General features: G+C 34.2%; 1 protein-coding gene across 5 annotated transcripts; it reads right to left on the bottom strand.

Moving 5' to 3' along the window:
• Positions 1 to 23,619: 23,619 nt before the first annotated feature.
• LOC149530529 (uncharacterized) lies at positions 23,620 to 46,787 on the bottom strand. Of its 5 annotated transcripts, none has more exons than XM_089811824.1 (7): positions 46,584 to 46,787; positions 46,023 to 46,237; positions 45,816 to 45,892; positions 45,069 to 45,204; positions 44,119 to 44,940; positions 28,310 to 28,511; positions 23,620 to 24,042 (listed from the first exon to the last, which is right to left on the bottom strand). In XM_089811824.1, the coding sequence occupies exons 2-7, from the start codon at positions 46,044 to 46,046 to the stop codon at positions 24,017 to 24,019; spliced, it is 1,287 nt and encodes a 428-aa protein (XP_089667950.1). In that variant the 5' UTR covers positions 46,047 to 46,237; positions 46,584 to 46,787; the 3' UTR covers positions 23,620 to 24,016. The 5 variants fall into 5 exon arrangements, with proteins under 5 accessions (XP_089667950.1, XP_089667952.1, XP_089667951.1 ...); XM_089811826.1 differs by having other exon boundaries at positions 46,109 to 46,237; XM_089811825.1 differs by having other exon boundaries at positions 46,023 to 46,220.
• Positions 46,788 to 72,089: the final 25,302 nt, after the last annotated feature.

Below are 72,089 nucleotides of genomic sequence, written 5' to 3'. Positions count from 1 at the left end.
TATATGTATAGGGGAGCAACATAATAGTAAACATATACACATAGAGATAATTAGAAAACATCTTTTACAAAAGAATTTTTAAAAAATTTAAAAAATAGAGTATGTTAACAAGTTGAAGACATAGGATGGAGATAAAAGAATGTTTTGGACTTGAAATATTGAGAATTAAATTTTGGATTGATAAGTTTTTTTGTCACTAATGCCAAAGGGGGAGATTTTTGACATTATAGTCAAGTTTTCTTATTAGTGACTCACACTTGGTCAATTGTTTAGCAACTATCAATCTTATCTTGTAGCTTATAGTATTAGCTAAATAATCTAGGTTCTACCAAGTTCTACAATTGCTACAAGTTCTAGAATTAGTATTCAGCTCATGTCAAGCAGTATCTACTGACTTGATAAGTGACAGTGCCAACCAAGCTTCATAGTATTAACTGAGTTGCACAGTGTCAACCGTGGTCTCCAATGTCTACCAAGGTCACAGTGTCAGTAATGTGAATTTAGTGTTTATTGAGCCAAGGAGGTTCAACCAAGTGATTTGGTTTATACCGAGCTTAGATTGTTAGTGTTGAGTGAGCCATGCAGTGTCAACCAAGTGATTTAGTTTATATGTTGAGTTTCATAGTGTTCATCGAGTCACTAGTGATGACCAAGTTTAGAATACTTGGAAGTGATTAGTATGAGCTACACTTCTACATCTACCAATTGCTTGACTATGCCAAGCGTTGACAATGGTTGTCGAGTATCAAAACCTCACCAATTTTGTCTTCAGAACTTGAGTGCTAGTAGTTGAGCTGACTTTGTGATCTTATTAGAAATCTATGTTGTAGCTGACTTTGATGAATTTTGTTTTGGATTGGTATATATGTAATTTATTGTATCACATCCAAAAATAATAATAAGAAGAAATGTATGAAGAGCACAAGTGTGGATTAAGAAGGCTACAATAAGTATAAGGAGAAACAAAGATTTATCTATCACAACAAGGTGATCATTACATTTCAAAGGAATCTCAACCACCAAATCAGAGTTGCAAATCAAAGATGAGTTGTTGGTTCATCCTAACAAGTGTATCAATTAAATCCTTTAACAAGGTACACTTAACAGTCTTTTCCAAATCTCTTTACTGAGTGCATACTTCATTACATGTTTTGTAAATCCTTTGACAAGGTGAACCTATCAATCCTTATCGCTCCTAACATGGAAGATCATTAGAAGTGATCAATTGTAAGCCTTAACAAGTTAACTTTATATTATAACTTTATATTATAGTACTAAAGCTTGTGGGTATCATCCCCAGCCCAATTTTACTTTCTATTTGGAAGGTTTTTGGGTCACCATATCTCGTGTCGAATTGTTATGAATGTTTTAATGATTTAGTCTTTCATGCATGCAATTAGATTAGAGTATGTATGAAGGATTAATTGGTGAAATAAGATTAAGTTTTATTGGTTCCTGATTCACCCCTCCCCTCTCAATAACCTAGCCTATCCTATATTTCCAACAATATGGAGGTGATGACAATGTACTAAGAGCCAAAGAAGAATTGCTGAGAGGTAAATTTGATGATATGAGAAGATGGAAGGTGAGATTATAATAAAATATTGCACAAGATTTAAAGAAGTTTTTAATGCTATGCAAGGAGAAAATAGAAAAATTGAAGATGAAACGGTAATAAGAAAGTTATTAAGGACTCTACTGCCTATTTATTCCATTAGAGTCTCTTCAATTCAAGAACTAAGATGCATACTAGGTAATAGTTTGACCTTAGAAGGTGTAGTTCATAGACTTTCTTCATTCGAGATGTTTAATTTTGATAACTATACACCTGGTACCATTAAATCTTCTTTCAAGTCATAGATGATTCTTATCAAAAAGAAAAGAAAACATGTGAAGAGTAAAAGTGATAGTTTTGATGATGAGATTAATGAACTTAAAGCCCTCATTGCAAAAAGGTTTGGAAGAGGAAGGGGTAAATACAAAGGTAAACTACCTATCATTTGTTTTTCATGTAAGAAAGTTATCCATATTGATGTTAAATATCCTAATAGGGAAGATAAGGATGAAAAGAAAGAAAGAAAGTACAAAGGAAGAAGAGATGACAAAGACTACAAAAGAAGCAAGGATGACAAAGGTAAGAAATCTTGTTATATTGATGAAGAAAAGATTGATAATGAATATGAGAGTAATGATGATGAAGTTTTCTATGTCACTATGAAATAAGAGTCTGATGAAGATGAGAAAACTTTATTAATTTCATATGTGAACAAAAGTGATAAATGGATAATTGATAGTGGATGTTCCAACCATATTACTAGTGATAAAGAAAAATTTGAAGATATTGGTCCATAGAATGGTGGATGTGTTAAATTTTTTAATGATATCCCACGTGTTATAAAAGGTAAAACAACTATTCAAATGACTGACAAGATAACATGTGAAAATGATTATTGGGATGAAAATCTTAACTAAAATTTGTTGAGTATTTCACGGTTGAACAAATCAGGTTATAGAGTTGAATTTCATAATTGAAAGGCCAAGATACATGATGGTCATGGAAATCTCATTGGAATAGGTGAGAATACAAGAGGTAACTTATTCTATCTAGACCTATCAGAAGAGACGTGTATGTTTGTACAACAAGAAGATATTTGGTTATGGCACAAAAGACTATGTCATGTGAATTTTTACAATTTGGTGAACATAAGAAAGATGAAGAAAGTAAGAGGGTTGCCTAAACTCAAGAAGCTTGACAATGCTATGTGTAAATAATGTCAATTGGGAAAGATGACCAAGTCTAGTTTTAAGAGTAAGAGATATTTTGCTTATGATATTTAGGAATTAGTTCATATTGACCTATGTGGACCCATTGGTGTTAAAATCCACTGTGGAGATCATTATATTTGTAGATGACTATGCTAGAGTGATGACTTTAATGTTTTTTAAAGTTAAATCTTATGCTTTTTAGCTATTCAAGTGGTATTTAGCCAGAGTTGAAAAAGAAACAGGGAAGAGTTTGAAGTGTTTGATATCTAACAAAGGTGGTGAATTCATTTCACATGAGTTCAACACATTCTGCAATGATATAGGAATCAAAAGAAATGTGTCAGCACCAAGGACCCCTCCTTAGAATGGGATAGCTAAAAGGACTTGTAGGGAGCACAAATCAACAAACAAACATTAGTTAAAAACCCCAAATATGCATCAAAGACTCATCAAATGAAAGAACATTAACTAACTAATGCTTTCTTGAGTTTTGCAACTCTAAGTAGCCAACAAACCAAATCTTCCAGCCACCTCGACAGCTCAACAAGGACACCCATTAGAGGCCTTGTTGGTGTGTTAAGATGTGGGGTATGTTTGGTGTGCTCTTCTAAACACAAAAAAGTATTGAATCTCTTGAGTGGATGTGTAAATCTGAGTAATGATGAAATATGAACCTAGACTACATGATATGAAGAACACCCCAAGAAATGGCTATGGAGAAATCCATACTTGAAGGCATTCAAGGATGAAAATGAAATGCAACCAAGAAAGCTAACTAACTATGCAAGCTATACTAACATGTAAATGCAATGGAGATGTGAATGCACAAGTAAACTATATGAACAATGCAAATGAAAAGCTAAACTAGCTACCAAATGGCTAGTATGCATCTAGAAATCACCATGAAAACTACCATGAAAGCTACCATGAAAACTCAAACTAGCACGCAAGCTCAACTATAATGAAAACTCAAATCTCAAACCAACATGATAACAATGCAATAATAATGAGAGATCTAAAAAATGCTTGAGACAAGGGCTCTATTTATAGGCTTGAGGGAGGGCTTGGTGAGGTGGCATCCATGTGGGTGCCACATAAGGTGACATGAAAGCCATGCAAATAGTCAAAAATTCAAAGTTTACTCACACATGTGTGAGCAAACTTGAGAAGAAGAGCGGGAGACAAGAGTGCAAAGGGGAGTGTGTAGGCATGCCTTCTTACACATGTGTGAGCACACACTTAGGCTAATGAGGGGAATTAGGAAAGAGATATAGGATGATTAAGTGGGATTAGAGAAGAAGTAGGCTTAAGAGGATGAAAATGATGGGTGTAGGCTAGGTTTTAGGTTAGGCTTAAGATTAAATTAAATAGGATTTAATTTAATCATAGGTTTAGAAGAACTAATGAGATGTAAGGAATTTAAATAAATAGAATTTATTTAAAAGGGGAATTAATGGAGGATCATGTATTCAATAAATTTAACACATTAGGGAGGGCCAGGGGGGGAGGGGGGTATTTAAATTAAATTTAAATACACTACGCAAGTGAACTTATTTAATTAAATAGGTAGAAGAATATGACAAATATAATTAATTAATTAATAATTAATTATAATGTTAAGGGCAATATTAAATTAATTAATATAGTCTTTAGGACAATTTTAAGTGTCTACAGGAGAAACAAATAAATAATGGATTGTGCAAGAACACTAATAATGGAGAAAGGTGTATCATAAAAATATTGGAGAGAAGCAATCAGTACTAATATCTATACCCTAAATAGAGTTCAAGTCAAGAAAAGGCACAAACGGTACACCTTTTGAAATATGGTATGCCTATGCTCCTAATGTTAAATATTTCAAAATATTTAGAAGTAGATGCTATATACTGAAAGATAATAGGAATGGAAAACTTGATGCAAAAAGTGATGAAAGCATATTCCTAGGTTATTCCACAAAAAGACAAGCATATAAGTGTTTAAATTATAACACTAACAAAGTTATGGAAAGTGCAAATGTGAGAGTTTATGAGTTTGCAAATAAATGTGATGCTTCATGTAATGAAGAACCTAAAGACTATAGTACATTCATCTATGTAGATGATGATGGTCTAAACACTCAAAATGAACAAGCAAGTCAAATTGCGCATTCTCATCAAACAAGAAATGGAGTGCAAATTTAAGTTGTTGAGTAGTAGACATTGGGTATCAAGCAATAGACTAAAGATATCAAGTCATAGACAGGAAATTCTGACCATTAGAAAATGCATGTCAAGCATTTAGAACCTAAACTAGAACAAGGAAGAGGAAATGAGTCTAATATTTTTTTTTCGAGATGAACTTGAAGATCAAGAGACAAGAAGAAAGCTACATGTACTACCAAAATATTTGATAAGACATCATAAACCTAAGCAAATGATTGGAGATGTTGAATCAAGTGTTATGACAAGTAAAAAATTCAAAGGTGACACATGCTTATTATGTGAGTTTGAACCTAAAATAATAAAAGATTCTTTAGACAATGAAGATTGGATACAAGCTATGAGTGAAGGAATTGACTAGATTAAGAAGAACAATATTCGGACCTTGGTGCCAAGACCTAAAGACAAAAATGTCATTGGGACAAAATGGGTTTTTAGGAACAAGCTCAATGAAAATGGTGAAGTAATAAGAAACAAATAAAGATTGGTATGAAAGGGTTATGCACAAGAAGGAGTTGAATATGGAGAAACTTTTGCACTTGTGTCAAAACTTGAAAGAATCAAGATTCTGCTTGCATACTCAGCCTACATGAATTTAAAGGTATATCAAATGGATGGTAGATCTACAAATTTAAATGGTCACCTAGAGAAAGAAATATAGATTGGATAGCTTGAAGGATTTATAGATCCGGACAAGAGGAACATGGTATGTAAATTGCACAAAGCCTTTTATGGATAGAAGTAAGCACCAAGAGCATGGTATGAAAGGTTACATAACTATTTAGTGAAAGTTGGTTTTGAAAAAAAAAATGATTACAACAATATATATTTGAAGAATGGTAAAAATAATGAAGTATTGTTATCTGAGATATTTGTTGATGATACTATATTTGGAGGAAGAGAAGCATCATGTAGATCATTTGCTGATGAAATGAAAAGGAATTTGAAATGTCTTTGTTTGGTGAAATCAATTTTTTTGTTGGATTACAACTATGTTAAATGGAGTTTGGAATTTTCATTTCACAAACCAAATAGATTAAGGAAATATTGAAGACTTTTTGATGCGTGAGCATCCTGGATTGCATTGCTATCCTACAAAGTTTTCATGTTTATGCTTGTTGGTTCCAAGTCTTTGTTGATACCAAGTTTTTGTTGGTGCCAATTTGTTGTTGGCATCGAATTGTTGGCGAATTATTTTTGGTGTCAAGCATTGTTGAGTGACAATTTTTCTTGGTCCTTCTTTGACTGAGTTGTCTATGTTTTGGTTCTTAGTTGGAGCCAACTTTTGTATGTAATTGAGATTGTGGATTTAATGATAGGATCTTGTTTAGGGATGAGTGTTGACTACTTTGAGGTCGGCCTTTCTTTCATGTAATGTTTTAGAATCTTATGTAAGCCATTTCGAAAAGTATAAATAGAATGTTTGGACTTAGGTTAACGGTAGAACTTAGAACTTAGAGTGTCAAAGAAGATGTTTTTGGAATTGTAAAGTTGAAGCTAGATTGTAGATCTTGAATTTGTATTTTGTATTTGGTTGTAACCCAAAAGGCCTTACAGCTAGACATGTATGCCGGTAACTTGATGAATCAATAAATGTTGTGTTCTCTCTCTCATTGTTGTTATTCTCTATATTTTTTCTTTTGTTGTGTTTACTTAGCAATGTGGTTAGATAGTTAGGCATGCCTTTGGCCCTAGCGATTCATCTACTTCCAACAACCAGGGTTAAAGGAAATGATTCTCTTGAATCATTGAGACATCACAACCTAAGTTGAATTCAACTTAGATTGGTAAATCCATGTAACATATTCCATTGGTCTATTCTTCCACTTTACCAAATACTCATAGTAGTATTTTTCTCTTGTTCTCTTACTAACGCTCTGATCCAATACATGTTCCACTTTCTCAATCTTCTTCTTAGGATAATCATCTAACACAACAACTTCATCATCTGACTCATGATGCTTATACAAATCAGCAATATTAAATATAGAAGATATATATATGTCATTAGGTAACTCAACTTCATAAGCATTACCACTATCAAACTTCCTAAATATCTTAGAAGGTCCAAACTTCTTCATCTTCAACTTAGTGTATGTTCCAGTTGGAAATCTACATTTCTTCAAATGAACCATTACCTCATCATCAACTTCAAAAGGATGATGTCTTCTACACTTATCAACATTCTCCTTATACTTTTGATTACTTTGTTCCAACTTCAACTTCACTTCCTCATGTAAAGACTTCATAAAACCAGTAAATCTTTCCCCTTTAGCACTTCTCTTCTCTTCACCAACAACATCCTTCAATTATGATATTCCTTAAGGCTACATTAGTTAAACCAAAAGGCATTACCAACCATTCATACAAACCATATTTTGTCTTGAAATTAGTCTTCCATTCATCACCTTCTCTGATTCTAATCTGATGATAACCACTCTTTAGATCAATCTTTTTAAAATACTTTGCTCCTCTCAAACAATCCATTATGTCATCCATCCTTGGCATAGGAAATCTAAATTTCACTGTGATCTTGTTAATACCTCTAGAATCAATATACATTCTCAATTCTCCATTTTTCTTAGGTGCTAATACAATAGGTACAACACATGGACTTAGACTTTCTATGATCAAACCCTTCTACAACAACTCATGCACTTTTTTGTTAAGTTCCTCATTCTCTATAGGTGTCAATCTATAGGTTGCTTTATTCAACAAAATAGCTCCAAGAATCAGATCCATGCAATGACTTATACTTCTTACTGGTGGTTAACCATCAGGTATATTTTCTACAACAATTTCTTTATACTCATTTAGTATGTTTTAAATTTCTACTAGTACTCGGCCTCTCCCAGTTTCTACTGTCACTCGATCATTATTAGCTTCTATTGCTCGGTCATTACTACCAAACTTGGTGCTCTAGGAATTATAGCAAAACAAACTTGGTTCCTTTTCATTTCTTTTTAAAATATTTTCTCATTCCTCATGTAAATTCTCATAGTACAATTAACCACATATGGACTTTCAATCAAAGGAAACAATACTTGTTTTCTTCCATTCACCCAAAGAGTATATTGCTTCAATCTTCCATCATGTATAGCATATCTATCATATTTTCAAGGTATACCCATCAAAATATGACAACAATCTATAGACATAATATCACATAAAACTTCATCAAAATAATATCCAATCTTAAACTTCACAATACATTGTTCACTTACCAATATCTTATGCTCATCCTTGATCCATGAAATATGATAAGGTTTAGGATGCTTTAACCTCTACAACTGCAACTTTGTAACCAGCTCTTCTAATGCCAAATTTTTTGAACTTCCAGTATCAATGGTCACTGTGCAACATTTTCTAGCCATCTTACATCTAGTTTTGAAAAGACTTCTCCTTAGGAAAAGTTCCTCACCACTTCCCTTATTACACACCATTAGATTTTTACTAGCCTCAAGTCCACGTGGTGAACCCTCAATGTCTCCTTGAATCATAGCATTATGTTTCCTTGTCCATTTTCACAAGATCTACATTCAAAGGATCTATGCCCTTCTTTTCCATATCTGAAACAATTACCATGGAAACCACCTCTAGAATAATAATTATCTCTTCCTCAGTAAGAACTAGTACCTCCTTAGTAAGAATTGCCACCTTTCCATTTAATCTTTCCTTTGTCATCACTTTTCCATTTAGATTTTCCCTTATCTTCTAGAAAACAATTAGATCCACCACCTTCTCCATAAGATCTACCTCTACCTCTCTAGAATTTGCCACCTCTACCTCTTTGTCTTTGTTCATGCTTCTTTGTCAAGATCTCCTCATCTTTCAATGCATATTAATTCTATGCTTCTTCCACACTATCCAATCTCAAAAAACTTATCTCATCTTGGATTCTAGATCTTAATCCATTTAGGTACCTTGTAATTGTCTCAACATCATCATTCACATGTACAGATCTAACATTCAATCTATAAAATTCCTCAATATCCTCCTTAAGAGTCATGTCCCTTTGTCTCAAATTTTGCATTTTCCTCAACAAGCTAACTTGGTAATCAGAAGGAAGGAATTTCTTCTTCACCTTGTTCGTTATTTTCAACCAAGTTCTAATCTTCTCCTTTCCTCTCCTTTGTCTATCAGTTTGCAAATGCTCCCACCATGGTAAGGCATGACCTTTCAACCAAGTGACTACAAGTTTCAACTTCCTATCATCAAGAGTATTTTCAAACTCATAGAACTTCTCCATATTAGAGATCCAATCCAACATAGCATTGGTATCCAATTTTCCATCATAAGGAACAACTTCTACAGTAGGCATTAAATGTTCCCTAGACAATACTCTTAATAATATTTCCTCATCTTGATCTTCTTCAGGTTCTAGATTAGGGTTTGGTGTTACTACTTCATCATCAATATGTGCTCCTCTCCTCTCTATTGTCTCCATAATATCTAATATGGTTGCAATTTGTCTCAACATATCCATAATAGAAGTGTATGTATTTCCTCTACCTCAAACCATCTTTGCAAATAGGTTCCTACAAGATCATAACCCTCTACAAGTTATAGATCAAATTCGCATATCTGCCACTCTACAACCAAGTACAACTTAGGGTTATACATTATCCAATTTTCTCAAGAATGAAGCTCAAGCTTTCATACCACCTTGTGCAAGGAGGTAGATGAACCTTTGGGGCCAAAGGCATACCTAACTATCCAACTACCTTGTTGAGTAAACACAACAGAAGAAAACACATAGAGAACAACACTAAGGAGAGAGAGAGATCACAACACTTTATTGATTCATCAACTTATCAGCATACATGCCTAGCTATAAGGCCTTCTAGGTTATGGCTAGATATAAGATACAACTTCAAGATCTACAACTCTACAATTCCAAAAAACATCTATAATGTCTCTCTAAGTTCTAAGTTCTACCTCTAACCTAAGCCTAAACACTCTATTTATACTTTCCAAAGTGACTTATAGAAGATTCTAAAACATTACATGAAAGAAATGCCAACCTTGAAACAGTCAACACTCATCCCTAGACAAGAGCCTATCATTAAATTTAAGATCCCAATTAAATACAAAAGTTTGTTCCAATTAAGAACTAAAACATAGATAGATCAGTCAAAGAAGGACTAATACAAACTATCACTCAGTAATGCTCAATACATACTGGAACTTGGCATGAACAACAACTCAACATAAAAAACAACTTGGCACCAATAGCAACTCAACACCAATAACAATTCAAAACCAATAGTAAGTCGATACCAATAGGTAGAAACATGAAAACTTTGTAGGATAGCAATGCAACCCAAGATGCTCCTGCATTACTTTGGTATTAAAGATTCAAGGCCAATGAGAAAACCTATGCCTATAGGAAATAAGATATCTAAGAATGATGATTCTAGTGATGTGAAGCAGACCCTATACAAATCTATGATAGGGAAATTGCAATATGTTGTTTACAATAGGCTAGATATTACCTTGGTAGTTGGAATAGTTGCTAGATTTTCAAAAAATCCTAAAGAGAATCATATGGTGGCTATAAAAAGGATAATGTGATATTTGAAAGGTATAAAATATTATGGATTATACTATAACAGAAGTGATAAATTTGAGCTGAAGGTTTTTACTGACTCAGATTACGAAGGAAATATTGATGATATGAAAAGAACTAGTGGAGGTGCATTCTTTCTAGGAAAGAGATTGGTGTCATGGACAAGCAAGAAAAAGAATTGTATTTCCCAATCAATAGTTGAAGTTGAGTATGTGACAGTTGTACTGAATTTTTCAAACATAATGTGGAGTGAGAAATTGTTTAAAGGCATGCAAGAAGAGATTATAGATCTAGTAGTTATCTATAGTGATTACACAAGTGTTATTAACATTTCAAAGAATCCAGTGATGCATGCTAAGACAAAGCACATTGCTATCAAGTATCACTACTTGAGAGAATTAGTTCAATACAAAGAAGTGAAGCTAGAATATATGAATACAAAGGAATAAATTGCTAACATATTCACAAAGTCATTACCCAAAGATGCTCATGAATATCTTGGATGTAAACTAGGGGTGATTCCCTTAACTAAATCTACTTAAGGAGACATGGTGCATTGCATAACATGTTCTAAAAAGAACATTCTACACTGTGATGTAATACAACTCTACTTTAGGACATGCCTAAGGTAGAATGCTTCAGTACAACATAAAAGATCAGTCATAAACAGATGAAAAGTATCAATGAGACATGCAAAATATACATAATTCACGTGTATGAAGAATTTGAAGCTGAGACATCTACACGTCTTTGGCGTTATTGTCAGAGAGAGAGAGAGAGAGACTAAAATAAGAAACTCGAGTGAAAGAGAGAGATATAAACCTCGGAGAGAGAAAATCACAAAAGGGAATCAAACTGATAGAGTGAGTTTGAAAGTTTGAATCGATAAGAATCAGAATAAAACTAAGGATATTGGTCACTCATGGAAGTGAAATCTTTTGGATTGTATGGTAACTAAGTTATTGTTAGTATTTTAGATATTTGAGATGTTTCAATCAAAGCCAAAGAAGGAGATTGTTTGAAACTTACAATTGAAACAATTGTTGTTATGTCATTGATATCAAATCTATGGATGGAACATATTTCTACCTAGTCCAAATGTCATATATGTTTATTCATGAAGAGGATTTGAGGTTTTCTCATAACTATAGAACCTACAGGAAAGGTTGAAGTTATGAAAAGGGAGTTACAATGAGCATTTTATTAGATAGACTTTGATAAAGCAAAGCAATTTTCTATGTCAAGAAAGCTAAGCCAAGCCGAGAAAAAGAGTAATATACTAAGGAGTGATGTATGATGACTTTGATGTTTATTAAAGAAAAATATAATGCTTTTCAATTATTTGAGTGGTATTTGGCTAGAGTTGAAAAAGAGATAGGAAAGAGTCTGAAGTTCTTGAGATCTGACATATGTGGTGAATTTGATTAAAATGAATTTAACATATTCTACAATAATAGAGGAATCAAAAGATAGATGTCGATAGATGTCAGCACTCAGGACTCCTCCTCAAAATGGAATAATTGAAAGAAGAAATAGATCAATCATGGATTGTGCTAGAACATTAATGATAGAGAAAAATGTGTCACAAAAATACTAGAGAGAAGTTTTAAGTACATCTATTTATACCCTGAATAGAGTGCAAGTCAAGAAAGGTACCAATGTTACACCTTTTGAATTATGGTATGGTTATGCACCTAATGTAAAGTAATTCAAATTTTTTTGAAGAAAATGTTACAAACTTTAAGATGATAGAAATAGAAAACTTGATGCAAAATGTGATGAAAGCATATTCCTAGGTCATTCCACTAAGAGAAAAGCTTATAATTGTTTGAACTCTTAACACTAATAAAGTTGTGGAAAGTGCAAACATAAAAGTTGATGAGTATACATAAAGGAATGAACTTGAATGCAAGATAGAACCTGAAGACTATAGTTCATTCATATATATGAATGGTAGTGCTCCTAGAACTGCACCTGAACTATTGAACAAAGTTGCAAATCCACAACATATTGGGAATGCCAAGTTGCAACAGCTAGTTGTCGAATGGTAGACTATGGGTGTCAAGCGATAGAAAAATGATGTCAAGTCACAGACAAAGGAAGTCAAACATTAGGAAGACAATGTTGAGCATGCAGAACATGAACCAGAGAGAGATAATGAGCTTGAAATCATTTTTCAAGATGAATATGTTGAAGAAAAAACAAGAAAAGATCATGCATTATAAAAATATGTGTGAAGACATCATGCACCTCAGAAAATTATTGGAGACAAACAATCTGGTGTTATGACAAGAAAATGACTCAGAAGTGATACATGTGTACTTTGTGAGTTTGAGCCCAAATCTATGATGTATTGGAGAATGAGGATTGGATACAAGCAATGAATGAAGAAATTGAGCAGATAGAAAAGAACAAAATATGGACACTAGTAACTAGACCCAAAGACAAAAAAATTATTGGAATAAAGTGGGTATTTGAGAACAAGCTAAATGAAAATTGTGGGGTCATAAGGAACAAGACTAGATTGGTATGCAAAGGATATGCACAAGAAGAAGGTGTTGATTATGGGGAAAAAAATTTCACTATAGCAAGACTAGAAGGAGTTAGGACATTGCTTCCATATTCTTCTTATAAAGGATTTGAGGTATATCAAATAGATGTCAAATCTACATTTATGAATGGGATGAAGAAGTATACATTGAGTAGCCTAAAGGATTTGTAGATCCTAGTGAGAAAAATATGGTGTGATTTTTATATCCTAGTAAGAAAAATATGGTGTGCAAGTTGCATAAGGCTTTATATGGTTTGAAACAAGCCCCTACAGTATGGTATGAAAGATTGCATAACTATTTGGTGAAGATTGGATTTGCAAGAACTAATGATAACAACAATTTGTACTTGAATACTAACAAGTACAATGAGGTGTTGCTATCTGATATTTTTGTTGATGGTATCATATTTGGAGGCAAGGAAGCATTATGCAGATCATTTGTTGATGAAATGAAGAAGGAATTTGAAATGTCAATGTTTGGTGTGATCAAATTCTTTTTTGGCTTACAAATATATCAAATGAAGCAAGGTAGCTTCATTACTCAATCCAAATATATCAAGGAGATACTGAAAACTTTTGGAATAGAAGATTCTAGACTAGTTAATACACTTATGGTCACTGGACATAAATTGTCTAAGAATGATGATTCTACTAGTGTGAACCAGACATTATATAAATCAATGATTGAAAAACTGTAATATGTTGTTCATAGTGGACCTGATATTGCATTAACAGTTGGAATAGTTGCAAGGTTTTCTGCAAATCTTAAGGAAAATCACATGATGGCAATGAAAAGGATACAAAGATATTTGAAAGGAACAAAAGACTATGGATTATATTACAATAAGAATGACAAGTTTGAACTGAAGGTATTTACTTATTTAATTGAGCAGGAAATGTTGATGACAGAAAGAGCACAAGTGGAGGTGCATTCTTTCTAGGAAAGAGACTAATTTCATGGACAAGTAAGAAGCAAAACTACATATCTCAATCAATAGTTGAAGTTGAGTATGTGGCAGCAGCATTAAATTGTTCAAATATCGTATGGATCAAGCAATTGTTGAAAGGTATGAAGGAAGAGATCAGAGATCGAGTGGTTGTCTATGGTGATAACACTAGTGTTATTAACATATCAAAGAATCATGTAATGCACACAAAGACAAAGCATATTGCTATCAAGTATCATAAATTGAGAGAACTAGTTCAAGACAAAGAAGTGAAATTGGAGTATGTGAACACTAAAGAACAAATAGTTGATATATTCACTAAAGCTTTACCTAAAGATGCTCATGAATATCTTAGAGATAAAGTAGCAGTGATTCCCCTAGACAAAGCTACTTAAGCAAAGATGGTGCTCTGCATCAAATGTACTATTGATCAGACTATCTTATAGATTGATGCAGATAGTTCTACATTAGAAGTTGCCTAAGGTAGTAGTGAAGAAGAAGAATAGAATGATGGATCAGCCATACAAAGATGGTAGAAGATGAATTCAGAACTGACATGGAAAAGATGCATGAGTTGAAATGTCTTTGGCATTGTTGTCAAAGAGGGAGATAGTGAAAGTTGTTACCATAAGAAAGAAGGAGAGATATCCAGAGGGAGATAATAAAAGTAAGATATCCATGCAAGAGGGATACATTACTAAGACTGAGTTCATAAGAGGTATTGCCATATTTGATGTGATAGAAAGAACTCATGTGTTGCATATCAAAGTTGCATGGATGAGAACCAGAATCAAACTAAAAGAAAGATATTGTTGGACACAGAGTTACAGAGATGAGAATCAAAATCAAACTAAGGATGTCAATGAATTTTTTATGTTGTACGTTGAGGATGTTGTTCGAGATAGTACATGTTTTAGATTTCATGGTAACTAAAGGTGTTTCCATCAATGCCAAAGAGGGAGATTGTTGGAAACTACAATTGGAACAATTGTTATGTTGTCATTGATGTCAAACCTGTTGATGAGACAGTTTGCTATTTAATTTAAGTGTCATATCTATTTGATTAATGAAGAGGATTTGAGAAGTTGTTCATAATTAAAGTATCTAAAGGAAAGGTTGATTTTATGAAGAGGAAACTATAAATGGACTCTTGATCAGATGGACTTTCACAAGATAAAATAATTGTTTAAATCATATTGCAAGTGGATAAGGTAGTTATGCTAGTGTCGACTGAGCACCAAAACAAGTTGAGTAGAATTAGTGTTGACCAAGCATCGGTATTGACTGAGTGATAGTTTATGTGCCAAGCAAGAAATTTAATAGCGATCGAGTAACCCAATGATGACTGAGTGTTAGAACATAGTGTTGGCCGAGGAAAAGCACTTTAACAGGTTATGGAAAATTGTAGCTTCCAACCAACTAAGTTGATTTCTTGGGATATGGAAAGCGTGTTTAAGATAAGGATAGATGAGTTGGATCATTTAATGCTAGGAGAGGATTAGGTAAACAACCTAAAGTATGGATTCTAAGAGAAGTTTCTAGAAAAGAAGAAGATAAAGACGATGGCGATCTGATTCATTGTATGTGATGGATCTAATCATAAACCCTGAGATCTATAGTGATTTTTTAAGTGGAAAAAGATCATAACTACCTATTTAAGGAGGTACAATGGCCCAACTTTATGTGTGTGTGTGTGTGTGTGTGTGTGTGAAGTCAAGGAAAAAGGCTGGAGTGGTTGATGTTATTGAGGGGCAAACTTGAGAAGTAGGCTGAGAACAGTTGAGAAGAGAAGGAGAGTGATTGCTTGAAGGATTTCCAAGTGAATCAAAGACTGAGATGACAATAAGGGCTAGTCAGTGAACCAGTGCATGTGAGTTGAACTAAGATCTGTAAATGCAAAATGAGTTGTATTAGATAGATCAAAACCTATTGTTACTTTCTAACCATTGTAAAAGGTATTTGAAATCCTTTAATCAAGGTTGACTTAACAATCATATGTGAATCTTTTAACAGGGTAACATTGTAATAGAATTTTCTAAAGTCCTCTAACAAGGCCACTCCTAACAGGGTGATTGAATCCTTTAACAAGGTCACATTTAACTCTGTGTTTTGTAACCTTTAACAAGGTTGGCTCTTAACATAGCTCACTTCAAAAGAGTGATAAATTGGAGACATGTTATTGGTGGTCTTTCCCAAATTGGGTTTCCACATGAAATCTTAGTGTCAAACTTGTGCGGATGTTATTGATGGTGTTTTACTAATTAATGTTTGCATTCTACAAGTTTGTTATATTTAGGACAGAGAATAGGTAGTTGATGTTATTGAAAGTTACATTCTACAAGTTTGTTATATTTAGGATAGAGAACAACTAGTTGATGTTACTGAAAGTTTATTGTAGAGATTGAGTTATGGGATGATAAGATTTGAAGTTGTTTAAGTGATTTTTTGTTCAATTAGTACATCTGGACCTTGGATAATTGATTCACCCCCCTCCACCCCACTACACCCCCCCCCCCCCCCACAGTTATTCTAAATATTCTAACAATAATTTTGGGGGAAACGGTGCGAAATAAACCTCTGATTCTAATTAGGCTCCACATCACAATAGTAGGTTTGAAATTCTCAAATGACTCTCTCCACGTCTGTAGATTTGTAGATATGAGTGTGTTGCATAGATATCTCTGCAATGCACACATGTTTATGGTCATCAAGACTTTTTCATGTAGAGTGTTGGCTAAATTATGAGTTGTCAATTGACATGGATGAATAAAGATGATAGAGTTATGTGCTAGTCTGAGGAGTTAAAATTGTGGAAGCCTTTACATGGGGGTGTAAATTTTATGCCATTACAATTATTTCTATAGACGAGTTCAAATTATCTTTTTTTTTGTGATTGATACAAAAATGAGTTGTTATATAGTATGGCATATTTTCTTATAAATATTGCCAATGAATATTTGAAACAAGAAATACGACAATGATTTTTCCTTTAGAGAAATCAATTTATCACACAACAAAAGGTTATCAACTCAAATAATAAAATATTTTACAACTAAAAGTTATGAACACGATGATAAAATAGAAACTTGTAATTACACAGTTATTTGATCCTTGAGCTTAATCATAATCTACTATTTGTAAATTCCTTGCTTCAGTATATCATTATACGAATGATATTATCATCAATTTTACCATACAAGATTATAAAATATATTAAATCTCTTTAAAAAACTAAAATACTAATTTAACTTAAGAAAAAAATTGAATATAAAATGTGATGTTCTTAATGTTGGGATAGTGTAGTGCTTCTCGTGGCTACATTGTGCCTTATCTTATTTTGATATGAAGTGTACTCTTAATGTGATTCTATGACTATTCATTTATTCTTATTTTGTAGTGGCAATTTGAGATGCAACTAATTTTAGTTGCATTCTTTTTCTTACACCTATATCATGTCCATGTAGATGATGGATTAGCCTTATGTTTCGGTGATGATCATATGTGTATGATGTTCCTACTCTAATGTGACATGAGGCTATATGAAGATGTTTGGTTTATTGCATAACTAAGAATATTCTAGTTATTTTGATCTTGCCATGATTTCATGTGATTTAATAATAGTGTGTCTATGGTTATTGAGATTTTGTGGTTGACTCACTTAGGTGTGTGTTAGTAGTTAGCTGGATTTGTCCCTTATCATATTTGGTTTCTACTTTAGTATTACTTGATATATGCTCTATTTCTAAAAAAATACAATTTAATTTGTTTGATTAAAATTAAATGATTATTAATGATGTTTATTGAGGATTAAATATGAAAGGAATGGTTTCACAACATTCAAATACATAAAAATGATACATTGCTAAAACATAAATTTTGTTGCTGCATTTTTTATAGTTATGTGTGTGTGTTTTGCCTAGTTGTACTATGAGCAATTACACTTGATGTGTAAATGTTTTAGTCAACATGTACGAAACATCAACTCCACTTGGTTCCACAAGTCTAAGTGTGTCTTATCCCTAATAGTGTCATAAGAGATAGTTGCATTGGTCAATCATGATTTTAAACAATATCATCCTTGTATGAATGTATCTATAATTGACACATTATACCTATAATTATCATATGGGTACAAAGTACGGATCCGTATTACATATTTGTGTTGGAGTAGTTATGTTTATAATTAGTCATGTGTCTAGAGTGTCACATTAAAGTGATTTTTTTTTTTACTAAAAGAGGGGTAAAAAATTTATTGAATATCAAAGAGAGCTGAACAACACAAGAAACAAAGAGAACTGCATAGCTTTATCCTGGTCCACAAGTTGATCCAGCATCTGAGATAAATCAAGGGGAAGCATCCTAGGATCGAGAATGTTCCAAGCCAGCCCCTGCTCAAAGGCCCATTTAGCCAGACAATCAGCCACACCATTCCACTCACGAGGGATATGCATAAAGGACACAGAATCCAGAGAATTGCATAAATGAATGATTTGTTGAATAACCAGAGCCAAATGCCAATCCACATGCACAAGGTTCCTATTATACAATAAGTTCACAACCACCTGTGAGTCAGTCTCACAGATGATTCTTTTCTAGCCACGTAGACAACATTGTTCCACTGCAACCAAGATAGCCAGGGCTTCCATGAGGTTATTAGTATGGTAACCCTTGTATATAGAAAAAAGAAATTGGATATTACCAGAACTATCACGCCCAACTCCCCCAATACCAGCCGGACCAGGATTTCCCCGAGAAGAACCATCAGTGTTGATTTTAGGAGTGCCCACCTCAGGAGGAGACCAACGTCCCTGACGATTAACTCGTTGAGGGTGTTGCTTAACTCTATTCCTAGAGCAGGTCTGGGGGATTGAGGGAGAGCAACCCTGAAGAGGAAAGGAGAGGTGAGAGTAAATACCAGCATCAATAGGACCCAAACCCCCACCGATGTCACATTTAGCAAGGAGTGTTTCCTAAAGAGAATTAACAATTCTCCCCCGTAGGTGCCTGATCTCAAACTACAAATCATGAAAGATCCTTCTATTCCTCTCAAGCCAAACATGCCATAAAATAAGGGAAGGGTTGATAGTCCAAGCAACTTGAAGAAAAGAAGTCTTGGAAGGGGAGTGGCCCAAACAGTCCCAGAATTCAGACAAAGAGGACACATGCCAGCACGTGCATCCCCACACACTCCACCAGAGGTGCCAAATCTGTTTGGCAAAGGGGCACTGGAAAAAAAGGTGAGATACAGTCTCTTCACTATTGCGGCAGAGAACACAAAGGGAAGGCCCCTGGAAGCCGCGCTTGCAGAGATTATCCCAAGTGAGACAACGATTGTAAACCAAAATCCAAAGGAAAAAGTTACACTTAGGCCATGAAAAACTATTCCAAACTTTCTTCCACCAAGAGACCTCCACCTCACCAAAAAGTTGTTTTGTCAGTGCAAGGTACCCAGAAGAAATACAATACTTGCCAGAAGAAGCACCTCCCCAAGCCAAAACATCAGGTTCCTGCAATGAGCTGCACTCCCTAGAAGCCAATATCTGAGATAGTTCCAGCCAATCTCCCAGTGAGCCACCCAAAGGCCAATCAGAAGAATTCTTCCATCTATAACCCACAACAAGGCCCAGGTTAAAAGCCTCCTTATAATGAGCCACCTTGTTCCATCCAGCAAAAAGGAAAGAATCACAAAGAGCCTGCAAGTGAGGATGAGAGGAAAGGAGAGGAGGATGCCCATTCCAAGAATCACTCCAAAATAGAGCCTCAGTGCCTCTGTTGCAGATCCAAAATAAACTTCTCTTCACCAGGTGAGCACCAATCTTGAGGATATGCCACACCATAGAGCCTCTTCCCTCAAGAGAAAACTTGGAAACTTTTGAAGGTTCAACACCAAGTAAATACTTGTGTGATAGGATACGGGCCCAAAGCTGAGGCTGACTAGTACACCAACGCCAATAGAGCTTGGCAGCAAGAGCTTGACTGCACAAGATAGTAGACCGAAGGCCAAGGCCTCCTTCCTTTTTTGGCCTACAAACAGTATCCCAATTGATGAGGCTCCATTTGGTATGTTGCAAATTGCCACTCCAAAGAAATTGGAGAAAGAGGGCATCAAATTCTTTAAGAAAATACATCGGGGCAGCCTGAACCATGCTTCTGTATATGGGAAGAGCTTGAATTACAGATTGAAGGAGTGTCACCCTACTAGCAGTAGAGAGCCACTTGTGAGTCCAATTATTGACCCGTTGTCGAAGTTTGTCGAGCAAGCTTTGCCAGAAAAGCCTAGGCTGTCTACCCACCACAATAGGGACCCCCAAGTAAGTCAGAGGGAGAGACGCAATCTGAAATCTCAAGATATTAGCAATCCTCCACTGGATCAGCTCAGGAGTGTTGAAGAAAAAAATAGAGGACTTGTGGTCATTAATTTTCTACCCAGAGACAACCAAATAAGAATCCAAGGTAAGTCGAAAGGCTTTAGCTTCCTGAATCCGAGCTCTCCCAGCAAGGGCAGTATCATCAACAAACTGAAGGTGAGAAAGAGCAGGGAAACCATTTCCCCATTGCCATCCTTGAATCAAATTTTGGGAAACATGAAACTTGATAAGTCGACCAAGTCCCTTGGCCATAATGATAAACAAATAAGGCAAGATGGGATCTCCTTGACGAAGACCTCTAGAAGCCCCAAAAAGCTCTGTTGCTTCACCATTAAGAAGGACCGAGAAGGAAGGAGTAGTAACACAACTAAGAACCCATCTAACCCAATTTGGACTAAAGCCAAAAGCAAGAAGAACTTTCCGCAAGAAATCCCAATTGACTCTGTCATAAGCCTTAGCCATATCAAACATAATAAACATAGCACGTTCCCTGGAAGTATACATAGAGTGAATAGCTTTAGAAGCAATAACCACCCCATCCAAAATTTGTTTTCCAGCCACAAAACCCCCTTGTTCCTCAGAGATAACCATAGGAAGGAAAACTTTAAGCCTCTCTGCTAGGAGCTTAGTGATGATTTTATAGACCACATTACAAAGAGCAATGGGCCTAAAAAAGTCCAATTGATTAGCCTCTTCCTTTTTTGGAATAAGGACTAAGAAAGTAGCATTCAAGGCCCGAAGCATTTTTTTAATTATTATGTGGTTAGATTTATTATTGACAAACTCATTGTAGTTATATTATAATTAATTAAAATGTCTTAAATTAATCTAGTGGGATTTTTTTGGGATATTTGTTGTATTTATTTTTTTATTATTTTATATGCTTAATTTTAGCTTGTTTTCTTTCGGAGAAAAAATTGACTTTATATTGTGGAAAAAGAGTTCATTTGAATTTTGAATTTTTCTCTAAATTCAAATTGGTAAATTAATCTTTTGTTTGTTGAGTTTGATTCTCTTTCCATATTGTTTTGGGCATTAGCTCATTCAATTCGTGTTAGAATCACTCCACTTTTTCAAAGATCTCGTTCAATTCCGTGAGGTTTTGAATTCTTTTCCATTATTTTTAGTTTTTATGGTTGTGTGAGATAGGTTTTCTCAAATCTCTTTCATTTTTCAATTTAATTTCTAAATGGTGGATGTTTTTATTTTCTAAGATAATCGTTGTGCATTTCCCCAAATATTTGAGTTAGTTACATGAATATTTGGGTCATTTGGTATTTTATGGAATTTGAGTAATTAAAATATTAAGTTTGATACGTTTATGCTGGTTTTTTTCTCTGTGTACCCAAATCAAGAATTTAATCGGATAGAAGTGTTGTTGGCCACCAGAGAACCAATGGGTTTTGTCCATTTTGTCTAAGTTTAGGTTTGAGTTTTTAGTGTTTTTTAAAAGCACATCAATGATGATAACCTTCAAGACTTGATGTTAGTCCATACATTAATTTTGTGACTTTCACAATTTGAGATTGTGGTTTATGATGAGTCTCGTCTATGTTATTTTATCTTAAACTCTTTCACTAAGACTTTTCTAACCTTTTTAATCCATGAACTTTGTGGTTGATTAAATGTTTTAAGTGATATTGTTGAGTAATCCCACTATCACTTGTGCCTTTTTTAACAAATATCATAGTTGAGCAATGAATGCAATGTAAGTATATTTTCATGGATAAATAAAGATTTAAGTTGTATCTTAGATAAGGATGAATATGTTAAGATATTTAAACATTAACCTTAGTTAGATGCAGTTTTTTGAATTAGTTCAAAGGATGCTCATTGAGATGGAGGATACTTTGAAGGGTTCAAGAACAACAAAGAAAGGATCCAAAAGTGTTTTGGATGATCAACCAACATTTGTAATTATATTGGGCTACTTGTATTATCCTTTTATTTATTTTATTTGTCTAATGATAAAAGAAATATAGGAAGGTTGTAATGTGAAATAATGTCTAAAGCACAGTCCTCTATTTCACTCTTGTTCTTCATTTCATGATTCTGAAAATGGCCCTCCTCCTAGTTATAAGTCGAAGTATTTAGTTAGTTTTGATTTTTCTATCTATAAATTCTCCTAGCTTTTCTTAGAAAGTGGTTGGTCAAGATGATGATATATGTATGTTTGTATCTTATTGTGTGAGAAATCTTAAATAAAGATCAAGTTCAGTTATCTTTTGTTACCAACACAAATTGATAATATTTCTATGAACGTTTACAAAGATTATAGTTACTTGTTAAGAAGACTCATTCAAGGGGGCCCACTTGATGAGGACCCCCTTAAATGTCATTTATCAGTTTTAATCATGGTGTTGTGTACTCTTTTACTTTTCAATTTATTCGTTTGTGCGTGAATATGGTTAAGTGTTGAAATATTTAGTTGGGCTAAAAGTGTTGGAATACTAATTCACCACCAATCTCAGCTGGTGCCAAGAGGCCAAATACAAGGTGTCACTCCATACTCTTGGGCTTGATGGAAAGGAAAGAGCTCAAGGTGCCTAATATGTTTTTCCAAAGGAATCATAATGAGGATTGGTTGTTACTGGAAGTATTAATAGTGATCCAACATACACATTATGTAAATTACAATGATGATTAGAATTATATTTAAAACATTGCTGGTTATATATTTTAAATAGCATTAACTAACCTGGTTGCAGGCTTTAAATTGAGATTTAAAGTTAGCATCCCTAAACTGGTTGCAGGCTTTAAATTAAGATTTAAAGTTGCCATCCCTAAATATGCTCCATACCTTATTTGGGAATTCTAGGGGAAAATAAATTCTCGATAGGGCACATTATACACCCTTTGTGTAAGTACACAATCAAACCATTACCCATGCACAAGTACCACAAATTGTATGGATTGTTGAAGAGTCATTTTCTTGGGTAAAATGCTAATTTAAATTTATGTAAAACAAGGGCAGATTTCACAAAAGACAAGACCTTTGAATAGGTTTGAGAGAGAAGCAATAAGCCTAAAGAGATAAAGGCTAGTTACACCCAAAATAAAAGTGAGAAGACAACAAGTCATACTATTAAATATATAAACTAAATATAAAAAATTCATTGTCAATGAGACTGCTCGTTTCAATAGATAAACTACAGCAAAAAATATTATTGCAGAATTTTATAAAATATAAGGCTTAAGCAATCATGATCTAAGGCAAATATTACGAAACTTGGGAAGAGAAGCCCCATTAAGAATGGTCCTTTAGGAATTTGAATATAATCATCTTGATTACATAAAAGAAAAATTACAATTCATAATGCAAGATCCATATGATATGATGCGAGAACCTGCTATCAGAAGTGATATGCTGCACCTTAAAATAAGCTACTTTGGCTCAACAGACAAAAATAATCAATTGTACAAAAGAAAGTAATTATTTACTTTTCCATTAACTCCACAGAGCCTGCATTCCACAGAATGGTTAAAAATTTGATGTTGCAATTGCTTTCAATGGCACGGTAAATTCTCCATCATCACAGAATATCGAGCTAAGACATCGTTGTCTGTATGAACACTCTTGCAAATTGAAAAAGAATCTGGTCATGCTTATGAAGCTTTCAAAGTCCATGGAATGTGAAAAGACCTGCAACCATACAATAATTTAGGGCCACGTATTCATTATATAAAGTAATTTCTCAAACCAAGCTAAGTGCTTATGTATGACATTCAGAATAATTAAGTTGTCCCTGTGAACATTCTTGAAAAGAAATGAAAGAAAACCTGCAACCACACACACACATAGAGGGAGGGAGGGAGAGATCCACTTTCAACAACATCCGAAGCATTACACTTATTCCCAAGAATCAATATTCTTGAAAGTTACTAGTTTGCAATCTTAGAAAACCAAATCCCCTATGCTAATGGAACATTGATTCTGTCAATATATAAACCTGCTATTATAAGATGAACAAACATGGTCATTTATCATGTTTATGGCATTCTACACAACAAAACATGCCTGTGAACATCCCAAACTTCTTAACAATGACTGTGCAAGATTTCTGTTGGAATTGCTACACTAGAAATATAAAAATGAATGTATTAAATAAGACTTGACTATCATAAACATTGAGATCATTGTTGTGCTTTGTATTGCTAATATAATTTCGGAGTTTCCATAGATTAAGCCATGATTTTCCTAATCCTAAGAAAAGGCTCAGACCTGTTATGGAACTTTTTAATCCTAAAAAGTAGTCCACTTTGGTATTAGAACTCATTATCCTGAGACAGGTCCCAGATCTAGCGTTCCACTACTTATTCTGCCACGTGACCCAGATATGGCAGTGAACTCCTTGTCCCAATGTGTGGTTCTGGAATTGAGACTTCTTGACTGAACATCAGATTCACTTCTTTAAATCCCTATGCTAAGATGGACCCGAGCTCTGTCCCCACAATAGGACCCAATGGCTGGCATTGAACTCTTGGTTTGCAGACAAGACCAGTTCTGTTATTGAATCTCCTCCTTTTAAATGAAAAAATAAATAAATCTGTTCAGAACCCTTTCAGATTTACTTATGGCACTAACTAGTCGTTAGTTGAGCTGGTCATTAAATGTATTAAGTCTTTTGGTGACACTCCTCACCTGCAATAAAACTTTTGTTTCTGGTTTTACAAGATTCTGAGATTAAGATATAATGGAGTCAGCGGAGTATGTGGAGAAGATGCAGAATGCCAGAACTATTGCAAATGCACTGCAGCCACCAGAATTGTCAAGGCACAATAATCTGCAAATGCTCCCTTTCATTTGGGCTTTACAATTCAGTTTGTCATGTTTTCCTCTCATAAATCATTGTCTCTCTGCCCTTTGAGAAGATATGCATTATATGTTAAGTCAGCATCATCTGTAAAGGTGGAACCCTCTTTTCTCCAGTAGGCATAACCACCCTGCTTGGGTTCTTCTCCACATTATTTCTCCTTCCAGATCTACCATATGAGGGCGGGCAGGGCTCACTCACCTATATATTTTAGAATCATCAATTTAACGAGATAATCCTACTGCTTTGAGGGGGAAAGGTTATCTAATCTTCCTGGTCCTTGCTCCAGTTCAACTAGGGCTCAGAAGTGATCAGGAAAACAAGCTGCGGGACATTGAAAATTGGTTCAATGGGATTGGCTTTCACAAATTAAAGAGATAGTCGGTGTTCCCCCTCACTAGGCAAGGCATGGTTCGCCTGAGTCAAGTGCCTTGAGTCCAGTTAGTTGCCTGAATCGCTTGCAAGTTACTAAATTGGTTTGTTTATTGATGAATGTCTGTCTGCCCTGCTATCAACTTGTCTTATAGCCTATAAGAATCTGCAATTTTGTAGGCAGTCTGCAAATCTACATAAATCGGCCTGTACATATTAAATCAGCTTTGCATACACATCAGCTGCACAATCCTTTCCTCAGCCACTTCACATCGATTTTGAATGAGTTGGATGTAATTCTCTTCAAGTCAGCTGCAAACATTACGTGTCAGCCTGTGAGTCAACAATACCTTATTCTAAATTTACATTCTGTTGAGTTGGCATCGAGTTTGAATTAGTAATCCCTGTCCATACACCGTTCAAACTATCTTATAGTGCTTGCAATCTAAGTGAATTAATCAACAATGGCTGAAATGACCTGCAAAATTCTACAAATGTACAGGATGTGGGTACGAAAACAAATTACATTTCAAAATAATATTTAATTAAAAAAGTGGAATGTTGCATATTTTTTGAATTGAATATGCAAAAGTTGAGACTGTATTGGATATTATTTTTTGGCTTCATTACTTACAGAAAAATAAAGATTTTTCGCTTTTAGTGAAGGAATCAAATTTTGGATGGATGAAAAGAATTGAACAACAAAAAACAAGTGGAGACATGCCAGGAACATGCAACAAGGAGAAATTAAAATTACATATGTATTTTACCCAAATTGATTTTGCCAATTTAGAGGAACAAGGGTGTACAGGGTATGGTTTGATATTATATCTAATAAAATTGAGACATTATAAAAAATCATTACAATATGTTCATCGCATCATATAAGAAAAATGACATCGGTGCTATTGCAGCATAAGCAATCATGAAATCTCTTAATTCTTGAAATTCTCATTTTTTTTTCTCTTTAACATTAAAAAAACCATGCAAAGAATAAAGATTTTGAAACATAAAGCCACAAGTACCCACCCCCCCCTTCATATTACACATTCCCAGGCACTGCCCAGGCTCAGCTAAACAAGTGGAAATCTAATGCATTTTCATGTGTTAATGTAGCAGATACTAATAATGTCAATAATTATCATCAAAGTTTAAAGACTTGGACTCAGGAGTCGGCAAAAAACTCAGCTAGAAGGCAAATAAGAAAACCATAGTTTTACTTGGGAAATAAAAAAACTTTGATCTTATATGCTCGTCTTCTTCAAACCCTACTAAACAATGCAGATCTGTTTTGGGCACCAACAAGCAGGATGAAATGGGAAAAAAAGTGTTGTTTTTTAAGTGACTGGATGTTTCCAACTAGGTGTGAAAGCCCTAGCCCAAAACTCCCAGGTCCTAGCACAAAATGCCAAAGTCATAGCTAAGTCTCTCAAGGGGGGGCTCTCATGTCTGCAGTGAGTCAACTCAAAGAGCAAACAGACTCATGAATCCTGTGAGTTCTGGAAGATCCTAGCCAAGTCTTCAAGCTATGATTATATGGTGGCATTAATGTGGAATAAAGATGGCTTGAATGTCATTTGACAAGATTTTCAGATGTTGAATCCTGACTGGGTTTTTGAAATCATAAGATATTTGTTAGTATATTTTGACTGCTAGTACAACTCATTTGTACTAGTCTAATCACTCTGAGCCATGATCAATACTTTTAGCTAGTATTTAATCAAAGTTAACTTTCACAAAATGTGAATCTGCCATCGGCAAGAGGAAAGTTACTGTATGGTGCTGATTTGACTTCTAACTTTAAATAATCGTGTCGATCATAATATAAAGGTAATTGAAGTCTGTAAAACGAATTTCTTCTGCGCAAAATGTAGAAGTATGTTTCTGAGTCATAAGCCTTTGAGTTGACACTATAAGCCATTGTGGTTGCTTCCCCCGAAGTTAATGCAGACTACTCTTCCTGTTTGTACATGCCAGGCACTGGTTGATGCCTTTTAGTTTTAGTATGAGAATACTCAAGGAAGGTTCTCTAAAGCTGATATCTGTAACTGATCCTTATGTGGTGAAAGCCTATGAGTCATCCTGTGATATTAAGGGTTCATTCCAACTGGACACAATTTTGAGTAACATGAATTATCTATTAATATTTTGTGTCTCCTAAAAAAATTTGAGCTTCAAAGCTTTAAAGTGAAACATCTTGAAGATGATGTTTCAATGATAAATGTTATTTTCTCATTAATCCAACTATTTATGACTATTGACTATTTGAATTTATATCACACGGTTTATTTTGTTGGTTTAATGGCTATAAGGATAAGCTGATTCGAATCAAACTAGTAAAGATTTATCCATAATGAATGATCAAAGAGTGCCCCACTTTCGCTACAGCTCTAAGATAATCTGCCTCTGTACAAGATCAAATGTCACACATTTATTTGAGACTAACTTTTCGCAGATTGTGCAAATGTATACTCCTATTGTGTCTAAGTGTCCAAGTAGAACCACCAAGTGTATCTTTGAAAAGCTCTAGTCACAAATCTCCCACAATTTTATTTACAAACAACCAATGAAGACTACCTGATTAACCATATTTATAGATTTCTATGACAAGGAAAATTTATCACAGCTAGCAGCACCAATCAAATTGTTGTTGTCTAGAGAAAAAGAAACTTATCAGAAGGCACTTATGATAACTTGAAAAGTACCATAAAAATCAACACGTACCAACTAGGCCTAGTGTTAGAAGAACCACTGAAGCTCGTACAAGGTGTAAACGACTACATTGGATGAAATGTTGTGACTTTTGAATCCTTCTTTTGGCATTTCCAGTCCAACCATGAAGTTGTCTGTCATCAGAAATGCTATAATAAGGTATGTGACAGCCATGAGAAACTGTTCCACTATCTCCCAACCAAGTATTTATAGCCTGTTCAAAAGGGTAGCAACATTTGATCAATTTCACAGTCAAGCAAATCATCTAGGCACTTCCTCACAAAAAATAAATCCTTCTACAAAAATGTAAACATCTGCAAAAGTATAAAAAAGTGTGATGTAACAATGAACAATGGTAGCAATGTAACCATGCTAACATTGAGAAGAGAAAAAGGTAAAGATGCAGACAGATTTAACCTGTATGTAAATAATCCCAAGAAATCAAGAGCAAACTGCAAGAAAGTCACACTCGTTATAAGCAAGTGACCATAGAAGGACCCGCCAGCATCACCCATCTAATTTATAGATGTAATTACAATTCAAAGCACATAAGAACACACTTTTTTAAATATTTAAAAGTATTAAGAGATTGCATTTAATGTGTAAAATCTCATAGCACATGGAGAAACAAGTGTTAGCACTAACACTTCAATTCCCTAATCTATGGATCTCAACGCATTCTCACACTTGTCAAGATACATTCCCTGTGCATGTCATTGCATGAAATTATCCCCAGTAATGACCTGCACAAGGATCACCTTCACTCCCTATATTTGCTAGAAAGAAAACATTTGTAAGCTATACAACTCAGGCAACATTAAAAATAACACCTCACCAAGCAACACAACTATTACTTCTGAAATGTTGAGGCTGGTCGTGAGTGGGTAAGTGGCAATGAGACCAGGGGCCCCTCATGTGCATGTTATGGCTGTAGATATTATGTCTTTAGCGTATGGATATCACAGTCCATAAATTTTAGACTTTGAACTTGACATCTTAAATTCTATTATTAAATGAATCTTCTTTTTCATGTACAATGAAATTGATTTAAATAAACGGTCTGGCTTGATTGGCAAGAGCTTCTGACAATAGGCATGAGATCCTGAGGCTCGATCTCCTCCAGCCCACGAGGTACCAAAAAGCGTGTCAAAACCTGAAGATTTACACATGTTAACAACATATAAGAGGTAAGTGGAAAAGTGAACCTCTTGTAGGCTTTTGGAAGGAGGGGGTCTCATATGCCAGATGGGTACGGGTTCATCCACTTTTTTTGTTATGATGGCTCATATTTTACATGATTAAAAGCTCTAAACTTAATTGTAGGACTCGAAAATGGTTGCGAGACAAAATTGGTGTCAAGTGACACACAGTAAAACATGTGCGTGTCTTGTTGAAAACATGCACCATGGTGCCAAGCCAAAAAAAACCAAGAAAAATCATCAAACTTGTGTGTCAAGGGTTTGACTTGCCCAAATAAAATTAATAAAATGTGACATGACTTCAATCACTTCAAACACTAAGACTGCTAAGGGTTCGACCATTTCAAACACTATAACTACAAGTTGCTTCTACGAATATATATAGGGCACAATTTGAATTTTCAACTGCTGCGAATGGATTTCAGGCAAGATTCAAGGATTTTTCCATTTTTTTATTTTCCAATTGCATAAACTTTGCCACAGCACTTCATGTTCCCACTTTCACCTTCACTTGTAAGTTATGAACTGTTAAAGTTTCAGTAGCTGCAGGAGATATCATACATACCTGTGATGGGCATCTTATTTTCTTTGTTCTTAAGCTCGACTGGATGTGTCATTCTTGTTGGTAACAGTCTGAATGTCGGCACCTTTAATTATCATCGGGTATTATTACAACATATTAAAAAAAAGCTAAGGTACTGATTCCTCTAGAAATTGGTTGATGCTGAAGCGGATTCATTCTGATTCTTAGTGCTCCTTGAACGCACCCAATAAGCATTGCCCCGGCCTGTGGAGGCGCTTTTGAGCACCTCAACAAGCATCCACAGGCCACGGCAGCACTTCCTAAGCACATCCAGGGCATCCAGACGCATCTGCGGACCCAGATGGATTTTCAAAAACCAAAATCACTTAAAATATGATTTTTGCATGTGCTAAACTGCTATTTTTTATTCTTTTTTGCTCCTTTATGCTCCTAACCCCTAAAACGGCCCTAAAAGAGGCCATTCATTGTTCATTCTTCTCATTTTGTTTGCAGCTGGGCTCTCTTCTCATTTGGTCTCCATTTTGGCATTTTCAAAGCAAGGTCATTTTTAAGAGGATCACTCGTAGGGTGTCAAATAGCTTCTACAAAAGACTTCTAAGCATCTAAGGTAAACATTTGATCCCATTCTTGAGTTCTTTTACTGATTTTATTTTTTTGAGATGCTGAGGAATTTTTCAAGTTTTGGAAGAACTTTTACATATTTTAGAATCATATTTTAGCAATTGTATGCTTGATGTTCATAGTTTACTTCTAATTTAATTTTTTTTATTTTCTTATTAGATTCATAGATTGTATTGCACAAGAATAGCTACTACCGATAGTCAATGTTCAGTGGCAAGGCGAGGTGAACAAAATGATAAATTCAAAATTGATGATGGATCTCCATTATGGAGACATACCACAAGATTATCACACGTCTCAGGAGGTGGGTCCTACATTTGGCAATGTAATGTATTTCATAGTAAACCATTCAATAGCTCATGTTCTCCAGTCAAAGCTCATTTTATGGGCCCTGCTGGTAAAGGAATAGGATTGTGCAAAGGAAGCAACGATGAAAAAACGATGACTAATGCACAGTTAGCAAGATTTATAAGAGAAAAAGAAGTTGTGGACCATTTGGGTAACAAATCAAAAAGAAGTTTTCATCAACCTCCTTCCAAAAAGAGCAAAATAAAATTGCCCACTAATCAAGTTATATCCTCCAAACATCCTTTCTTGCAAGTACCTAAACCAAGAGAGGAAGAGGAAGAAGTAGAAGTTATTGCCCACAAAAGAGGTCCATTAGATTCCACATTTAAAATGGAGGCAAGAGAGCTTGTTGATTAAGAAATCACACGTTGCCTCTATGTCAATGGTTTTCCTTTCAAATTGGTTAGATCACCATATTGGAAGGAAATGGTGGCTAGCTGATTACACTAGTCCAAGGTATAAAACGGTGCATACTAATCTTTTGCAAAAAGAGAAGACTTCTATAGAGAATGTTCTTCAACCAACTAAAACTTCTTGGAAAACTTCTGGTATATCTATTATGTCTAATAGATGCAAAGATACAAGAAACTGGCCATTAATCAATGTGATTGCAGTGTCCCCCAAAGAAGCAATGTTTTTTAGGGTGGTTGATTGTGAAGGAGAAGTTAAGGATTCACAATTTGTTTCTAGCATTCTCGTTGAGGCTATAGAGGTTGGTAGTGAGAATGTGGTCCAGGTGGTTATAGATGATGTCAAAAATTAAAAGGGTACAGTTGCTTTGGTTGGGAGTCGGTACAAACATATTTTTTGGACACCATGCACCGTACACTACCCCAACTTGGTCATGCAACAAATTGGCACCCAAATAAATTGGGTGAAGCAAATATACCAGGAGGAAGAAGAGATACAAATGTTTGTGATGAACCATCAAATGTTACAAATCCATATTCAAATCATTCTCCAAGTTGGAGTTGCCAAAGGTAAATTGTAATTAGTTAATTTCATTTATTATTTCAATTTCAATAAATTTTATGTTCATATTCAATTACGAAATTGTACATAACTATGTTTAATATTTATTGACATAATGTTAACTTGCTTAGGTTGTTGAGACCCAATTTGCATCTCATACTATTGTTATGAGACGACTTGTCAAGGTGCAAGAGTCGTTGAGCGAAATGGTTATTTCTAGCCAATGGAGTATATGGAAGGCTTCGAGTTCAAGACAGCCCAAAAGGTCAAGGGTTTGTTGTTGGATGACAATTGATGGGCTCGTGTGCAATTTGTATTGGATTTTACCGAGCCTATAATGACTATGCTCCACTTTGCTGATACAGATTCACCTTGCTTGGGGAATGTATACGATGGCATCAACACCATGGTAGAGAAGGTGAATCTTTCCATACAAACACATGAGAAATGACCCCACAAAAGGTGAAGTTGTATGCAATAAGGTGGAAGCAAACATTCATCATCATTGGGAGAATATGTCTGCCCCCATATGCCTTATCTCCAACGTACTATAGCCAAGAAATACTTGCTATGTAAGATAGAGTTCCATCATATGCAGATGAAGAAGTTGCTAATGACTGTTACAAAGCATTTTCAAGACTCTTCCAAGATGATGAAATGTACAAAAAGGTGAGGGTAGAATTTGGCTTATTTACTTCAAGATCAAAACTTCCCCATATGCAATAAAGGACCAAAATGATATGAGAGCTATCACAAGTGGTACATGTATGGTCAACCATACAAGCCTCTACAACCTCTTGCAATCAAGATCCTCTCACAAGTAAATTTTTTGGTTTTTTATTTACCATTTGTATTCTACAATTTAATGTTTGACAACCTTTTATTTGTTTTTCATTTGTGTGTTTAATTTTATGAACACTATCCAAGTTACAAGTGCTTTTGTTGCTGAACGGAATTGGAGTACATACTCTTATATCCATTCAGTGAAGCGCAGGTAGTCGAGCTCAAAAAAAGTCTAGAACCAGGTTTACATTCATACCAACTTGCGTCTTTTGTCACATAAGGAGGATGAATACAAGGAAGGGTCAACTACACCTAGGGATGTAACCCCTAAATGAGCAAACTTGGATGCAACGTTTCAAGATCTTACAACAATCACAAATGATGATGTCGATAGCATCATGGCACATGGTGCATCTAGCATAAATGATCTTGAACTCACAGCAATTGGAGATGATGAGACTGTGGATTTTTTTGAGAATCCTTATGATTTTAAAAGACTGAATCTAATTAGTGAATCTTGAGTCTTGACTCTTAATTGATCAACATTGAATCATGAACTAAGTTTTGATTTTGTAATTCAAATTGCATTGGTCTCTTCAGCTTGAGTAATTTACAAATTAGTTATTTCAATGTGTATTTGTGTTTGTGAAGTTTGAAGTTGAACTATCAATGATTATCATACTATGGAATGATTTATTTTTGTATATTCCTTGCATTTCTTTGCATACACACACACACACACACATCCAAAATCCACAAAAGAAAATTGCGCATCTGATTCTTGCATCCGCAACAATATCAACATCGGCAACTTAGAAAAAAAGATCATTAAAAGGCAGGGTGTGCTACGATTGTCATGGATCATTCCTTTCATAACTGTCGTTGGGTGTTTAATGTTCCTCGAGTGATGACCTCTTATCTTCCAGCAGTTTCATGGTCACATGGTGTAGAATATGTTTCGTGGCTGACCTAGATGAAAATATATGAACAACCTAAATGTGTAGGTGAGATGATGATGGTTATTGGGCTCTTTGTGAAGTTTTACAACTATTTTTCTTGGTATCACCACCTCTACTTCTAAATCTATGGCCTTTGTTTATCAATGCATTAGATTCAGATTGTGATTGAGGTTACATATTATGATTTTTTAAGAGCAAGTGCAGTGAGAATAGCAGCAATTTGTGTGTCTGTGAGAAATAATCATATCTGCAACTACATTTACAGTATTTGATGTGCTAATCATTGTGTCTTTACTATCTAGGAGATTCTAAGATTCTGAAGCTACAACGGGAGTATTAGTGTCTTATCGTATATGTTATGTTGTAGATGCTTGGTGGGATTTAATTATATTATAATGCTAAGAACATTTGTTATTATTTTTAGCTTGAGGAATTTGTAAAGATTTAGACTTCATTATTTCAATAAAGTGATAATTTTCTGGCGTGGCTAGGTTTTCCCCTCGAGCAGTAGAGTTTTCCCAAGATAATCATTTGTGTCATCTGTTCTTATGTTTTACTGAATTTCTGTTTATTGTTGTTTTCTAAATGGACACATCCCCTACAATTTTGGGGCCATACCCACCCCTGGGACGAACCAGGGATGTGGAGCTGGATTTTTTCTGTCCCCAAAGCCATCCCTTTTTTGCTTAATTCGGAAATGTCCCTGAAACAATCAATTTTTTTTGCAGAAAACTTGGGGATGGCCAGCAGTACCAATGGCAGCTTTGTCGTCCCTCATCCATCCCTGCTAATGCTGGCTGTTCCCTTTTTTCAAGCCGGATGGGTAACATCAAAACACCCCAAAATATCATTTTTTTAATTTTTGTTATCCGCACAAGCCCCACGTGGTCTTAAAAACATAATAAAAAAATACAAACCCTATTTGGTCCACTAAAACATTAACTCTTCTCCTCATTTTTAGATTTTCCATGCCTACTAAGAGGAAGGAAAAACACATAGAGCAGTAGCAGCAAAGAGAAAAGATTGCATTTAGCATTTACTATTTACTATTTTAGTTAGACTTATCTTTATGTCATTTTGATTGCATGCATGATACTTGGAGCCTTTGGGCATTTTGATCGTAGCTATATGCATGCAATATTGTTATAATGGAAGTACTTAGAATTTGTCATTTGATAATTTTCCATGTATTGATCTTCTAAAATCTCTATGGTGAACAATTTTGTTATGATGTGCATAATTGAATTATGCCTCTCCATATAAGGAAATCCTCTATGTTTTCAATCGCTATCACATGAGGTCTCACCCCCCTAAATTTTTCCTTTGACCCGAACCTGTACCAAAAACACGTCCTTGTCCCCTAAAATGCCCATGTCCTGGAAACTCCATGGAGCTTAGGTTTATTGCATTTATATTATTCTGGTTCATAAACAACCATCTAAGTTTAATGCCACCCAAAGTTTTAGAAATATTAAGGACCTAGTGTTGCAAAACAAAAGCGATAAAATTGTGAAAACGGCATATGCCATGAAGGTTTGTGTGTTTTTGAAGACCTTAAGTTTTTCTGACCTAAGGTCACACAAGCGGCATTGTCCTTTAACCTCAATAGGGGCTTAACACCCAAACCACCACCTAGAGCCATCCAAACCTAAGCTGTCCGTCCCCCAATCTTCAAGACTTGTCAACTAGTTTCACCAATGCTCACCTTAACATAGATAAATCACAGATTCATATTCACAAGGAGAGGAAATACACAAATAATGAATTATTTTTCTTGTTATTGGACTTTTCCTAGCCTTTATTTCCATTTTCCAGATTCTTAAAAAGGTAAGGCATCTACAAGCAGCAGACCAAGCAAGTCCAAAGACTCGTTTTTAGTCAATGACAGGCATTAATCTCTAATTTTGATTTATATATGAAGCAAATTGGTGATATGCATGCTTTAATGATAACTTTTTAAAATTGTGTATGTTTAAATATTAAAAAAATTGCTGAGTTTTTTCCAAGACCCAAGTTTTGAAAAAAACTGGGTCAGCCGAGTTCTTGCTAAGTCCATGTTTTTATATGTTCAATAAATATGCTATGGATTTTATTATAAAATTATAATTGTGTCTTTGGAGCTAAATTCTTGCGGGCTGAAAAGAAAAACTCTTATATATGAAATCTGATATTGAAATATTTTGTATAAATTGGTAGATTTATGGCCAACTTTTTTACTGCAAGCCTGAGTTGGCTGCAGTGTCAGAAATGCCAAGTCCAAGCAAACTTCAAGTTTCATGAATATAATACTGAGTAGATACTCGAACATTTACATTCTTTATTTAATCATTATATATTTGTTTGAAATCCTAGCAATCCCAAAACTTTAGGTTTTCTATGGCACATCATGGTGCAGGAGCACCTAAATTACAAGAACGCCTGGAGATTAAGAGTCATTATATGAGAGGTAAATGTATTTGTGTCACTTTTTATGTATTTGAGTCGTATTGAATCTATATGTAAAGTATTTGCACTAAGTTGTCAAAATTGTCCAAATAGGTCTTTGTAAGGGCTATTGTTCAATACGGTCAAATCTTGTAAATGTACTCATGAAGAGGGTAACTAAGCTGTGAAATGTCATAAATATTCCATTGTGATGTGCTAAAGGTATCTAAACAAGGTTTCAAGGTCATTTGTGTAAAAATGTCATAAAAGTTGGAAAAAGTATAAACTTGCAAAATTACAATATTGTCAGATTGCACCAAGGTTGGAAACGGAAGTTGAAAGGTTATGGGTAGTTGAAGAACTATCAAAAAAAATGTTATAAGTATGAATGTATGGTCATTCCAAATCAGAATGAGGAGTACATTTTCTATAAGTTTGGTAATCCAAATCTCTTGATTTGTAGCTCCTAGACAGTTTTTCTTCTATTTCCAGGCCTTGTACGAGCATCTACAGCCTGGAAATGGTGTATTATTAATTTAATATGGTATATTAGTCAATAATCTTTCATTTGGTTCTAGTTTGGATCATTTGGTTCTTGTTTGGATCATTTTGGTGAAGAATGTTGAAGTATAGCATTAGTCAAAGTGATATACTCGTTACATTGAGTATTTGTATTCATGATTTATATGAACATTGTTTTATGTCTCATATATATATATATATATATATATATATATATATATATATATATATATATGAGTTTATTTAACTAATTGGGCTCTTATAATAAGAAGAGACTATTATGTTATGAAGTTCCTAAATGTAACTGTTTTACCACCACATGATTGTCGATTGAGAAGCAAACTAATTGTGTTTTCTTATACACTGACAGTGATCAAATAAGGACATGACCCTACGTAGCCTTTGGTCACATAGAGTCATGTCTCTACGAGACATGACTTTGTTGTAGCTTATGTTGAATTGATGGTAAATTATCTTTAAGATAAATATCTTATATATATAATATATATTATATGTGTAATATAATATATATTACATATATTATGCATTATATATTATTATATAATAACGTACTAATATAATAATATATTACATATATGGTTAATATATTAATATTAGATATATGCTTAAAGGTGATAATACATATAGTTATTTATTAACTAATAATGATTAACTATAGGGACATGTTTGTTGAAGAGACATGTCTCCTCTCATATTTATATGAGATCCAAATCTACATTTGGAACACATCAATTACAATGGTCATGTTATTACATTTGCAAAAACAATCCAAGTTACTTAACAAAGAACTGAATGAGTTATGAATGTTTCATGGATTGTAATTTTCAGCTTTTCTAAATATGGTCATGTTGTAGCAACGCGTACAGTAATGTAATGAATGTTTTAGTGGATAAAACTTATATTTCTGGAAAGAGGGATGAATTATCTTCCCAAGGCAATTGGTTTGGTACATTTTTGTTAAGTTTTGTGAAGTTATAATAGATTTGATGAAAACGGGTTTCAAAACCTCTTCAATGGAGTTGTTGATAAGAGTTTGATTATATCTTTGTTGTATCCAATGGCAAAATCTGATTCTAAAATTTTTACAAGTAGATTCAAAGAGCTTTCAGATGATTTTGGTTGTACTTGAAATGGGTTTGTGTTTTGCAAGATATTTGATACCCTAGGCGGATTGGGTAAACAAACTTTCTTGTTTTACGACAGGAAAATGGGTCTCTATACGGGGGGTGTATCTCTCAACTCCACCATTGGATTTTGCTGAATTTGGAATATGTTGGGAAAAACCTAATTGTTTGGATTCTGACCCGAGCAATTTCAAAATTGATGCCTACAAAAAAAGTTGTTGATGACTGTGTACGGGTCTATCCAAACTATCAATGATAGTCATAGTAATGAAATAATCATTTATGGTTGTTTGAGGTTAACGTTATAAGCAAAGCTTTGAAGGATGTTTGAAAGCATGAATTTGATGGACTTTTGAAGGATACAAGATTGATGTTGAGAGTCTTTTATTAAATCCCTTGAGTTGAATTGGTCCCTTAAGAAGAGTACAAAAGAACTTTTCTACATCATAATTGGTTTCAGAGCTCAGCGAAAGATCTGGGTTGAGCAGTGTTTGGGTATTTTGAATTTTGTTGGGGAAGTTTTGTGGTTGCAGGTGCATATTCACTCACTGCAATAGTTACACATGGAGGTCTACCAAAGGGCCATAGGAGATGGTCCATTGTGTGCTGCCAAGGGACTAGGAAGAGAGGCAAGAGAACACTGCTAGGTGTGGCACAGTTGTTGTTGGTATTTAGAGCAGCATTGAGAGAGTGGACTAAAGATTGGAAGCAGCCTATGAACTCCATTGATGGGATTCTAATTGAAGACATTCTTTAGTAAAGGCATCAAAGAAGAATATATGAATAGGAGAAGTTCAATTTGTATAATTCTTTTTCTTACAAGTTATTGGTTCCATGGTTCCAAGGGACTTAGAAACTTTTGAAGGTCGGGAATATGGTGTAGAAGCACCTAAAGTTCAAGAACACCTACAGGTTAACAGTCAATTCTATGAGAGATTGAAATGTTTTTGGATCATTTTTGATATATTTGAGTCATATTGAATCTATATGTAAAGTATTTGCACTAAGTTGTCAAAATTGTCCAAATCGGTCCTTGTAAGGGCTATTACTCAATATGGTCAAATATTCTAAATGTACTCAAAAAGAGGGTAAATAAGTTGTGAAAGGTCATAAATATTCCATTGTGATATGTTAAAAGTATCTACACAAGGTTTCAAGGTCATCTGTGTAAAAATGTCACAAAAGTTGGAAAAGGTAAAATGCAAAATTATGATACTACCAAATTGCACCAAGGTTGGTTGGAAAAGGAAGTTGAAAGTGTTGAAGTTTGTAGCTGTGATAGAGATCTTTTATAAAGTGGAAATATGTTTGCTATAACAGTTAGGGCCACCTTCAGCTGAAAGAGACATTTGTGAGAATGTTTAAGTTTATATTATATAAAAAGACATGTGTCACACATCAGACAAAGAGGCAATCATATGGAAATGTTAAGTGTTGATGTATGGAAATATGAAGGGTCTTGTTTTTGGGACTCAAAGAGACCTTCGTGTGTAAGATAAAGAGTCTTATGCAATCTATTTATATGATTACTTGGTATATTGTGGAGAAGTCAAATGAAAAGTCTTGTACTCAAACTTTTTATCATTAATAAAATAGATATTTTGCTGGTGTGGCTGGGTTATTACCTTCAAGTGGAAGGGTTTTCCCACGATAGATCTTTTGTGTTTCCTGTGCATTTGTACGTTTCTTATTCTGATTATCTAATTTCTGGGCATAAAATTAACATGGTATCAAAGCCTGGTTTTGATTTCAGCAATAAAGAAAGCTTGTTTGTGTTGAATATTATAGTTGTCATTGAGATCTCTCAGTTTATCTCTTATTGCACTCTCTGTATTCGGGTCTGTGTCTTCACTGAGCGATTGTGCAATATTCTCTTAATTGGACATATTTGTTATGAGTCTTATTGCAGATATGATAAGGTGGACGGTAATCATTTAAGAAATATATTATGTGGGATGTTGGTGTTTGTAGCATATTGTTATTTGATACAGCTGGCTCTCAGAGTGTCATGGAGTGTGGAGTTGGAGCCTGTCTGCAGATTCCTCTGTTAACCATTTCGTCATGGTTCAAAGGGAATTTCTCACAAAGTTCAATAGGAGACTGAATTTTGCTGGGTCACCCGATGTGGCATTTCCATTCATAATAAATATAAATTTAATTGTCTTGAGCATCTTGGATGATCAGACTTCTTGTTCATCGCTGGTGGAAATGGCCCGTCCATCCTATTGCTCTGTTTCTGCATGCTAATGATTTTCATATTCAGCCCTAGCTATCATCACATTTCAGCAAGACAGAGAAGGCACATTGCAATGGAAAGATAATTTACCTTGCATTTTATTTTTTGCAGTGTGTAAAAGATTGATATGCTTTCTTTGAGCATATCGGGCCTAATTTCTTTATCCTACATATCATGCAGTACTGTTTTTGTGTTGGATATTTGTATTTCTTTCTCCGTGATGGAGAGGCTACATTCAAATGGAAACACTTATTGGTTATGACTGCCAAGCTTTACTTCCTTAGCATCAGTCTACTTGTGCACTCGGGTGAAAGCCCTTCAGATTCTTGGAGAATCTTAATGGTGTGCATGGTGTCATATTCATATCGCTGGACATGATGTCTAAGAAAAAAAAAATTTTGAGGAAGTGCAAGTTTTGGCAAGGAAATGATGATATTACCTTTAAAGCTCTTTGATTTCAACAATTTGGAGTTGTTTGCCTTAGTAATGGCAGGAGAATTTTGTATCGGCAGGCTGGAAAAAGCATCATGGTGATTGACGGGTCACTGGAAGAAGCATTTTCTTCTAGTTCAAATCAATTTCTTTTCAGATTGAACTTTTCATTTGTGATGGCAAAGGCTGATGATTCAGAAGACATCCCTTACAACAATAATCTTCATCCTCCGCTGGTTTCCAAATTATTGGATTGAGCGTGGATGGTATGAGCAAGGTTTTAGTTGTCAGATCACCGTTAATATTTATTTTGAAGAAGAGTGTGACTATTGGCAATAAGTGTGCCTTCATGAATTTCGAACAACATCTCTGGAAATTTTTGGCGCTAAGAGGATCATCCTCAGCCATTCTCCTTCACCTACTCATGGAATTTATGACTCATCATTGTTGGGTGTATTCTTTTATCGATAGACATTTTTCCTTCATGACATTTTGTTGATCATGTTGTATTGTAATTTCAGATTTATTTCATGAAACTCTGAACATGAGTTTTATTCCATATACTATTTGGGATTCGGATTGTGAAAGTTCGGTGAGTTTAAATCGACTCTGACAATTTGGCTAAGTTTCATAAGGACTATAATATGAAGGTGCAGGTGCCTGCTTCAGATTTCATTAGCCTCTATTGTGCTACGGAGAAATGTGGTAGTTTGTGGCAGTAGGCCAATGCATACAGCTCATTCTCATTAGCATATCTCGGTTCTGCTGGAAATAGGTCATGTCCAGCGCACAATGAGACCAGCTCTACTGCAGATATAAGATTCGGAGGGAGCTTATGATTTCAGAGGGACATTTTCTCTGTTATTTTTTTTGTGATTTTGATTGAGATTTAATATTTCTCTGAATTCTTGGATACCATTAATATATGTTTTGATTCAGGGTTGTACAGAAATGAAATAAATTGTTTATTCCTGTTGATTAAATTTATTGCATTATTAGGAGAGGGCAAATGGAAATAAAAGATCAATTCAGGCATCAAGGAGAAATATTAAAGCATATCATACGGAGAATATTCTGAGGATTTTATTATCTTGAACAAGAAATTATGGTTCAAATGTATCTCTAACATTTTACGATATGTTATCTCTCTTGGTTGCAGCATGCAATGAGATGCAACAAGATGAAGAGAGATTATGAGGAGGTTGCCTTGATGAGAGATATTGAAAGGAAGCCACTGTTATCAAAATTGTCCCTGCTGAGAGTGAGTCTCTGTTATTAAATTTGTTACTGTTAAGAGGGAATCACTATTATTAAAGTTGTCCTTGCTGAGAGGGAATCTTTGTTAAGAGAAAATCTCAGTTATTAATGCATTCTTCTCTAGAAGAAGTTTGAGGTGAAAGTCCTCATTTCATCCTCTACAAGTAGGTACAATGGACCATCCTTTGCAAGTAGGCATGGTGGAAATGAATTCTTCTCTAGGAGAAGTTTGAGATAAAAGCCTTTGTTCCACCCTCTACAAGTAAGTACGTTGGACCACCCTCTGCAAGTAGGCACGGTGGAAATGAATCCTTCTCTGAGAGAAGTTTCAAGATAAAAGCCCTTGTTCTACCCTTTACGAGTAGGTATGATGGATCACCCTTTACAAGTAGGCATGGTGAATTTCATCGTGTAGCTTTGTGCCTCTTATCTTATGTGCTTATGAAGTAACTTTGGTGAATTATGTTATGCTGAGAAACATATGTGAATGTATCACTGACATCTTTGGTTGCAGCTATGAGTGTCCGTCTCATTCAAGATCTCTCTTGCTAAGAGGGAGTGTTGATGTTTGTTGCTGTGATAAAGATCTTTTATAAAGTGGAAATATGTTTGTTATGACCATTAGGGTCACCTTCAGGTGAAAGAGACATTTGTGAGAATGTTAAGATAATATTATGTTAAAAAACATGTGCCATACGTCATGCAAAGAGGCATGCATATGGAAATGTTAAGTGTTAATGTATGGAGATATGAAGGGTCTTATTTTTGGGACTCAAAGAGACCTTCGTATGTAAGATGAAGAGTCTTATGCAATCTATTTATATGATTACTTGGTATATGTAGGGAAGTCAAGTAAAAAGCCTAGTGCTCAAACTTTTTATCATTAATAGAATAGATATTTTTTGGTGTGGTTGGGTTTTTCCCTTCAAGTGGAAGGGTTTTCCCATGATAAATCTTTTGTGTTTCCTGTACATTTTGTTTACGTTTCTCATGATGTTTATCTAATTTATGGGCATAAAATTAACAAAAAGGTCATGGGTAGTTGAACTATCAAAATAATGCTATAAGTATCAATGTATGGTCATTCCAAATCAGAATGAGAAGTACGTTTTGTTTAAGTTTGGTAATCCAAATCTCTTGTTTTATAGTTCCTAGGCAGTTTTTCTTCTATTTCTAGGCCTTGTACGGCCATGTACAGCCTAGCAATGGTGTATTATTAATTTTGTATGATATATTAGTCAATACTCTTTTATTTGGTTCTGTTTGGATCATTTTGGTGAAGAACTGAATGGGTTATGAACGTTTTATAGATTGAAATTTTCAGATTTTCTCAATATAGTCATGTTGTAGCAATGCGGACGGTAATGTAATGATTGCTTAATGGATATAATTTCGTGTACAGTAATGTAAGGATTGTTTTAGGGGATAAAACTTGTATATCTGGAAAGTAGTGAATTATCTTCCCAATGCAATTGGTTTGGTACATTTTTGTTAAGTTTTGTGGAAGTTATGATAGTTTGATGAAATCTGGTTTCAAACCCTCTTCAATGAAGTTGTTAAGAATTTGATCACATCTTTGTTTGGATCCAATGGAAAAAATCTGATTCTAGAATTTTTACAAGTCGATTCAAAGGGCTTTCAGATGGTTATGGTTGTACTTGAAATGGGTTTATGTTTTGCAAGATATTTGATAACCTAGGCGAATTGGGTAAGCAACCTTCCTTGTTTTATGACAGAAAAATGGATCTCTGTACAGGGAATGTATCTCTCAATTCCACCGTTGGATTTTGCTGAATTTGGAATATGGTAGTGAAAACCTAATTCTCTAGACTCTAACCAAAGCAATTTCATAATTGATGTCTAGAATAAAAGGTGTTAATGACTGTGTATGGGTCTATCCAAACTGTCAATGACAGTCATAATAATAAAAGAACCATTTATGGTTGTTTGAGGTTAACTTTGTAATCAGAGCTTTGAAGGATGTTTGAAAGGATGAATTTGATGGACTTTGTAAGGATACATGACTGATTTTGAGAGTCTTTTGTTGAATGCCTTGAGTTGAATTGATCCCTTAAGGGGAGTACCAAAGGACTTTTCTGAATCACAACTCATAGCTTGGATTCTAAAAAATTTGTAATTTACTTGTCAATGGACACCAAAAATGAGCATGCTGAGGAAAGTGCATCTTCACTAATGATTTTATTGAGGTGCTTCCATATTGTTGAATGTATAGTTCAAAATCTGTGATTTTTTCATTGCCGTCAAGATAATAATATTAAATACTCTGCAAGAAGCTAAACTGAGTTGGCATTACAACAAAAACAAGTGAAGAAATATACAGAAAGAAAATTATAATGTTACCAGGCCCACACAACATACCCCATTAGCAGAAAGTTTCGCATCCTTTGAAGCATTGATACTTCTTTCCCCATCTTTCCATCTCTTCATGCCACTCCTAGAATCTTTGAACTTGGACCAAATATTCATATTACCAAGTAAACCCCAAAGTTTGAATCCATTACTAAAATTTTCAGATGTAATACCATAAGATTTTTCAATAATGTCATTGTCAGCAATTCCAATCTTCCAAGTTCCCAACTCCGCACCCACACTTGCGCTTCTTTTATGCCCTGTTGATCTTTCCACAGAGCCTACAGCGTGGCAATCTCTAATTTCTGACACCCTATTAGACAACTCCACACCAAAATCAGAATCCTTTCCAACTAATCCAGTTTCAACAACGCCATTTACATGGTTATCCAGCACACAATTATCATCAATGTTGGAGTACCTTGCACCTTGCACTTTTGACTGCCCAGTTTTTCCATGCAGCAATAGTCTATCATCAAGCCTTGACTCGTACATTTCTTCAGGCTCTTGTGAATTGATATGAACAGAAACTTTTCCCTTAATTTGTTGTTCAGAACCATTTCTGCATATGCTAAATTTCGATGAATTTTTAGACGATCCACCTCCTGAAAGAAACGTGGCAAAATCATCTCTCTCTTGATCATTCAGATTGACCTGCTGCACGCTTCCATTTCCATAGTTTGTGGTTGAATCATGCAATGTTTGCTCAATAGCTGCAATTTGGTTCTGAATTGCCACAATAAATCGCATGTGCCTAGAATAGGAATCTTCCTTTGTATACAACTTAACACTTGAAGCCATAGCCTTGATAGCCCTTTCAAAGTCCTCCAACTGTTGATAAAAGGACCACACTAGCAATTAACTCTCAAATAAATATCCAAAGAAAAATCTACATTTGACACAATACAGAAAAGGTCTTCAGAAAAAGATAAAGAAAAATTGATTGTCTTCTAAATCACCTGCCATTTGGAAGTTCCAATAGCAATCAGCAGCTCCCTCTTTCGAAATTCAATTGAATTGGCTAGTTCTGTGTCAGTTGGATCAGCCTCGACAAGACTTTGATCGTGTAGCCATGTTCTGTGTGCAGATTCCATTCTACAGAAAACATAAAAGAAAAAAAAATACTTGGATTAAGTGATAGAAAATCAGATTACTTATTCGTGTGGATGTTTAGTACAAGAAAAGGAAAACGTAGGGTGGGTAACCATGAGATGGGCTCTCGCTCCTAGTTTTACTGCCCAATGCTATAAGAGTTACAGACTAAGAGAATAAGAAAATTGAGTTGAGCTAAAAAAGGGTGAGCAGGAATGAATAAAAAATTTGAGGAGAATAAGGTAGGGGCTAGAGGTTTGCAGTACCACCCAAGTATTTAAGGACATATTTTTGCAGTAAGGCAGCTTCTATTGAGTGCAAATAAAAAGTTGCAGTGTGTTCATACGCCCAGAAAAATTGTAGCAGAGCGTCAAATTTCGTCTGCCATGAGACCACTTAACAGTAAATTTCTCCTAAAATTTCTTGTACCCCGCACACTTCACCACCTCACCCCTTCAAAACATCGTCAGCATGCCAAGCTCAGTCAATAGAATAAGGCGTGCTATTGGGGTTGCAATGACGGCGAATTGACCAATGATGAGAAGAACCCAATGTCTACTTTCATTTGGATGGCTAAACAAAAAGAAAATCAAAAATAACGTCTAGAGAATAACCTGTCAGCTGAGTCCTGTACGTCTTCGGCAGCCGCGAAAAAGGGATCCACCTCCCATTGATAGAAATCAGCAGTCATCTGCGATTCAGATACCAAAGAACCCTACTGAATGCCACAACAAATATTGGTCTGAAATATTACAACACTTTAAGCAGTTTTGGATTATCGACATCTGAAAGCCATATCTTCACAATTTCACTTAACTGACCCTGATTAGTACCCCAAGGCACATAACTATCACCGATGAGCTAGGAAGAAAATTTGGTTTTTCATAAAAGATACCAAATTCACTACCGTTCAAATATTTCAACTCCTCATCTCATAGACGAGCATACAAGTATTGCCAAAGCAGGACGAATCCACTCCAATTTGGCGACAAACGCAACGTTGTCTTTCAAGATCCCACCTGATCGAGGAACCAACCTGTTTCATTAGAGAACGTCAAATCTCTTCATGAAATTCATGCAAAAGAAAAGAAAATTAAAAACGTAAGACCATTCAACAATTTCAAACAAAAGAAACAGCCGTTTTCTCGCAATATTTTCAGCGCAAACTCTGACACGGTGCGAGAAAAGAATCAGGCATAAATTTGAAAAAGGAAAAATAAGACGAATCAGTACAGTAATCTTTCAAAAATATAAGAAATGTACATTAAAACGAAATGAAATGGATGAAATTTCCAGAGAAAGCTCAACAAAGCACGGCATCAAGTGTGAAAAAGACGATTTAATTTCTGCTTAGAATTTTTTTTATAAATAGTCATACATACCTCGGATCTGCTACCTTAATTTTGACATCAAAGTTTCAAACACGGCTATTTTCGCCAAGTTTAAAAAGCTTGCAGCTGAAATTGAAAATCCACGACTCCTCAGTGTCGATTATAACAGTTGCTTACAAAATTAATGGAGTAAGTAAGCGATTTCATCTCCTTCCAAGGGTTTCGGAGGAAAAGAGGCTAAAATTTTGACAGGGTAGCATTAGGCGCAGTCCAAAAGCGCATATATTAAAGCGGACGTATATTTGAAGATGAATCAGCTCTTTGAAACGTGGATTTGAAATGCTGGACTACATCCGTCCGTGGAACTAAAGAGATGTGCTCACTGTTTAGTGGACAGCTTTCAGTATCAATTCAATGAGTACACGTAATGCAGGTGTCGGGACTTCTGATATATATTTTATTATTTAATTTTTTATGCTTGAAGAATGTTCGGAATTTGCATTATTCAATAAAAAAAACATTTAAGTAGACATAGTTTAAGGGAATAAAATCTGTTTTACATAGATGTCCACTAATTAAATTTGTGAGGCAAAAATGTTTTATTTTTATTTATTAAATGAACATATGTTATCATAACTTTTTCTATGAAAATATTTATAGAAGTATACAATAGATTACAATTATATAAGTATATTTTAAACTATTAAACTAGTTTGTCTAAGTTAAATGTAGGGGATTTTATCTTAACATAGTACAACAATATGAATAAGTAGGGGGTCATGTCCTTCAAATTTATGCAAGTGACAAACTTAGCCCAAACACACTTCTAGAGATGTGAACCTTAGTGGATGGCCTTCTATCTCATATCTTCATTGTCACCAATTGTGAAATGTTTTCTAAATAGATTTAAAATTATATTGTTAGAACTATTAATTTATCAACATTTACAAGTGTCATTTAGTGATGAGTGTTTGCATTTGTAACATTAAAATCATAAGAAGTAGATATTTTCTATAGCAAGTCAATTGTGATATTGTTATCAGGATACTACTGAGTAGTTTTTGAGTCAAACCCATTGACTTGTGTTTCATGATTAATGGTTTTACATTAACCCATCTCTCATGACAAGGAATAGAACATTTAGCACTATGTGAGCATCACCTAAATCCAATGAGTGTTAAGTGTTCTCATGAGAGATAGGTTTATGTAAAACCACTACTTATTACACATGAGTCAATGAGTTGACTCAAAAACTGCACAATTGAATCTTGATAGCAATATCACAAATTAAAATAATAATGTTTGTTTGCTCATTAATAGTTATCAAACATTAAGTCAAACAAGATCAGATCATAGCTTGATATTAATAAGTTTGGATTTTTAGTCCATGTTTGTAGTACCTCCTGTGTTTGCATTATGTACCTCGTTATGTTTTGTTTTGAGACTTTGATACTTGTGTTGGAGGACATTCGAGATGACCTAATGGTCAAACACTATATTTTGATTTACCAATATCATAAATGTTAAGATGTTATGTTGTTCAGTTTGATCATATATGTATGATGAACTTATTGATGTGACGTGATGCTTTATGATGATATATGGTTATTTTGTTTTCAGACATATACTATGTTTATGATTATATGATGGACTTACTGGATTCTGGATACTTTGATTTGATGCTACGACTATTTACTTCATTCTTGCTTTGAGATGTTTAATGATGCAGTGAGTGATTTAAATAGATGATTTTAATGTGATTAAATAATGGTTATTAATGTGATTTAATACATTTATCGCTTTGGCTATATTATTATATGTGATTGCACTTGATCGTGTTGAGTACTATGCAAGAATTATATCCCCAGTAGTGGCACATGGAGTTAGTGATTTGGTTGTTCTTACCTAGCCAATGCCATCCATGTATGGTCGACGTATTCTATTTAAGTGATTAATTAAACCCTTCAGTAATCTAATAAATTCAGACTCATTTGCATTATGTGATTAGACTTGTGAGCATGTCTGTACATTCAGAGGTTCACAATTGTCGCGAAAGTTATTAAGAAATTTTGTGATTTAAATAGTTTAAGAGAAATTTATATTTGATTTAATTAGTTTAATTCCCGATAGCTTTGTCGTAGTTGAATTTCATTTAGTTGGAATTGCCCGATTTTGTCTGGATTGAAAAGGGGTTGTTTTTGTGAGTCAATTAATTTCCTAATATTATATTACACTTTGAAAAGTGAATATATATCCCAAAAGGGAATTATTTCATCACTTCTCACTTGCGAATAAGGAATTTGGGGAACAAATTCCAAAATCCTCTTTAAAGGATTTATCGTTCTGTTTGTTGTAGGAGCTACGAGCATGGGATCATCATGAGGTGTAACACCCTACCAGGGAACCGAAAAGAAATTAACCTAAAGTTTCACTAAGTTTGTCAAACATTTCTTTTTAAGATAATAATTAAACAACAACAGATAAAATATAGCAGAAGCAATAACTCACATACATGCAACCATCAAAATAGATACGTCACTTAAGGGTCCCATGATGTTGAACCATATTTATATAAATTTTATTAATACTAAATCTGATACACAACAAATCCACATCATAGAATAATCACGAGTACAAAATTTATTTAAATAATATACAATTATATAGGATGTCACTTGGCATAATCAAAATGCTTAATCATCCATCGTACAAGTCACAGCGTATGAAAAGCTCAAAGAATATAAATCATAAATAAATACATCATCTCATAAGATCTCTGATAAACAAATACAATACAAGAGAATAATACTATCCAATATAAATACAAGATCAGAAAGAAAGGAACATTTGCACAAGCACATCTAGCAATGACATCCAATGGTCAGATCTCAATGGTAAAAGAAAAATGCACTACCACCTAACCTCGTGGAACCTAAATGGTCCACTCTTATTGTGTTGAGGAGATAAACTCAAGTTCCATATGGATAACAATCCCAAAAGAAATAACCAACATCTAGGTCAAGGAAACACTTGAAAGTAAACTATCTCAAAGGCACCAAGACACAAGTAACATCTAAATCTAGAGGCAACACAGACACATAGGAAATCTACTATGTAAGTGGGCAAGTTTCATCTCATCAGCCAACTCTAAGGTTACCCTAGCAGCCACTTTGGACTCTAGCCCCCTAGTGTCTTTATGCAGCACCAGTATCCTTTCGTACGGACAAGGCATACTAACGAAGCAAGGTTGCAACCAAGCATCCTCTCTACTCTCATCCTAGCTTGTACTAGCACTCAAGGCATGGGCAAGGATAGACACTAACTCTTATTAGTTTATTTTAAACTCATTTGAAATGTTATCACTTATTAAAACAACCTACAATGGGTTACCCAGGCAACCATTTTGAGCTTCGACCTCCATTGCAAGCCACTTCCCAACGTACACATAGATTACCTACCCTAGACTCATAAAAGTACAAATCATAAAATCACAGTTTTCACCTTAGCCCTTTACAAGCAACTAGAAAGCACCTATGCATAAAACATAATATTCACCTCAAACCTTTACAAGCAACTGGAAAGCACCTAAAAACCAATCTCAATATCACCTTAGTTCTATACAAGAAACTGGAAAGCACCAAACAATAAAACACAATAATCATGTCAATCCTATACAAGCAACTAGAAAGCATCAAAGATAATTGATTGAAGACTCAAAGGTTACACTAGAAAAGTCACCAGAAAAGTCACACCATTCACCTTAGTTCTGCATAAGAAAATTGCAAAGCACTACAAACATCCAAACAAACTCATCATAGAAAATACGTGACACATCACCATTGTCAGGTATAAAAGATCATATACATAATATCATCACAAAACAAAACTCCCCAAGCCTCTAGTAAACATCCTGATTGGTCAAAGTACTAAGTCAAAACTCGAAACCCAACATGAAAAACATCATACATCTCATCATAAATTCAATAATTGTTTTCATAGTTCAATTGGTTTTTCAAACATTAGAGTTATGCATACAAACAGGGTTTTAGTTTTCATCTTTTCAAAGTATCAAAACTACTAAGGTTTTCAAATTATCAAATGATGTAATAAATTTCCCCTAATAATAAAAATTATTTTCATATAAAATTGAACGTCAAGTAAAACCCAAGTTTACTCAAAATATTCATTTTCCCAATTACAATTATCAATTTTACTTTCCCAATATATTTTAACAATAAAATCTAATCATTAAATTACCAAAGATAATAATTATTTATTTATTAATAAAATAACTTATATTAAATTATTAATCTAATAATAAAATAATAATTATTAATAATAATATTAAAAACATTTAATATTTAATAATTTAATAACATTTAATATATTTTAAAATATATATTAAAATTAACATAAATTATTAATTAGTAATAAAAAAATTAAAAAAACTAAAACAACTATGTGATTAAGGCTCGCGACTATCCATCCACAATACGACGGTCGCAGCTACTATAGTAGCAGTGTACTACCCTTCAGTGGTATCTACTACTATGACTTGCTTAATGTAGTCGTAGATGGGTGTGGATTTGGTGGCCCCTGCTCACCCTAAATCATTTTAATATATATTATTATTTTTAATTTTCTTTTTTTATAAAAATAAATAAATAAATACCCCCTTGCAATACAAACAATATTATAATATATTACCACAATAATTCTATGGTAATTAATTTTATTTATTTTTTTAATAAAATTTTGATATAGATCTGATAGGAAAACTACATTCAACCAATCGAAATTTCTATATAAAATTTATGATTTTCTTCTCCAAACCCTACCCGAATCCAAACATCAAATTACGAATTACCAAATTAATCAAACAAGGATTTCAGATATTAAATTTGTTTACAGATGACTTCTAAAATGAAGAACAATAAATCCACAAACAACAGTTTCAGATATTAATTTTTTTCACAAATGACTTCCAAAATGAAGAACAATAAATCCACAAACAAGGGTTTCAACCTAATTAAATCCGAAACAGATCCTCAAACATGGAGAAGACAAATATTCCAAAGAATGAATCTATGCATACCACAGTTCATAGGGAGTCTTGTTTGAATCCTTCATCAACTAAATCGATTCAAAGTATGGACTGCAGTGCTGATAGCTTCCTTCCAATATTTGATAGCAACATTCTTTTCAATCATCAAAGTCCTTGCACAATCCATGATGGATCTGTTTCTTCTTTCAACTATTCCATTCTATTTGGGAGTTTCAGGGGCTAATACCCGTCTTTTGATTCATTGTTCAATGCAAAAGCTATTGAGTTCATTGGAGATGAATTCATCACCTCTATCTGATCTTAAGCATTTCAATCTTTTCCCTATTTCTTTCTCTACTCTTGCCAAATACCATTTGAATTTCTCAAATGCTTCTGACTTCTCTCTTAAATACATAACAGTCATCATTCTAGAGTAGTCATCAACAAAAAGAATAAATAATTTTTCTCCACTATAGCTTTCTACTCCAATAGGTCCACACAAATTAGTATGCACAATTTCCAAGATATCTTCAGATTGATAGTTTTTGCTTTTAAAACTAGTCTTTCCCATTTTGCCAATTTGACAGTTGTTGCATAAACCAACATTTGGTTTCTTCAAACTAGGAATACCTCTTACTTTCCTAAATTTAAATTTACATGACATAATCTTATATGCCATAACCAACTTTCTTCAACTTGAGCAATAAAACATGAGCAATCACCAAGATCAAGATAAAATAGGTTACTTTTTGTTTGTTTGCCTGATCCAATCAGTTTTCCTTTGTCATCCAGTAGTCTTGCCTTGACATGCATGAATTCTACCTTGAGTCCAATGTTGATAAGTTGTGCCACACTTAACAGATTATGCTTTAGTCCTTCAACCCAATAAGCATTGTCACATACAAGTTCATTGGTTAATGAAATATGACCCTTTCCTTTTATGCAACAAAGTTCATTGTTTCCAAATCTTACACTTCCTCCATCATAATGTTCAAAATGTTCAAACTTTGTTTTATCTCCAGTCATATGATGTGAACATCCACTATCTATGATCCATGTATCATTTTTTCTAACATGAGAGATAAGTGACATCTTATCTCCTTGATCATTAGATTCATCTTTTACAACAATGTATACTATTTCATGTTCACTATTATTAGAATCCTTAGCCATAAAACAAGTTTTCTTACCTTTACAAGTATGATTTATGACCTTTACAATCCTTTTTTTCTTTGTACTTGTGACTCTTCTTTCCATCCTTATCTTTGTTTGGGCACCTAGCAGCAATATGACCAACTTCTTCACACGAAAAACAGATTAAGGGAATTTTACCTTTGTATTTTCCTCTGCTTCTAGAATATTTCTTTGCAAGCAAAGCTTTAACAACTTCAAGATCACTATCTGAGCTTTCCTCGATTTCCTCTTCATTGTCTAACTAATTTCTTTTTATCTTCTTCCCTTTTTCTTTGAGTGAAAGTTTGGCCTTAAAAGCAGACTCAACATTTTTGGAAGCTAGAACATAATTGTCAAAGTTGTCTAGCTCAAAAGTTGTCAATCTTCCTACTAGGGCATCCAAACCTATCTTGTTACTTGAATCACATCTCACTTCTTGAATAGTAGATACTCTGATCGCATATATGGGAAGCAAAGTTCTAAGAATGTTACTTATAATAGTTTCTTCTTTTATTTCTCTTCTAGATTCTTTAATTATACTAACACTGGCTTTGACTCTTTCCACATATTTGGCAATATTTTCATCTTCTCTTATTCTCATCTAATCAAATTGTCCTCTAAGACTTTCAGCTTTGGCTCTTCTTACATTGTCATCACCTTCATAAATGTCCTTGAGTTTGTTCCACATTGCAATAGTAGTTTTACAATCTTTGACCTCATCAAATTCTTCATAGATAAGAGCAGATGCAATATCAATCATCATGATGTTATGATTCTTTTTCTCAGCAAGATCTTCAATAGATAATGTACCAGTAGGAGTTTTGTATTTTGCATCAAGTTATTTGCATCTTGAATCACTGATGGTATCTAAATGAAGCCTCATGAGTCCCTGTCATGCTGAAAAGTTATCTCTATTAAGCCTTGGGATCTCTCTCTTATAAGACATCCTGATCTTTAGCTTAGGTCCTTGAAACCTTCCTGCAAGCACCAAAAGCTCTGATACCAATTATTAGAAATATAGATGGAGTAACTAAGAGGGAGGGGGGGCGGGGGGGTGTGAATTAGTTACCACAAAAATATATCTACAGATCCTTTAGATGTCTAATGAAGTTGATTATTGTTGTCACTCGGTAAACATACAGAAAATGTTGTAACTTGGTAAATGTAGAGTATATTTTACTTTAGCAAATTTAACATCAATAGCAATAAGTTGCAAACATGAGAAGAAAGAAATGAACACAAGAGACACCAAATTTAACATGGAAACCTAATATGGGAAAAATCACCAATGTAACTAGTTACTATTTTTCACTCTTCTGAAGTGAGCTCTATTAGGAGCCAACCTGGTTGTAGGTTACAAAACACACTGTTAAGTGTGACCTTGTTAGAAGATTTAATCACCTTATTAGGAGTGTCCTTGTAAGAGGTCTTTAAAACAATTCTATAGAATTGTCACCCTGTTAGAGGATTTACTACTACCTGTTAGACCAACTCTGTTAAGAGATTTTAAATCACTGCTACAATGGTTAGAGAGTAACAATGAAATGACCTACTTGAGATGCAACTGAATTGTTGAATCTAGATGTTCAAAAAAGCTTGATCCTTCCTGATTGAATATTACTTTGCTGCTCACAAGGATATCTAACCATCCTTCAAGTTTGCTCACACCTTTTTTTTCAATCCAATCAATACACTTGCATACTACTAAAAATCACAACTTAACCCTATATTTATATCATTCAGATTATCAAGTTGGTTCAATACAAATTGCAATGACCAATAATCATTACTATAGTCGGCTGGAATCAATACTTGAAATAGTTAAACTTCATATCCCAAATCAACAAAATCCTATGATAGCCAACCCAACTTGGTAAGCATTGGTCCTAAAATGATTTCTTGTGCTAACCAACAGAAGCTCAGTTAACACTGCGAATTTTGCACAAATCCTTTGACAACCGAGTGAACTCAATTAATACTAAGTCCGACCAACTTTCCTTCTTTAACCATGAGAACTCGGTTAACACTATTTCCTGCCAGAATTCTTTCGACACCCGAGTGAGCTTGATAGACACTATCTTTGCAGAGTAATCTTCAGGAATGCTTGGTAGACAAGGAAAACTTTCTAACAACTGATATGACATTTGTGTGACATCAAAGACAACACATAATTAGTCAATTGTATCCAACACATCAGTCTGTGAATGATGTGATGAATTGAACTTCAAATCTATCTTCAACTTCTTCCACAATGTATGTTAGAAATGCCCGACAAATTTGGTATCTCAATCTGAAAATATACTCTTTGGTAGGCCATATAGTCTCACCACTTCTCTGAAAAAACAACTCTACCACATGAACAACATCAATAGTCTTCTTGTAAAGAATAAAATGTGTCATCTTTGAAAACCTATCAACCACCACAAAAGTAGAATCATGCTCATGATATATCCTTAGTAATCCAAGAATAAAATCCATGTTGACATTCTCCCACAGCTTCTCTAGTACAGGTAATGGCTGATATAACCCTATATTCTACTTCACTCCTTTCACCATCTGACATACTCTATAACTTTGTACAAACTTCTTCACAACTTGTTGCAACTACATGGCCAATAATAATTCTCAGCAACCAAAGCTACGGTTTTATCTCTTCCAAAATGTCTAGCCAATCCTCCACTATGCTTCTCCTTGATGAGATTCTTTCTTATTGAACTTCTGGAAATGTACAACTTGCTTCCTTTGAATAACATATTATCGTGGATCATGAAATCAAACCACTTTTTCCTATCAAGTGTAATAGGTTCTTTACAAGCCTCCTACATTTCACCTAAATCAGGATCATTTGGATACAAAGTACTGAGTTCCTTGAACCCAACCACCTCTATTTGCATTTATGTCAACAAAAGTTGTCTTCTACTAAGAGCATCTACAACTGTGTTAGACTTCCCACTCCTATGTTTCAAAACAAATGTATAACTCTGCAAAAACTCAACCCACTTTAAATGCCTTTGGTTAAATTTCCCTTGACTATTCAAATATTGCAAAGCTTGATGATTAGTATACAAAACAAACCCGTTAGGAAAAAGATAGTGTCTCCACTTCTTCAATGCTTGAACCATAGCATTAAATTCCTAATCATAAACAAAATATTTTCTTTTTGCATCATTCAAATTCTCACTAAAATAAGAAATAGGTTTACCTTCTTGGCTCATAACAACTCCTATTGTAGTACCACTAGCATCACCATCTACTTGAAACACCTTGTTAAAATTAGGAAGTGGTAAGACAGGCTGCTCAGTAACTTTATGTTTCAAGAGATTAAAACTCATATTTGCTCCCACAACCCACTTAAACTCTTTCCTATCCCCTCTTATTGTTTCAGTCAAGGGTCTACAATTACTGCTAAAATCTCTTATGAACTTTCTGTAAAAACTAGCCAGTCCATGAAAAGATCTTACTTCTATCACACTCCTTGGAGTAGGCCATTCAAGGTCAACCTTCACTTTCTCTGGGTCCATTTTCAAACCTTTTGTTGAGACTAAAAATCTGAGGTATATCAACTCCTTCTTTACAAAACTGCACTTCTTCAGGTTTATCAATAACTTTTCTTCCCTCAACTTATCAAACACCTTGCGAATATGAACCAAATGCTCCTCCAATGTCTTACTAAAGAAACATATATCATCTAGGTAAACAATGACAAAATTACCCAAAAACTCCTTCAGTACCTCATTCATGAGCCACATGAAAGTGCTTGGTGCATTGGTTAGCCTAAAAGACATGATTAACCACTCATACAATCCTTCTTTGGTCTTGAAAGCAACCTTCCACTTGTCACCTTCTCTGATTCATATTTGATGGTACTCACTCTTCAGATCTATCTTTATGAAATACTTAACTCCACTTAAACAGTCCATAATATCATCAATCCTTGGCAATGGAAATCTGTACTTGATTGTGATCTTGTTGACAGCATGAGTATTTATGCACATCCTCCATTGTCCATTCTTCTTTGGTGTTAATACTGCCAATACAGCACATGGATTTAAACTCTCTCAAATCAACCCCTTCTACAATAACTCATGAATTTGTCTATTCAACTCTTCACTTTCTGCTGGTGTCATTCTATGCATTGCCTTGTTTGGAAAACTGGCTCTTGGAACCAAATCTATCTAGTCATTGATCTTCCTCACTAGGGGAAATCCATCAGGTACATTATCTGATACAATATCAAAAAACTTTCCCAACATATCTGAAACTTCTGCAGATACCTCCTCTACTTCTTCTTTACTATCTTTTGGAATTATAGAAAAACACGTGTTTACAATTCATACCTTTGAGAAACTCTTTTCCATCAAAAAAACATATATTGGGAGCACTACATACCTTTTCTTCTTTCTCCTCCAATGGCTTCAACTTATGTTTCACTCCATCCTTGGTTAGAGTGTAGGTATTTGCTTGCCCATCATGTACAACATGCCTATAAAACTACCACGACCTATCCAACAACATATGACATTTGTTCATAGTATGATATCGCAAAGTACCTTATCCTAATAGCTTCCAATCTTAAACTTCACTGAGCACTACTCATTGACCATGACCTTGTGGTCATCTTGCACCCAAGCAATATGGTATGGACTTGGGGGTGTTTCTATCTCTTTAGCTTCAACTTGGTGACCATCATTTTTGATACCAGATTGTCAGTACTTTCACCATCAATGATCACATCACAACACTTATCTTCACATCCACACCTTGTGTGAATGTGATGTCCCTATTCTGACATGTAATATAAATAATAAATAAACCATTATATATAAAGTGTTATTAATAAAAATATTAAAGTAATAATATTTTATGTGTAAAATTATATATAATATCCTCGCATTATAATAGCAATGTGGAATTATGAAATTAACTAAATGACAATCTAACATAATTATAAATAAATAATAATATGATTAAGATGTGATACTATTAATATAAAGTATTATAATATAGTAATATAATTTATAGTTGATATTTTATTAGAATAATATATATTATAATACAATTATTATTAATATAATATATCAAGCTTATTAATATAAGTATATAATTAATATAAATATATATAATTAATATAATTATATTATTATTACTAATATAATTAATGAATAGATGTGACTCCTAGGAATGAAAACTATATACATAGAGAAATTTTAACATTGAGGGATAGATCATAGGCAAGGAAAAATATAAAGAGAAAAAAGAGGAATGATCTAAAATCTGAGAGCAAAAGAAGAAAATATATTTATAGTAAGGATATAAACCCTAATGTCCCAAAAGGGGACATTACAGTGACCCTATTAAATTATTTAATCACCCTATTATGAGTGGCCTTGTTAGAGGTCTTTAGACACTTCAATTTAGAAATGCCACCTTCTTAAAGGATTTACAAATAGCTACTAAGCCAACTCTATTAAGAGATTTTCATCACTCCTACAATGGTTAGAGAGTAACATTGAGATGATCATAACCAGGAGAGAGAAGGTTGTTTGGTACTATAAAAAGAAATATTCCAAATGAACAAAGTAAATTAAATTAAATGCTCAACTCCTCGAACACTTTAATAATAATGATGGTCATAGGTTTGCTAAATGTGGATGATTCCCTAACTTATGCCTAAATTTTGAATTTTAGGTCAAGGGGTTAAAAAGGGGTCATCACAAATGGTATCAGAGCAGAGATCCTGCCATCCCGCAAAATAAAGATAGAAAGAATAAATCAAACATCCTTTTTAATAATCACAATTTCAATTTCATCTATCTCTACATTTCACATTGAAAGAAGTTCATTGAATAAACCTAGTTCAGCCAATCGACGAAATGTACTGTAACAAACGCTTGATCATTGATAGCTCACTAACTTGGCTTCTTGATCATACCTCATCTGACTTGTAGTAAATTGATGACATTGGAGGCCACAGTTAAAGGAATCTCATGGGCTAAGTTTCTAATAACATGATGGAGAACTCCATGCAAATCTTAATATGCCTTCACAAATTTTGCTATCTAAAACTTATTACTTTTTGTGCTTCTGATTACATAGCCTGACTTGAATCTCATTTTTCACTACCCAACCACGAGTTATAGATGTTTGTGAATAATAAGCTATGGAGTTTTTGCCAATAAGAGAAGGTAGTGATTTGACTCATTACACACATGCATATCATTAATGGAGGATTAAGGATAAGAAACAAATAACAGAAGATATAATATTCAAGAATGACTACAAGGATAAGCGAAGGAAGAAAGGACAAGAATTGGAATAGTCACATCACACATGCATTGAATCACATAACCATAAGGAATAGGATAGTGTGGAGGAAAACAATTCATTACTATTAAGAAGGCATCAAGTAATAGTGAAAGAAGCTACCATCGAGAAAAGAGGAAGTATCATCACAGAATGCCAAATCACCTCCAGACTGTCCACACCATGTCAGTCTACATTCGGGAGAAGATGAACCATCATCAGAGAATGCCACATCACCTCCAGATTGTCCACACCACGTGAGTCTACATTCCATTCAAAGGTACCACGGGAGCAAATGGAAGAAGTAATAAGGCATTTTAACTCAATTCAAATATCCTTGCACATGTTCCAGAAAAGGAGATTACTATACAGACAAAGAACGTGGAAAAATACAGTCAACAGGTTTCCATTGGCACGTCATCTTACGTGGTATCTAAAGACATTGTAATTACTATTTGTAAAACTCAACAACTAGGGTTGTTGAACCAGGTATGAGAGAGTCAACTGTGTAGGACCAGCCACGTCGGATAGTATGTGGGTACAAAGCGACATTTGGAAAGGACGTGGAATGCCATTTAAGGGATCATATCAAACATTACAAACATTTTGGAAGGCATCAAATATTCCAGTAACCATGGGATGTGTCCTACATACTTGAGGCCATAACATCGTGGTGGATAGACAAATATAGTGTCATACTGTCATGTAACATTACCTCCTCAAAGGATGAGGAAGATTGTCATAACCAATCATGCTCTTTGTCAAGAAATAGCGATAATAAATTTTTGTAAAGGGGTATTTTGGAAGAGCGAAAGAAATTTGGAATCACTTGACAATTCTGAGATCATTGCCCTTATAAAGTCATGATCCTTCTTTAAGAGAAGCAAGTGCAAATGTGGCAAATATTCCCCTTAGCTAAAGAGAAAAATTTACAAAATGGCTGTCAGTTGAGAATAAAAACCTAAATACATTTTTGTAAGTCAAGGAGACACGTAAAGATAGCATTTGATGATGCGAAACATCACCTCATTGATGAGAAAGCTATCAATGAATGAAAGTAAAAGCACAAAGAACATCAATAACATTTAGTCAATGAACAGAGAGGGAAGCCAATGGAGCTTCGAGGAAGTTCAACCATAGGTGAAATATGAAATTGTAAGTTTTCTTAATTAATGTAATCATGAAGGTGTAAAATTGATTATTTGAGAAATGATTTAGGGATTTCAAGTATCTTTCCTATGGAGTCTACAATTAAGGAAGGTCTATAAGACGCCTTATTGTAGTACTAGTTAAGGGAAAGACTATATAGAAACCCTACTATATATAACTTTCCTATGGAGTCTGCAATTAAGGGAAGTCTGTTAAGACACCTTATTGTAGTACTAGTTAAGGGAAAGGCCATATTAAAATTTCCTATAGAGTCTACAATTAAGGGAGGTCTATTAATACACCTTATTGTAGTATTAGTTAAGGGAAAGGCCATATTTAACTTTCCTACGGAGTCTGCAATTAAGGGAGGTCTGTTAAGACACCTTATTGTAGTACTAGTTAAGGGAAAGACTATAAGGGCATCTATCCTTCCTATGGAGTCTACAATTGGGAAAGAGCTGCTATGATACCTTATTGTAGTACTAGTTAAGGGGAAGATAGTAAGGGAACCCTACCACTTTCCTATGGAGTCTGTGATTAGGGGAGAACACCCTATTGTAGTACTAGTTAAGGGTAAGATAGTAAGGGCACCCTATCAACTTTCCTATGGAGTCTGCAATCAAGGGAGAGCGGTTAGGACACCCTATTGTAGTGCTAGTTAAGGGAAAGATAGTAATGGCTCCTTTTCACAAGAACCTTCCTAGCCAAACAAGCAATCCACAAAGTAGACCACCTCGTGTGGATGCCTAACACCTGCCACCGGGGACAAGGGGACCAAAGATCCACTCTTGGGCTTAGTATGGAACAGGCTTGGATTAACTTATTATCATTCATATTTCTTTGAAGTTTATATATATTTACATGCATGTATTGATGCTTATTTTGTGGTTGCAGGGTTCATAAGCCTAATGAAGAAGTATAGTCAATGCGCATTGTTAATTTTAGGATCTACTCAAGGTTATGTATGATGTGTCTTCGTCATGTTTGCTTCGTGCCTTCATCTGTCTGCATTGTGTCTACTTCGTGTTTTCATGATCTGTCTACATCGTGTTTTCATTCAATGTATATTTCATAATTTTTTTGGACTTTTGAATGCAAGTATGTTTTGTGTTTGTGACAAAACTTGTGTATGAAAGACTTTCTTGAGGGCAAGCAAATTCGAGAGGGGAGGATTGTGATGTCCCTATTCTTACATGTAATATAAATAATAAATAAACCATTATATATAAAGTGTTATTAATAAAAATATTAAAGTAATAATATTTTATGTGTAAAATTATATATAATATCCTCGCATTATAATAGCAATGTGGAATTATGAAATTAACTAAATGACAATCTAATATAATTATAAATAAATAATAATATGATTAAGATATGATACTATTAATATAAAGTATTATAATATAGTAATATAATTTATAGTTGATATTTTATTAGAATAATATATATTATAATACAATTATTATTAATATAATATATCAAGCTTATTAATATAAGCATATAATTAATATAAATATATAATTAATATAATTATATTGTTATTACTAATATAATTAATGAATAGACGTGACTCCTAGGAATGAAAACTATATACATAGAGAAATTTTAACATTGAGGGATAGATCATAAGCAAGGAAAAATATAAAGAGAAAAAAGAGGAATGATCCGAAATCTGAGAGCAAAAAGAAGAAAATATATTTACAGTAAGAATATAAACCCTAATGTCCCAAAAGGGGACATTATAGTGACCCTATTAAATTATTTAATCACCCTATTATGAGTGGCCTTGTTAGAGGTCTTTAGACACTTCAATCTAGAAATGCCACCTTCTTAAAGGATTTACAAATAGCTACTAAGCCAACTCTATTAAGAGATTTTCATCACTCCTACAATGGTTAGAGAGTAACATTGAGATGATCATAACCAGGAGAGAGAAGGTTGTCTGGTACTATAAAAAGAAATATTCCAAATGAAATAAGTAAATTAAATTAAATGCTCAACTCCTTGAACACTTTAATAATAATAATGGTCATAGGTTTGCTAAATGTGGACGATTCCCTAACTTATGCCCAAAATTTGAATTTTAGGTCAAGGGGTTAAAAAGGGGGTCATCACAGTGAAACAAGCTCCTTCTTTGATCAGGTTCATTATCACCACTCAAAAGAACTCTTCTATTAACTAAGACTTCTCATCTTTCAACATCTTTAGAATGTGATGATCTAGCATCTTCATCAACATGTACAACTCTAGCCTGGCCTTCTATTATTTAATCTTTCCCTCCTTGGTGCTGGGCACATTCAAATTCTATGTACCCTTCTTCTCCACAATGAAAACATTTCCCACAGAAGCCTCCTCTTCCAGATCCTTGCCCTTTACCTCTTCCTCTCTGATCTCTATTATTCTAATCATGAAAATTATTGGAATCATTTCCCCTCTAGTTTTGACTGCTACTTCTAGCCTCATCCTTGTTCTTTTGATCATCATTAGGGTCACCATAAGATCATTCACTAGATCTTCCACCACAACCTCTTCCACTATTCTTGTTGTCAAACCTCTTGCTCAATTTCTCATTAGTTCTTAGGGAAAATTGGTAGGCCTCCTCAATACTGTTTATTCAAACCAGACTCATCTTGTCATGAATGCTTGGCCTTAAACCATTAAGATAACATGCAACTTTCTCCTTATCAGCTTCTGCATGGCCTATTCTAATCAGAACTCGGTAGAACTCTTCGATAGAATCTTTAACATATTTTCTCGCTTGCTTCAACCCTTGCATTTTCTTCAACAAATCAAGCTCACAATCCATGAGAATGAATTGTCGCTTTAGTTTAGCTATCATCCATTCCCATCTGGTGATTTTTTCTTCTCCCTTTCTATTTCATTCCAATTGAACCTCTTGCCACTAAATCTATGCATGTCCCTTCAATTTTGCCTTCGCAAACTTGACCCTATAAGGATCATCAATATTTTCATACTCAAAGTACTCCTCTAGTTCATTGATCCAATTGATCATCTCCTCTAGGATAAGATTTCCTAAAAATGTAAGAACTTCAAACTTAGGTCTTTTTCCAATCTTAGGGATGGCCCTAAAAAGTCTCTCTTCCTTTGGGTTTAGAACTACCTCTACTTTGACATTTTATTCTACTTCATCCTCATCCTCACTTTTGTCTCTTACAAGAAGATTTATATTTATATGCATTTGTTGTTCCAATGCTTGCATTTGTCTTTGGAGGGGTTTAAAACCCTTAGTTGTAACACTTATAGCTCTTCCACCACACTCTCTTTATGGAGGCATTTTCATGCTTCCACTAAAACACTAGAGCACATTACTTCACAATCACTGACTGGTCTACATGCTCAGCCCAAGACACAATCTTGGTGCAAACTACCTCACAATCGATGCTCTTTTCACACACTCAAGAAATCTACCTCTAATAACACTTTGATGAAGGGTGATCCCCTTATTACCATAAACTCATAACAGAAACAAAGAAACAACAAAAAATGTGAGAACAAAATATGGACTTCTTATTTGTGCCACAAATGTGGTTTTATAAAGTTCACAAGTACAATATGCTAACCCACATGGGCACTTTTATTATAGTAATCTGCAGGACAAGCTACCAACTATCGCCTAGAGTTGTTCTAGACAATGTTTAGGCCTTTCTTAAATAGTCAATTTTATGCTGCCCAGGAAAGTTGTAGACATTGAAATTTAATACCTAGGGCCAATAGACCCTAACAATACATATATAGTTTTCCAAATAGACCTTTGACAATTATTTTAGATCTTTTGGGTAGCCCAACTTTGAAAGGCCATAACTCACGAACTATTGCTCCAATTGGCTATTATAGCCACTTTTTGAAAATGCCAACTTTTGATCTACAACCTCAAAATTGTGTAAGAACCCTTCCATCGAGTTTTCAAACCTCATCTGGGTGCTCTAAGGCCTCCAATGATGAGCCTGAAGATTTTTTCTACAAAGTTTTCCAACCAAAAATCTACAATAACTTCTTTGATACTTAAGCTGGAGCAATGAGATTTTTATGGTAGGCTTATAATTCTAAAATGAACCTTCCTATAGAAAATGAGAGCATTTCGAGCTCATATGACAATCTTACTAAAAATATTAAGTTCCCATAAATAATAACCACCTTGTCTACCAGTCCTTATTAAAATAGAAAAGACTGAAATAAAAATATTTTTGGATGATGCAAGATTGCTCTTACACCAAGGATGCTCATGTATCATGTTATCAAACTAATATCACAATTATCAACCTTATTAAACTTTAACCATATGAGAAATATAATAAAAAACCATAATAAGATACTGATGCACAATAACATCAGATATGTTAACTAGGGAAACCCTTGATCAAAGGGAATACCCTGGTATACCCCCCTTGGGATAATACCAATCCTACCAAAGGCCCCAATAGAACTAACCAATTCTAGTTTCCTAGATCCCAATTCTCTTCTAAGTTTTTATCTTACTTCTTTTTTAAGTTTCATTTACCTACAAGATGATGTACTAATATAAATATTCCTTGTTAGAGGATGGACCCTATTAGGAGCCTATAACAAAATTCAATATATATTAGTCTCTATTAGGAGACTTTGAATCCCTATTAGGAGATTACAATCTTGTTAGGAGTTGTGCCAACCTTGTTTGGAGTTGTAGAAGATGAATAGATCCATTGTCCAAATAGCTTAAGGGGAAAGACCAATGAACCCATTGTCTAAATGCTATTGGTATTATTCCTTGAAAAATAATAGAAATGAATAGTACTACTCCTTCCTCTTTCTTTGTCCTATCAACTAGACTTCTTCTCCTTCTGATCTTATAACCATATAATAAATCTCACATCCAATAATCCCTTCGATTGCTTACTCACATTCACCAAACACTCTGCTCCTTTTTGCATTTCCTTAATTACTTCATATATAACACACTTGATACATTTTTAAAACAAGGAAATCATATTTTCTTTATACCATATCTTCAAAAAAATTCTTTGAGTCATCCTTAAGGCTTTCCCAATTTATTATAATAAGATAATTAATTAGTTCATAATTACAATAGCACTTTTGGCTCACTATCTATACAACTTATCAAATATGTGATACTAGGGCTTGCACATTGATTGATGTTATCATAAGACTTTTGTATGTCACTGGTTGACCGCACATTACTAGATTATATCTCTGTTAGAAAATATAATACAAACACTAGTAACTACTTCTCAGGTACTTTTCTCTATACTTCTTTCTATATTTAAATATGCACATCTTTCGCACATCATTGACTTGTTGTGCATTGAACCTTAACATTGGGACACAACATACAACATGTTCATGAATGCACAACAACATAAAATCAAGACATTGTCCACACAACTAAGATCTTTGTCAACTACTCTACCAGTCTTCACAGATTTACTGCTATGTTGACATTAATGAAAAATACAATCATGAATGCAACATGTCATTACTCTCCAATTCTTAGGATACTTCCTCAAGGGAATATCATTACCATTCATGCTAACAATCTACTTCTTTTGTATTGATTGAAACATAGATGAAAAACATCTAAGTTCCAAGAATACCAAATAGTAATGTGTTGCTGCAGTTGTTGTTATCAACCTTTTAAATCCTCTTCATCAATCAAATCTAAAAACCTCTAGAACAATACTCTATTCTGCATCTTCTTAGGATCAACAACTATTGTTCACATAAAATAACTTACCATACATCAAAGTTCTTCATGCTACCTATCTCCCTTATAGAGATATTCCCCCTTCATTCTTACATGAATCTTTCTAAATATCCCTAACAATTGTCTCTCCCCATACATACTTAGACGATTTTTTTTCATGCATTCTCTCCCCTATTGACATCAATGAAAAATACCTCATTATGTCAATTTACAACCAACTTGAGTGTCCAAAGATACTATTCAATACCAAATATCAAGGGTCCTCAATGACTCAGTTCATCATAGATACTCCTCCATATAGGAAGCATCAACATTAAGTCTAGTCTAACAATAGTTCTCTATGCTAGTGGAATGATACACTCTCTACATAATCTACTCAAAAGTAGCTAGGGACATAACCCCAAGCACACCTCTCAAGTACTTAAATGTATCTTTGGGTAAGGGCTTCATAAAAATATCTACAATCTAATCTTTAGTAATCACATATACCAATATAATCACTTGTTCTACTTCCTTCTCCCTTAAGTCATGATACTTAATAGATATATGTTTTGTTTTAGAATGCAATACAAGATTCTTAGACATAATTACTATAATTATGTTATGACAGTATATGATAACAGGTTTTGTGTACTCAATCCCAATATCCTTCAACATCTTTTTCATCCACATAACTTGATTACAATTATTTGTTGTTGCTACATACTCTAGCTTAGTTGTACTCTATGAAATACAATCTTGTTTCTTTCTTAGCCAAGAAACCAATCTTTCTCCAAAAAAAAATTCTTCACCACTGGTACTCTTTCTATCATCCATACTTCCTTCCTAGTCCACATCAGTATAAGAACATAGAGTGAAATCACTTGATCTATCATACCATATTCCATAATCAGATGTTCCCTTCAAATATATGAATATCCTCTTTAATGTTGCATAATGATACTCCTTAGGATCATCTTGAAATCTAGCTATAATCCCAACTACATTTTTATATCTAGTCCAGTGTGAGTTCGATATTGCAAACCTCCAATCATGGTTCTATATTTCTTCTACGCAATTATAGGCATCTCATCCTTGCTAGATAACTTGTGATTAGTTATCATAGGTGTGCCAACATGCATACAACTTTCCAATGCAAATCTCGTCAACAAATATTTCAAGTACTTGGCTTGTAAAATAAAAATACCATCACTATTATGCACAATGTGCAAACCTAGGAAAAACTTTGTTTCTCCTATGATACTCATTTAAAAATTGTTCTTCATCTCTTTAGAAAATTTATCACTTTCTTCATCATTGCCTCCAAATATCATGTCATCAAAAAATATTACTATTATCAATAAACCATTCTCAATTTCTCTCAGATACAAGTTACTATCTGTCATACCTTTAACAAGTCCAAGCTTTGTCAAATAATTATGCAACCTTGTATACCAAGTTCTAGGTGTTTGTTTTAGACCAAAAATAGCTTTCTTTAGTTTGCATACCATATCTTTGTCTTCTATTAGAGGGAAACCTTCAGGATGCTTAATGTATACCTCTTCTTCAAGTTCTCCATTTAGGAAAGTTGATTTAACATCCATTTGGTATACTTTGAACTTCTTATTTGTTGCATAAGCCAAGAACTTTCTTACTGCTTACATTTTGGCTATAGTGGCATATGTCTCCTCATAGTCTATTCCTTCTTGTTGTGAATAACCTTTGCACACAAGTCTAGCTTTGTTTCTTACAACTTCACCTTGTTCATTCATCTTGTTTTTGAATATCCATTGGTCTAGGAACTAACTCCCACGTTTCATTCTTACTAATCCGATCTAGTTCTTTCTTCATTACTTGAATCTAGTGATCATCTTTACATACTTCATTTTCACTCCTAGGTTCAACTTGTGAAATCATACATAATTCCTCATTAACTTTGTTTCTTGTCATCACACCTTGTCTTTGCTTCTAGTTATCTTCTCTGGAGGATGATTCTTTGTCATGTTCTTATTAAAGATTGGAGTTTCTATCTCAACTCTTATCTCATCTCTTGGTTTAGATCTGTATTCTCCTCTTTGCTTAACAAAGTATACATCATTCTGTAGATCATTGTTAGTCTCAAAGAAAACTTCAACATTCTTTCTAACAAATCCATTATTATCTTCTTCTTCGTTAGAATTGTAATCTAACATCTTTTCCTTAGTTCTAAACTTTTCATCAATATTTTCATTTGTGCATTCAACTATAGTCTTAGTTATATGATTAAAACATTTTTATGCTTTTCTATTCAATGAATAACCAAGAAACATACCCGCATCACTTCTTGGATCAAACTTACCGATATTATCATCTCTCTTAATGTAACACTTTCTTCCAAATATTTTGAAATACTTAATTGATGGTGAATGAACAAACCGTAATTCATAAGGGCTCATTTGGTTGCTGGAATATGATTCAAGAATTGGCATTTGAAAACCTTAATTTGGGATTCTGGAACTTGAAATCCAGATTATTGTTTTGAGGATTTGATTTGGGACCGTTTGGTTCACCAAGAATTCATTATGAGAATACACATTTTCACCGTTTGGTTGCACATTTCTAGAATTGGATATGAGGCATGGCCATGCCAAAACTCACAATGGCAGACAAATTAAACCAAAAGAAAATGAAAAAAATTAGAGGAAAACAATCTACAAACTGCCTTGTTAGTGAAGCAAATGGCCATTGCGACAACTAGGGTTCGAACTCATGACCAAAACCTCGACAAAATGCACAAAGGCAGGGTTAGTGCAAGAAAGAAGCCATAAAAATTTGGTGAAACTGCATTCAACACAAAAGTACCACCATTCCATAGGAGTTTGGTCGACCAAAGAAGAAATAATGGACTGGGTAAGTAGTGCACATGCCTTTGCATAGCTCCTCACAAGTAAAGACAACAACACTGTAATGAACAAAAAAAGAAGGGCCTCGTATTCAGAGCAAAATCTATTAAACCATAGCAACATGGAGAGCAAAATGCAACCATACCTTTGCAAAGACATTGAGAAACCAGAGAAAATGGAGAGCAGAATGTTTGGCAGAGAAAAAATGGATCTGTAAATAACGATGTGAGAAACCAGAGAAAATGGAGCAAAATATTTGCAGAGATAAAATGGAGTGCAAATGAATATAATTTGGTAGACAAAAAGTTTGAGCGCCAAAAAAATTTAGGTCTATTGAACTTTAAAAAAAGTTTCTTTTGTATTAATTTGCAATGCTCATTTTTCCCAAAATTGGAATTAAAACGAGTATTTGAGCAATACCAACTATTTGGAAGGAAAACCGAATCCTCGAATTGGGGGATAAATGAGGATACAAAATTCTAATTTTCTCGTATTCTAATTCTCATTTCGTCAACCCAAACAGTGGATTATGATTTTTTTAGAATTTGCAATTCTAATTCCTGTTGATATCCACGAACCAAACGGGCCCTAAGGGGTCTTGTTCATACCTTTTATGATATGTACTTTGTTCATAGTGTATACTACTGTATTGACTACTTCTCTCCAAATTTTTTTGGATAAATCATTATCAAACAACATTTCTCTTGTTGCCTCTGAAACTTATCTGTTTCTTCTTTTAGCAATCTCATTTTTCTTAGGAGTCTTGGGTGAAGATAATTGTCTTTTAATTCCATTCTCTTCATAAAACATGTTAAACTCTCTAGAGGTGAACTCTCCTCCTCTACCAGATCTCAAACACTTTATCTTAACACAAAATTCATTCTCTCTATTCTTAAATATATTAAACTTCTCAAATGCTTCATATTTTTCTTTAAGAAATGCTACCCACATCATTCTAGTGAAATTCTCAACAAAAATAATAAAATACCTTTCACCATAGAATCCTCCTGTTCTATTAGGACCACGCAAATATGAGTGAACAATTTCTAGCTTCTCTCTCATTGTGAATTTCTTGCTAGGAAATGATACCTTGTTCTACTTAGCCAAAATACATTCTTTGCAAACAATGTTAGTATGCTTTATAATCTTAGGAAAGTCTCTAACTACAAACATGATACTAACTTTCACAATATTATCAAAGTTTATATGACAAAATCTCCTATTCCATAACCAATTTTTATCCACTTTTTCAAGAAAACAAGTCATTTTAGTGGGATTCAAATTAAATACATTACCTCTAGACCTTGTTTTAGTTCTAATCATCTTACCATCTCTATCCTTGATAGTGCAAGTCTTTTGTATGAATTGAAATTAATACCTTTTTTCCACCAACTATCCAACACTCAATAAATTATGCTTTAGTCCATCAACAAAATAAAAATCATTAGTGTTAGCCTTTCTATTTGAAGTAATGGATCATATTCCTATAATGTGGCAGACTACATTGTTACTAAGTCTAACAATACCTCCATCATAATTCTTGAATTTAACAAACTTATTCATATCACGTGTTATGTGATGTGAATATCCACTATCTATTATCCAATAAGATTTCTTTTCAACTTGAGAAATTAGAGCCTTTTCTTCTCTAATTTCTTTATCAAGATCATCTTCCTTAATAGCTACAAATCCTAGGTCATCATCACTTTCACTCTAACCTTTTCCATTAGACCTCTTCTTTGTTAGCATACAAACGATTCCTAGGTCTCCTAGATGTAGTTGTCTAGTATATTTAGATGCACAATGATCAAACTCATTACAAGTCCAAAATTTAAAGATATTCTTACCATATTTTTCTCTTCTCACAAGAAGCGCTATACCTTCTTCAATCTTCTTATCTTCATTAGATCTAGTTCTATTGCCACTAGAAAAATCTCCATGAGTACTTGTGCTTCTATAAAGACTTGGCCAAAAATTTATGGCATTGAAAGTTGTCTCAACTCTTGTCAGATCTCTAGATTGTCTCAGACCTACTTCTATTTCCTCCAATCTTCCAAGCCATGTTTCCTTAGAAAACTCCTTATTACAGGGTATTAGTAGTACAATCATCTAAGCTACTTGCTTGAATGGTGTTATCAAAGCCTTCAAGATCTACACAACCTCATCTTCTTCCTTGGTTCCACCATAATATCTAATTCCTACAATAGTCTCTAATATCCTACCAATATAGCTTCTTACAGATTCATCTTCCATCATTTTGGCATCTTGAAATGCACATATCCAATTCAGAAATCTTACTCTTTTTGAATGTGTGTCACCTTCAAAAATATATTCTAATGTTGTCAAAATCTTATGAGATATTTGGAGTGACTTTATGTGACTATATTCATTCTTAGCAAGAGCTAATAGAAAAGCTTCTCTTTCTCTCATGTTACACATGAATAAATCTCTCACTAGTTCATTGCGTTCTTCAAGTTTCTCTTCATTTACAATTTTTTCCCAATTATCATAGTTGGCCCCATCAAATCTAGGACTATCCTTTCTTAAAATATTTTCCATTGATCTCCCAAAGTGGTTAAGCTTTTCCTTCAAGGACCTAATGCTCTAATACAAATTGTTAGATTATATAGTCCACCAATATAACTAGGGGGGGAGGGCATGAATTAGTTATCCAACTAATATCACAATTATCAACCTTATTAAACTTTAATCATATGAGAAATATAAAAAGAAACCATAATAAGATACTCATGCACAATAACACCCATATGTTAATTAGGGAAACCCTTGATCAGAGGGAAAACCCTGTTGGGGATGGTACCCACAAGATGATGTACTAATATAAATATTCCTTGTTAGAGGATGAACCCTATTAGGAGTCTATAAAAATAATCAATACATATTAGTCCTTGTTAGGAGAGTTTGAATCACTATTGGGAGATTTAAACCCTATTAGGAGTTCTTCCAACCCTTTAGGAGTTGTAGAAGATAGATAGACCCACTATCAAAATAGCTTCAGGGGCAACACCAATGAACCCATTATCCAAATGATCTCTGTATTATTCCTTACACAGAACAATTGAAATGAATATTATTGCTCCTTGTTCTTTCTTTTTATTATCTACCTGACTTCTACTCCTTCTAATCTTGTAACCATATCACAAATATCATATCCAATAATCCCTTGGATCAATTACTCGCATTCACCAAACACTCTGCTCCTTTTAGTACTTCCTTAATTACTTTGCATACAACACACTTGATACAATTTACAAACAAGGGAAACATATTTTGTTTTTATATCA

The sequence above is a fragment of the Cupressus sempervirens genome, chromosome 11 (assembly GCF_028749045.1).
Source record: "Cupressus sempervirens isolate cs-2001-9-10 chromosome 11, ASM2874904v1, whole genome shotgun sequence".
Lineage (NCBI taxonomy): Eukaryota > Viridiplantae > Streptophyta > Pinopsida > Cupressales > Cupressaceae > Cupressus > Cupressus sempervirens.
Note: the sequence above shows the minus strand (reverse complement) of the source record. Positions and strands in the feature narration are given on the sequence as shown.

Coding starts and splice junctions, on each gene's coding strand:
- LOC149530529 (XM_089811824.1), bottom strand. CDS start 46,046: ATGTGCCTTGGGGTACTAATCAGG. Junction 45,893..46,022: donor GCCTTGGGGTACTAATCAGG/GTCAGTTAAGTG, acceptor TCTGAATCGCAG/ATGACTGCTGATTTCTATCA. Junction 24,043..28,309: donor TCTAACACTAGGCCTAGTTG/GTACGTGTTGAT, acceptor GTATGGTTGCAG/GTCTTTTCACATTCCATGGA.